A 70,456-nucleotide genomic window follows, 5' to 3' on the forward strand; every position below is an offset into this window, starting at 1 on the left:
AACCGTTTCCTCCTGCTGTCTTTTATAATAATCCAAATCTTTGACATTTCCATCATATCCAGGGCCGGATTTAGGTTTGATGAGGCCCTCAGCTCCTGAAGATAATGGGGCCCTTTCTATGTCCAGCTGTCCTTTGTCAACAACAAATGGCCACCATTTTTTGTGTTGAATATATGCTACATGGTAATTGATGGACCTAATAGGTATCTCAAGCCATTTGCACATCAGTCCATGCAGAATGTAGGCACCCTATATATAGAAAGGAGCAAACCAGTGATATTTTAGGGAGCAGGCTAGCAGGCGGGGCCCATGACTTACATCGCAGGAGCCTACACAACACAAAACACTGTTGCTGGATGTAGGTTTTATTTTATTTGTTTTTTATCTTATATTTTGGAAATGTACATCCAGGGTTTTTTTCTTTATTTTTTGGGGGGGCCCCAAGAGAGTGGGGCCCTAAGCTATAGCTTGTTTAGCTTATATGTGAATCCGGCACTGATTATAGCCAAAACTCAACATTAAACAACAAGTGTTATTCCAATCCTACTATAGTGGTACCTCAGGTTAAGAACTTAATTTGTTCTGGAGGTCTGTTCTTAACCTGAAACTGTTCTTAACCTGAAGCACCGCTTTAGCTAATGGGGCCTCCCGCTGCTGCCACGCCGCTGCTGCACAATTTCTGTTCTCATCCTGAAGCAAAGTTCTTAACCCGAGGTAATATTTCTGGGTTAGCGGAGTCTGTAACCTGAAGCATATGTAACCCGAGGTACCACTGTAATGATTTTAGCTGTTTACAATGGTTTTTAAAGGTTTTCTCCATTCCTTATTAAAGTTTTGGTCGTCCCGGTTTCTGATTCTTCCGGTCCTTTTTTGCCATTTTGGCATAATCCATCGATTTAATCTGCCATTCTTCTCTGGTAGGGACTTTGTCTTCTGTCCACCTCTGGGCCAGTCTAGTACAGATTCCTTAATGCTCCCCAGCCGGCAAGCTTCTCAGACTTTGGGATTCTTCCATGGCATAGCTTGCCTCCTGCCCTTTGCAAACATTCCTCACCCAACTTCTGCCTGGAGACACGATCCACACCTTTGAGTGCAAAGGCCACAGGCAGATGATGCAACTCAGCAGCCCAGCTTCACACACACACACACACACACACACACACACACACACACACCCCTGGCAGGCTCCAAGGTTCTGCAAACAATCTGAACCAGCAGAAAAAAGTTTCTTCTTCAGACCACCTTTTGTTTCCCTTCCTCACCTACGGACTAGCCATCTCCCTACCTGGGATCAAGGTACCTTGTATTTTAGTGTTTTGTTGGAAGCCGCCCAGAGTGGCTGGGGAAACCCAGCCAGGTGGGCGGGGTATAAATAATACATTATTATTATTATTACTATTATTATTATTATTATTCCAGGTGCCATTAGAAAGTAGCAGAGATAGCGCAGGATAGTGCGCACCCCGGAAATGATCTCTTTCAGCTTCTGCCTTCTGGAAGAAGGTACAGGGTTATAAAGACCAGGACCAGCCGCCTGAGAAACAGTTTCTATCCAAATGCGATTTTGGTTTTAAACGCAGTGTAAGGTAGTCTCTAGAGACAGGGGTGGCGCTGTGGGTTAAACCACAGAGCCTAGGACTTGCTGATCTGAAGGTCGGCAGTTTGAATCCCCGCGACGGGGTGAGCTCCCGTTGCTCGGTCCCTGCTCCTGCCAACCTAGCAGTTCGAAAGCACACCAGTGCAAGTAGATAAATAGGTACCACTCCAGCGGGAAGGTAAACGGCGTTTCCCTGCGCTGCTCTGGTTCGCCAGAAGCGGCTCAGTCCTGCTGGCCACATGACCCGGAAGCTGTACGCCGGCTCCCTCGGCCAGTAAAGCGAGATGAGCGCCACAACCCCAGAGTCAGCCAAGACTGGACCTAATGGTCAGGGGTCCCTTTACCTTTACCTTAAGGTAGTCTCTATGGGAATATATTGTATTTAATGATGGGGTACCAGAGTTTTTAGGGGGCTAACCAAGCTAGGATAGCAGGCTTGTTGGTTTCTGAATGTCTGATGCAGATTTTCAATTTCGTTGTTCTGTAGGGGACAATGACAATAAAGATTATCGTATCGTATTATCGTATCGATAGAACTTTGCCTCCTCCACAAATTCATCCAGTCCTCTTTTAAAGCCATCCAAACTGGTGGCCGTCGCTGCATCCTGTGGCAGTCAGTTCCGCAGTTCAACTGCGCGCCCAGAGCCAGATTTAGGTCTTATGAGCTACTGAAGGTAACGGGGCCCTTTCTATGTCCAGCTGTCCTTTGCCGACAACAAATGGTCGCTGTTTTTCCTGTTGAATATATGCCACGAGTTACATCGGAAGAGCTAAAAACAAAAATACCTTATTTTTTGCTCTATAAGACTCCCTTTTCCCCTCCTAAAAAGTAAGGGGAAATGTGTGTGCGTCTTATGGAGCGAATGCAGGCTGCGCAGCTATCCCAGAAGCCAGAACAGCAAGAGGGATTGCTGCTTTCGCTGTGTAGCGATCCCTCTTGCTGTTCTGGCTTCTGAGATTCAGAATATTTTTTTTCTTGCTTTCCTCCTCCAAAAACTAGGTGCGTCTTATGGTCTGGTGCGTCCTATAGAGCGAAAAATACGGTAACAGTGGACACTCGGGTTGCGAACGTGATCTGTGCGGGAGGCACGTTCGCAACTCGCAGCGTTCGCAACCCGTAGCGCCGCATCTGCGTATGTGTGGGTTGCGATTCGGTTTTTCTGCGCATGCGCAAGCGCCAAAACCCGGAAGTAACCTGTTCCGGTACTTCCGGGTTCGGCGTGGTACGCAACCCGAAAACACGCAACCTGAAGCGTCTGTAACCTGAGGTATGACTGTACAGGAAAGAGCTTCGGATGTCCTCCCGAGCGCAGTGGCGAGGCAGCGCTCTCCCGGTTGGATTTCGGCCTGTGGTTGTTGTTGTTGTTGTTCGAAAGCCTGGGCCGGGAAACCAGGGCAGCGCCTCCTGACTCTCAGGGAAGGTGACTCAGGTTACGTAGATGGAGAGGAGAAACGAAAGGTCACCGCTTCCTCGACTTGCCAGCGCTGTGCCGCCAGCCCTCTCACACACACACTGAACGCATACAAATCTATTTGTGCAATCCGAACACAGCTCCCTCCCACCTTGCGACGCCGTTCCTGGCAGGGGCCTGTGTGCGTCGTCGAGCGTTTACACAGAGGAAGAGATAAATATATCTGCAAGCCTTGCCTACGTCAAGAGTTTGCAGGGAGTGGAGGCTGCTTAGCTGACAGAAAGTGTCCTGGCGGGATCGCGGTCCAGGGATCGGTGGAAGGGATTTGAAGCCCCGATCCTGCGCCGCCGCAGCGGCACAGACCCTTCCTTTCAAAGGAGACGCGTCGTATTAGTGTCATTCATTAATGCATTTATATTCCAGCTTTTTCCGACCAATGAGGTGGCCGGCCTGGTTCTGATCTCGCTCTCTTCCCTCACCTAAATCTGTACAACAACCCTGTGACGGAGGTTAGGCCAGGAGAGGCAGCGACTGGCTCACCCAGCGAGCTTTGTGGCCAATGTTGGGGATTCGAACCCTGATCTCTCCTCGCTCCTAATGCAATGCTCTAACCACTAGTGGGTTAAACCACAGAGCCTAGGGCTTGCCGATCAAAAGGTCGGCGGTTCGAATCCCTGCGACGGGGTGAGCTCCCGTTGCTCGATCCCTGTTCCTGCCCACCTAGCAGTTCGAAAGCACAAAGTGCAAGTAGATAAATAGGTACCACTCCAGCGGGAAGGTAAACGGCGTTTCCGTGTGCTGCTCTGGTTCGCCAGAAGCGGCTTAGTCCTGCTGGCCACATGACCTGGAAGCTGTACGCCGGCTCCCTCGGCCAGTAAAGCGAGATGAGCGCCACAACCCCAGAGTCGGCCACGACTGGACCTAATGGTCAGGGGTCCCTTTACCCTTTGCCTTTAATGGTGATAAACCTCTCCCATCACTTGGGAAGACAGATGAACTAATACCAGTGTACTGGAAGAAGCAACGATTACCAGTGTCAAAGCGATGATTCTTCAACATCAACTTTGTTGTCCGGAGGCCTGATGATCGTCTTCCAAAGCAACTCCTCTGCTCCGAACTTAAAAATGGGAAGCGTAATGCTGGTGGTCAACAAAAGAGGTTTAAAGACCCTCTTGCGGCAAATCTTTAAAAATGTAGTATAAACACCGACAACTGGGAAACACTGGCCTGCGAGCGCTCCAGTTGGAGAGCAGCCTTGACCAAAGGTGTCTTCGGCTTTGAAGACACTCGAACTCAGGACGCAAGGGAGAAACTCGCTAAGAGGAAGGCACGCTTGGCAAACCCTCACCGGGATCAACTCCCACCCGGAAACCAATGTCCCCACTGTGGAAGGACGTGGGGATCCAGAATTGGCCTCCACAGTCACTTACGGACTCACGGTTAAAACCGTGTCTATGGAAGACAATCTTACTCGGCTAAAGAAGATTGCCAGAGAAGAAGAAGCATGCACAGAGTTTTTGCTCCCCGCCAAAGTCAACACATTTTTGTAGTTAAGAGGGCTCTGGGGCAGCTCTCCTGAGTCAGACCCCCCTCATTTTGCCCAGGTAAAGGTAAAGGGACCCCTGACCATTAGGTCCAGTCGTGGCCGACTCTGGGGTTGCGGCGTTCATCTCACTTTATTGGCCAAGGGATCCGGCATACAGCTTCCAGGTCATGTGGCCAGCAGGACTAAGCTGCTTCTGGCGAACCAGAGCAGCGCACGGAAACGCCGTTGACCTTCCCGCTGGAGCGGTACCTATTGATCTACTTGCACTTTGACGTGCTTTCGAACTGCTAGGTTGGCAGGAGCAGGGACCGAGCAACGGGAGCTCACCCCGTCATTGCGGGGATTCGAACCGCCGACCTTCTGATCGGCAAGTCCTAGGCTCTGTGGTTTAACCCACAGCGCCACCCGCGTCCAGGTATTTGTCTCAAATCAAGAGTATTTACTGGAGATGACCTTGAGGTCTAGCACCTTGACTACTATCTGCATGCCAAACAAATGCCCAGTGGCCAAGCCCCTACACCTCTGTAAGGATACAAGGTGACCTGAATCTCCCTCACCCTCCTTGCTACTATTTCCTCTTTCCCTGCCCGTATGTTTTCATTTCCCTGTCCTTGAGATTCAGTGACTCAGCCCGCAGAAAAAAAAAAACCAGCCCTGATTTGTCATTTTCTGTTTGGACTTTTTGATTCACCCAGAAACACGGTTGAGCTCTGAGGCATCGGCTGAGTGTTTCTGGGCGAGGGCTGCAAACAAACAAAGGAAATGTTTTTCGGCCGGGCAAACAAGGGGCGGGGGGGGGGGGGATTTGCCTGTTGGATTTCTGCCTGCCTGGCCACTATTGGTTTTTTAAAAATCCTTTTAAGGGCAGGCATCAATTCATGCCGGGACGCGGGTGGCGCTGTGGGTTAAACCACAGAGCCTAGGACTTGCCGATCAGAAGGTCGGCGGTTCGAATCCCTGCAACGACGGGGTGAGCTCCCGTTGCTCGGTCCCTGCTCCTGCCAACCTAGCAGTTCGAAAGCACATCAAAGTGCAAGTAGATCAATAGGTACCGCTCCGGCGGGAAGGTGAACGGCATTTCCGTGCGCTGCTCTGGTTTGCCAGAAGTGGCTTAGTCCTGCTGGCCACATGACCCGGAAGCTGTACGCCGGCTCCCTTGGCCAATAAAGCGAGATGAGCGTCACAACCCCAGAGTCAGTCACAACTGGACCTAATGGTCAGGGGTCCCTTTACCTTTACCTTTACCAATTCACACCAGGCATCTCAGCCTCGGACGACCAAGAAACCTCGCCCGTTTTCAGGAAAGCTCTGTTGTGCAGACAGCACTCTGGATATGCTCAGAGGACGCTTCCCAGCTTGGTCTCTGCTTACACCAGTTGTCGGCAAACTTTTTCAGCAGGGGGCCGGTCCACTGTCCCTCAGACCTTGTGGGGGGCCGGACTAGATTTTGAAAAAATAATAATGAACAAATTCCTATGCCCCACAAATAACCCAGAGATGCATTATAAATAAAAGGACACATTCTACTCATGTAAAAGCACACTGATTCCTGGACTGTCCGCAGGCCGGATTGAGAAGGCGACTGGGCCGGATCTGGCCCCCGGGCCTTAGTTTGCCTACCCATGGCTTACACTTACTAGATTTGCTTCCCTCCAGCATGCGCAACAGAGGTGAGCTCTTCCTAAAGAACAGCTAAGAATCCGGCCCTCATTGTTCTCAATTTTTCAAAGGAAGCTGCTTTCTGCGAAGGCAAACCACTAATCCATTATCTCAGTGTTAACTACACTAGGCCATTCTCCCTGCCCCGCCCTGATCTGGTGCCTTCTGCATGGAAAACTCCCTCTTTTTAAAAACAAAAAGACAAGGCTGCAGTCCTCATGTTGATTAACAAAGGGCTGGTTTAAAGAGAAACAGAATCCTAGAATTGTGAGTTGGAAGAGACCACGAGGGTCATGTAGTCCAACCCGCTGCAATGCAGGAATTTTCTTTTGTTCAACTCAGGACTCGAACCCACAACCTTGAGTCCCTTGCTCTGCCAGCCGAGCTACCCTGCAAAAGGGGTCTCGTACAAAGTCAGACCATAGATGTGTCTAGCTCGTGATGTCGACGCTGGTTGGGATTTCGCTGTCCTGATGCAGAAGATGAGCTATTGGAGGGGGAGGCGGACAGGGGAGAAATCTGAGTAATGGGTTGGTGACGACTGAGTCACAGCGGGGTCAGAGACCAGCTCAGCGCATGAGCAATCCCCTCAGCAGCCTGACCCACCCGCGTGGCTTATGCGGCGACCAAGACTGCTTTGGGACACCTGTCAGCTCGCAATCGGCACACATTTCTCGTGATGGGGAGCCACCACTAAAAAGGCCCCGGTGGTGACTCTCTGGGGCTGGTGGACCCCCACTAGGCAAGATTCACAAGAATGGAACGTCTAGTTGCCATTTTGGGGCTAAAACAGCTCTAAAGTCCTATTTGTCGAAGGATCGGCTGACTGTGATTGAATCTGCTGAGCTGGGTCAAGAGCTCTGAGAACTGAAAGAATAAAAGTCCCTTGATCCAGGGACAGACCACATATTTATTGACCTCTCTTTCTTAATGGTGACATGGCCCATTCATAACTTAAGAATATTCTTCACAACCCTGAGTAGGGCAGTGGGTTGGGGCAGTGGCGTAGCGTGGGGGGTGCCAGGGGGGCCGGCCGCACCGGGCGCAACATCTGGGGGGGCGCGCTCGCTGCCTCCGGAGTCGCCGAAGAGCCTCGGGCGCAGGCTGTAGCAGAGCCCCATGTCTCGTGGAACCGACGAGCTGTGCGCGCGCCCGGGCTGAAGGCGTCCGGCAGGCAGCGGCTCTCAGCCCCGCGCATCAGGGCCGCGGAGGACGTGCCAGGCAGCCCCTCCTCACAGCCCCGCCTCCGCTGCTGCTGCTGCAGCTGCTGGGCCATGTTGCATTTTCCTCGCCTCTCTGCCCCCCTCCTCCTCCGGGCAAGCGGCGTGGTTTGGGCGGCAGCGCCAGCAGCAACTCGACTCAGATCGGCAGGTTAGGGGTTGGGGGGGCGCAAATTACTTGCCTTGCCCCGGGTTAGGGGGCGCAAATTACTTGCCTTGCCCCGGGTGCTGACAACTCACGCTACGCCGCTGGGTTGGGGAAGCGAAGACAAGCAACGACAATTCGCAATAATGTCCTTTATTGCTTCTGCTCAGACTGCATAGAAGAAGCATTTTGGTTCCTGAAATTCGTTCCGACGGTGCAGATAAAATATAAGGGGTAGAATTCTACAGGGTGGGGTCTTAGCGTGTGAAAACGGTCCTGATCCAAGGATCCCCAGGCATGCACCTCCAGATGGCAGAAATCTCACACGCCATCCTGTCACCCGGGCATCTTCACCCGTTCGCAACTGGGCTGATATCTTGGCTTGGCAGATTTCAAAGGCTGGGTCCCTCTAAGTCTAGCATCCTGTCCTCACATCACCCAATAATGGTCCCTTGGTTCTCAAACACCTTGGTACTCAAACAACTTGGAACCCAAACACTGCAAACCCGGAAGTAAGTGTTCCGGTTTGTGAACTTTTTTCGGAAGCCGAACGTGCTCCGTTTTGAGTTTTACGCTTCCGATCTGAGTGTGACACTGAGGTCTGTCTGTTTTTGCTATTTATTTTGCGTTTTTGTTTTTGCAGCTCTTTTTTGTTTTGCTTTTGTGACTGTGTGGAACCCAGTTCAGCTACTGATTGATTGATTGATTGTGTGACTTGCAGTACATTGTTTCTTGCTTTCGTTTTATGGATCAATGGCCTCGTTAGATAGTAAGATTCATGTTCAACTGCTGTTTTAGGGGTTGTTTTTAAAAGTCTGGAACGGATTAATCCGTTTTGCATTACTTTCTATGGGAAAGCATGCCTTGGTTTTGGAACACCTTGGTTTTGGAACGCACTTCTTGAACAGATTAAGTTTGAGAACCCAGGTACCACTGTATTATTATTATTATGAGGTGGAATGGGGGACAGAGGAACTGCAATATCTGGGTTGGGTATGTTTAGCCTGGAGAAGAGACGATAGCATATCTGAAAGGCTGTTGTCACATGGGAGATGGAGCCAGACTATTTTTCTGCCGCTCCAGAGGGGAGGACCCAAACCGATGGATTCTGACAACAAATAAGATTCCCATAAGAGCCACTCAGCGGTGGAACAGACTCCCTTGAAAGGCGGAGAGCTCTCCTTCCTTGGGCAACAAAGCTTGTGTGGACAGAGAGGGATTCTTTAGCTCCAACTCCTGCATTGCACATAACTGCATTGCGTATAAGGGATGCGGGTGGTGCTGTGGGTTAAACCACAGAGCCTAGGACTTGCCGATCAGAAGGTCAGCGGTTCGAATCCCCGCGACGACGGGGTGAGCTACCGTTGCTCGGTCCCAGCTCCTGCCAACCTAGCAGTTCGATGGCACGTCAAAGTGCAAGTAGATAAATAGGTACCGCTCCGGCGGGAAGGTAAACGGCATTTCCGTGCACTGCTCTGGTTCGCCAGAAGCGGCTTAGTCCTGCTGGCCACATGACCCGGAAGCTGTACGCCGGCTCCCTCGGCCAGTAAAGCGAGATGAGCGCCGCAACCCCAGAGTTGGTCACGACTGGACCTAATGGTCAGGGGTCCCTTTACCTTTACCTTTTACCTGCATTGCACGGGGTTGGGCTGGATGACCTTTGGGGTTCCCTTGCAACTCGTAAGGTTGTCTGGTTTGGGGGCCTGTGGCAGGACGCCGAGTGGGAAGCATGGAGCGGCCGCCATGGGCAACTGGCCCAGAAAGAGAGAGGGAGGGAGAGATTGAGAGTGGCAGCCGAAGTCTGGCAAGCGGCCGTCTATGCTCAGCGTTGCGTCAGCGCCAGTGTGCAAATCCCTTTGCTGAGTCTGCAATGCTCTTTTCTCTCCCTCTCATTCTTTCCCTCCTCCCTCCCTCCCTCCTCCTCCTCCCTCTCCCAAGCCCCACCCAGCATAATGTGACTGTCAGCCCTTGGGTTCTGTGTGGGATAAAAACTTTTCGCGCACCTCCCGAACATTTCATTTAATTAAAAAAAAAAACCAACGCAAAACCGCAGCGCTGCTAGCTGGAAGGAACGAGAGCCTCGGCTGAGCACCACAGGCAAAGCGGACGACGCCTCTGGAGAAGGATTACATACATATTTTTCCTCCCTCTTTGTAGGGAAGGGGCAAGATTCACCTTGTGCTTTTTTTTCTTCCCCCTTGCCACATCCGCAAGAAAGGATCTTTTCTTCTCCCGAAGGGTTTCCCCGACACGTGAGGACCTGCCGACCCGTCTGGAGACAAAGGATACAATTTTCCGCTTTGGGGAGAAATTTCCTGAAAGGGTTTTTTATTTCGTTTTCGGGAGCGATTCGGCGGAGAAGGCGGCGTCTCCTGGCGGATTTTGGTGAGTCCCTTTATGGCCCGACGCGGTTTGGGTTCTCTTGTAAGGAGATCCTTTTCCCCACACCCCACACCCGGGCGGTGGGGCCCGTCCGTGCCTGGCTCTTGCTCCTCCGGGGTCGAATCCTGCGCCGCTTCGGCAGTTCTTTCCCCCACCCATTCCCACCCCCCATCTCGAAGGGAAATACGCTCAAAGGGGCTCCTCTCCAAACCGGCTAGACAAAAGAGTTCCCAGGGAAACGCCTGGCTTCGCTCAAGCCTCCTTCCCGTGGGTCACATTTCAGAAGATCCCTTTGACATTTTCCATGTCGTCGCTGGGGCTTCTGTGAGGAGAAGGGGGTAGAGGGGGTGGGGGCAGGCAGGCAGAAATCAAAACCAGTCTTTCCACCATGAAAAATCCGTCAAGCGTTTGAGTTTCAGTTGCTACTGCGGCTGTGCGTTTTTACGCACGCACTGGTCTAGCGAACAGACAGACTCACACGGGTCTATTGTACACGAACGCACGTCTGTTTCGTGCACACACGGGTCTATCTCTCTCTCTCTCACACACACACGTCTGCCTTACAAGCACACAGATAGAGCGTCAATTCACACATACACGTAACCCATGAGACTTGCTTCACTGAGTAAGCTTGCAAAGCGCGCGCCGTCGTGGAGCTTACTCCTGAGTAAGCGGGGAAAGCGCCTCAGATCGGGCCTCCTGAAGTCCCACGAACTAGCAGCCCAATGGATCTTTGAATTCTCTCTCTGCTCCCCCCTTTATAAAGAAATTTCACCGGGTTATCGGGAAGGCTCTCCGAAGGATACCCTGTCATTTTTTTTTGGAGAGGGGGCTCTTGCGGAGGGCGGGGGGGGGGGGAGGAGGAGACTCACACCATTCATCAAAAGCTCCTTTCTTTTACATCCGAGTCCACCCCACTCCTACCCGCCCTTGCAGTGTTAGAGAGAGCCAGAGAATAATCTTCTGTTCTTGCGGATAAGAGACTCAGCCAAATTCCGGGGTGGGGTGCGGGTGGCCCCCTCCGCCCAAACAAGATTAACACCCCCAATACACACCAATAGAATATATATGTGTGTGTGTGTGTGTTCAGCATCCATTTATCCTGTTTAAATGCAGACGCAGAGAGCACTGCGGTCATGAGACCAAAACCATTTGAGATTTTATTGGAGGGGGGGTCGCGAGAGAAATAATAATCGTCCTTGTCTGCTGGATCTGTCGGGGGTGCCGAAAAAGAGAGACTTGTTTGCTCTTTAGCTTTCCCAACACAGCCCAGCCTAAGCTCCATTCCTTGAGGGCTTAATTCACACACACACGGGTGTTTCTCAGGAAGCCGCAAAACTGCAAAATTATTTAAACAATTTTTGGGTTTGTGTGGGCGGGTGTTTTCTTCATTGTTTGAGGGGGGGGGTTGTTATAACACCGCCTCTCTCCGCTTGTCTTTCCGTGGACTTATCTGTCCCTCTGCGGAAATGGAAGGCAAATTTGTGCCTTAAATTTGTGGAAAGAAAACCACTTTTGGAGAGGAAAAAATTAGATTTGGAAACTCGAGTCCGTAATCTAACTGGCTTATTTTTCAAGACATTGCTCGATTCAGCTGTGGGGTTTGGGGGGGGCGGATTTTTGCTTTGCCAAAAACTGGGGAGGCGGAGGAGCCATAGAGAGGACCCACACCTTGAAATATATTCTGCCCACGTAGATATTCCTCTCCGTGCGTCTCCCACCCGCTCGCATTGTTAACGCTGCCCATTCATCTGGTCTCCCGTCCCCCCCGCCCTCTTCCTCTTCCCACCCCGTATTTCCATAACCCGATCAAAAGGGGGGGGGGTCTACTTTAGCCTCCAAGGACACAAGACCCCCCCCGCCGCCCTTATGCCTCGAAGGCGCCGCTTCCAGAAGGGGGTTCCTGGGCTCATATGTCACAGTGGGGAGGCTGGGAACCCGCAGAGACTGCGGCAGCACCTTAATTTCGGTTCTGGAAAGGGGCAGGGGCTCAGCCCCCACCTAGCTGACCTAAGCACCTTGCACTTTGAACCCCAGCCGCATGAGAACCACCATTGTTTGCTCCCTGGCCAAATGTAGTCTGTGTGTATTCAGAAGCCTGCAAGAAAACTAGCCGTGTGTTTGGATAGTAGTGGAGAATAGCCTTGGCCCTGTGTGTGTGTGTGTGTGTGTGTGTGTGGTTTTCCAGACTTTATTTCTTATTCATTGCACTTATATGGCACCTTTCTCGAGGTGACGCGGGCGGCGCTGTGGGTTAAACTACAGAGCCTAGGACTTGCCGATCAGAAGGTCGGCGGTTCGAAGCCCCGCAATGACGGGGTGAGCTCCCGTTGCTCGGTCCCTGCTCCTGCCAACCAAGCAGTTCGAAAGCACCTCAAAGCGCAAGTAGATAAATAGGTACCACTCCGGTGGGAAGGTAAACGGCGTTTCTGTGGGCTGCTCTGGTTCGCCAGAAGCGGCTTAGTCCTGCTGGCCACGACCCGGAAGATGTACGCCGGCTCCCTCGGCCAATAAAGCGAGATGAGCGCCGCAACCCCAGAGTCGGCCACAACTGGACTTAATGGTCAGGGGTCCCTTTACCTTCTTCTCAAGGTAGAGCACCTAGTTCTTCCCCTCCTCATTTAATCCCCAAAAACAACCCTGTGAGGTGGATCAGGCTGAGAGGCAGCGGCTGCCCCCACCCCAAAGCCCCTCATCTCCGTGGCTGAGCGAGGATTCGAACCCTGGCCTCTCCCAGCCTAACCACCGCACCGCAATGGCTCTCCGTTGTTCCAGGCAACCATTGCAATTGCCTCTTTTGCAAGCCTGTTGTGCCCATTTCACACACCTGTTCCACTGAGGCTCCGGGTTTCCTTTCCCTGCTGAAATAAGCCAGAGTACTCCCTTATCTAATAACCTCCGTGGGAGAAAGCGGAGAGGCTGGAGGCTGGGATCTCTTCGCTCTGAGGACTTCTGGAGGTGGGAAGTATCGCATAAATCTTTCCCTGCGCCTTTGGTTAAGAAAGGAGGCGAGTGGGCGAGCCAAGAATGTGTCATTCGGGCAATCGGGTTCGTTTTATTTTATTTCCCCCCCCCCGAAACGCCCAGCGCAGTTGGCAGAGGCTTTTGAGTACGGCACGGGGCACCCTCTTGCCTCGCCGCTTTTGGACCCGCACACACCTTGAGCGTCAGGGGGGGCAAAGCCGCGACGACGCTCTTGTGTTTCACGGAAGGTCGTTCGCGCTGCTGGCAAAGGTGGGGCTGGCATGGCCCTCTTTTGCCAGGCGTCGCAAGCTTCCGGGTGGCCGGGGACTCCTCGTCAGAGAAGGACGAAGAGCCCAGTGTGACCCAGAAGCTTGCTCTTAGGCCAAAGAGGTGCCAATCTTCCACGGAAGCTGAGTGTGGCACTCGCAGTCTGCTAGGACCTTAGGCTTACTGGGCCAAAGTTGGGGGCAAAGGGAGGGTCTCTAGAATGGCTTGCGGGTATTCCTCACCCGGCAGCCTCCTGTTCCTGCGAGGTAGGACCGTGCGTAAAAAAGCACTCTCTTGTGGGGAGAGGGGTGGCATTTCCCGGCTCCTGTGTTTTCCGCTTAACTCTTTCCACGCCTTCCAGCGGTGGCAGTGTACATCCCATAATTCTCCTGCTTCCCTTTATTTTGCCGAAAAAGAATCTCTCTCTCTCTCTCTCTCAGGCCTGCTTTGCAGATCTGCACGCCACATTTAAAGCACATTCGGTGCCCATTTAAAGCACCCGCCACACAAAGAATCGTGGGAACTGTAGTTCCAGGGCGCTGGGGATTGAGGCTCGGTGGCGGAGCAAACTACAGTTTCCAGAATTCTTTGGTGGGGGGGTCAGGTGCTTAAAATGCACAGGGCAAGGGCCTTTGTTTTGGAATCTATCTGCAATGCTTTTCCTCAGCAGCAAACTGCACTCAACACACGCCCCTTTTCCTTTTGCGCGGCTGAGCCCGCTTTGGACTGAAGAGAGCAGAGTCCCTGTGACATACCGTATTTTTTGCTCTATAAGACGCACCAGACCACAAGACGCACCTAGTTTTTGGAGGAGGAAAACAAGAAAAAAAATATTCTGAATCCCAGAAGCCAGAGCAGCAAGAGGGATCGCTGCGCAGCGAAAGCAGCAACGCCTCTTGCTGTTCTGGCTTCTGTTGATAGCTGCACAGCCTGCATTCGCTCCATAAGACTCACACACATTTCCCCTTACTTTTTAGGAGGGAAAAAGTGAGTCTTATAGAGCAAAAAATACAGTATTCAGGTGTAGATTTATTTGGGTAGGTGAGCATCTCTTGCTCCCAAACCCCTTGCAAGCCTCTTCCTGAAAGGGCACTTGCTATGTGTTAAACCCCAATACGCAGAGTTAAATGTAAAGGGACCCCTGACCATTAGGTCCAGTCGTGGCCGACTCTGGGGTTGCAGCGCTCATCTCGCTTTATTGGCCGAGGGAGCCAGTGTACAGCTTCCGGGTCATGTGGCCAGCATGACTAAGCCGCTTCTGGCGAACCAGAGCAGCGCACGGAAACGCCGTTCACCTTCCCGCTGGAGTGGTATCTATTTATCTACTTGCACTTTGACGTGCTTTCGAACTGCTAGGTTGGCAGGAGCAGGGACCGAGCAACAGGAGCTCACCCCGTTGCGGGGATTCGAACTGCTGACCTTCTGATCGGCAAGTCCTATAGACTCTGTGGTTTAAACAGAGTTAGGTTTAAGCAGAATTAGGCCCATTGAAATTAAAGGACTTAAACCAACCATGCCCTTCACTTTAAACCCGCAAGTAGGAATTAGATATATGACTTGGGTATTTTGGATCTTTAAAAAATCTACCTCCTTCTGAAAAGCAGGTCAATAACAGGGAGGAACATTCTTTTTTTAAAAAAATCTGCATCAAAGATGTACCGTTTTGCTTACGAAACTCCCTTAAACTGACATACAGCCCCCCCCTTAAAAAAAAATCTGGGATCGCCCAAGGCGGTTCACCACCACAGAGGGGATTTTAGCCCTTTGACCTGGCCACCCCTCGTGACTCCCCACCCCCAAATATGCCTTAACACCCCCCCCAAATGCACCTATTGTTCCTGGGGCTTTAAATTTTCCCCTTTCCCCACCAGGGGGTGCCCTTGTTTTGCTGGCTCAATCCAGAGCCGCTCTAGATCAGGTCCCCGTTCCCTTTTGGCTGACAATAAGACAACAGAGCCGAATAAGGTCCTTGCCCGAAGAAGCACGTTCAGGACCCAAAGGGGCTTTGCTCAGCACGGACAGGATCGGGCCACCCTTCAGCAGTTTCCCAGAAAAAAAGGAGGAGGAGGAGGCGTTGGGAATAAAAACCCCAAGATCTCGCCATCACTGTGCGTCACGACCTCAAAGGACCCCAGATTTTAAACCTGTGGGTGTCAGATTATAGATGACACGGCTTCGTAGGGGTTCCTCGTCATCTTGCTGCTTGCGTTATCCTCTCCCACCAAAACCCACCGTTCCCAGAGAATAATATTCCCCCTGCTGGTAAAATTGTTCCGCTTGTCTCTAGATCACTCCAACTCAGATTTCTTAAGAAGTGTGCATGCGCACGAAAGCTCACGCCAATAACAAACTTAGTTGGTTTCTAAGGTGCTACCTTAGACGCGGGTGGCGCTGTGGGTTAAACCACAGAGCCTAGGACTTGCCAATCAGAAGGTCGGCGGTTCGATTCCCCGCGATGATGGGGTGAGCTCCTGTTGCTCAGTCCCTGCTCCTGCCCACCTAGCAGTTCGAAAGCACACCAGTGCAAGTAGATAAATCGGTACCGCTCCAGCGGGAAAGTAAACGGCGTTTCCGTGCGCTGCTCTGGTTCGCCAGAAGCGGCTTAGTCCTGCTGGCCACATGACCCGGAAGCTGTACGCCGGCTCCCTTGGCCAGTAAAGTGAGATGAGCGCCGCAACCCCAGAGTTGGCCACGACTGGACCTAATGGTCAGGGAGGTCCCTTTACCTTTACCTTTAAGGTGCTACTGGAAGGAATTTTTGTTCTGTTTTGTTTCAGTTTTCTTACGCTATCCTGGGTGTCTGCAGAGCTGGAGGGGGGGCTGCCGTTTTATCTAAGACCCCCGGGGCCCATCTGCACTCTGCGTTTAAAGTGGTTATTGCAGTGGTTTAAACAGTCCCCACAAATACCCTATTTTTTGCTCTATAAGATGCACCAGACCACAAGACGCACCTAGTTTTTGGAGGAGGAAAACAAGAAAAAAAATTTGTCTGAATCTCAGAAGCCAGAACAGCAAGAGGGATCGCTGCGCAGCGAAAGCAGCGAACCCTCTTGCTGTTCTGGCTTCAGGGATAGCTGTGCAGCCTGCATTCGCTCCATAAGACGCACACACATTTCCCCTTACTTTTTAGGAGGGAAAAAGTGAGTCTTATAGAGCAAATAATTATGGGAGCTGTAGTTTGCTTAAGGCAGGCTTCCTCAACCTCAGCCCTCCAGATGTTTTTGGCCTACAACTCCCATGATCCCTAGCTAGCAGGACCAGTGGTCAGGGATGATGGGAATTGTAGTCTCAAAACATCTGGAGGGCCGAGGTTGAGGATGCCTGGCTTAGGGTGCTAGAGAGTTTGGAGACACACATACACACACACAATTCCCCTCCCAATTCCCACAGTGGTTTAACGACCAGCTCCTTTTCCCTGGGAATTCTGGGAATCGTAGCTCTGGGAGGGAGAATACGCCCCTCCCCCAAAAAACCCAACAACCTATCAGTGCCCTTAACAAACTGCATCTCCCAAAATTCTTGACTATTTAAAGTGGTATCGTATGGTGTAAATACAGCCATGGTCCCCTCCTGCAAAGGATTCTGGGAAGTGTAGTTTGTTAAGGATGCTGGGAGCTTTTGGGAGACGCCCCTGTTCCCTTCCAGAGCTGCCGTTCTCAGTGTTGATTGACAGTTCATCCCGTTTCCCAGGGAATTCTGGGAACCGTGACACTCTGAGAGGACCAGAGGGTCTCCTAAGGCAGTGGTTCTCAACCTGTGGGTCCCCAGATGTTGTTGGACTACAACTCCCATCATCCCTGAGCTCTGGCCTTGCTAGCTAGGGGTGATGGGAGTTGTAGTCCAACAATATCTGGGGACCCACGGGTTGAGAAAGGCTGGCTTAAGTTCAGCTTACACCACGCTTCCTCAACCAGACGTTTTGGCCTCCAACTCCCATGATCCCTTGCTAGCAGGACCAGTGGACAGGGATGATGGGAATTGTAGTCTCAAAACATCTGGAGGGCCGAGGTTGAGGAAGCCTGGCTTATGCAGACTCTATGGAAGAGCTTCCCCTCTATCCTCTTAGCTCAGTGGTTCCCCAGATGTTGTTGGACTACAACTCCCATCATCCCTGAGCTCTGGCCTTGCTAGCTAGCTAGGGGTGATGGGAGTTGTGGTTCAACAACATCTGGGGACCCACAGGTTGAGAAAGGCTGTCCTAAGGGCTGTGAGCAGCCCTAGCAAACTACATTACCCAGGATTCTCTGGGAGAAGCCCTGTTTAAAGTGGTAGGACGCTGCTTTTCTGTACTTAGTCCCATTCTCTGCCTTTGTCCTCCAATCCAAGGCCCTTTCTCTTGCAACTCTTCGAAATCCCTTTCAGCAAATTCTGCCTCTCTTCAGCCAGGGCTCTTAGACCCTTAATCCAGGAAGCTGTGAAGAAAATGTCCTTGCACCACAGAAAAGCCACATTACTTTCCCAGAGATGGGCTGGAGCTGGAATTTTATCCAAACCCACTAGAAAAAACCTGGAGAGCTTTTGCCCATCATTGTAGACAAACCTCAAATGGATGGGCCAGTGGTCTGACACAGTAAAAGGCAGTTCCCTATGTCCCCATCAGCCCCAGACAGTGTTAGAAACTCAGATATAAACAGTAAACTTGCCGATCAGAAGGTCGGCGGTTCGAATCCCCGGGACAGGGTGAGCTCCCGTTGCTCGGTCCCTGCTCCTGCCCACCTAGCAGCTCGAAAGCACCTCAAAGTGCAAGTAGATAAATAGGTACTACTCCAGTGGGAAGGTAAACGGCGTTTCCGTGCGCTGCTGTGGTTCGCCAGAAGCGGTTTAGTCATGCTGGCCACATGACCTGGAAGCTGTACGCTGGCTCCCTCGGCCAGTAAAGCGAGATGAGCGCCGCAACCCCAGAGTCGGCCATGACTGGACCTAATGGTCAGGGGTCACAATGGACTGTCAAGGCGCCATTCCACCCCCATGGACATTATTATTATTATTATTATTATTATTATTATTATTATTATTCATTTAATGTATATTTCAAGGGGGGGTGCCTCAAAGTCATTTAGAGCACATGAAAATATCAAAACAATCCAGAATACAACAGATTCAAGGAAAATATTTCAGATCCTTCTCTAAGGGACATTTTTGCTTTCCCCCTATTTATTTACCTACATAATTTATAGAGCTGCCCCATAGCAGATGTGCTCTAGGAAGCTGGTGGGGTGTAGTAGTGGTTAGAGCAGGGGCCAGCAAACTTTTTAAGCAGGGGGCCGGTCCACTGTCCCTCAGACCTTGTGGGGGGCCGGACTATATTTTGGAAAAAGAAAAAGAAAACAACGAATTCCTATGCCCCACAAATAACCCAGAGGTGCATTTTAAATAAGAGGACACATTCTACTGATGAAAAAACATGCTGATTCCTGGACCGTCCGCAGGCCGGATTGAGAATGCGATGGGGCCGGATCCGACCCCCAGGACTTAGTTTGCGTATTCATGGGTTAGAGTGTCAGACTAGTACCTGGGAGATCAGAGTTCGAATCCCTACTCTGCTAGTAAGCTCACTGGGTGAACTTAGAGTCAGTTGCGACCTCTTAGGCATTTCTAACGCTGTGTCACTGTAAGCAATATTGAGCTAGAATCGATGGACCTGTGGTCTAATTTGGTATAAGGTCCCTGTGCCCCTATTTGCGAAGGGTCATAGAAGAATTGATGCTTTTGAATTCCTGTGCTGGAGGAGACTCTTGAGAGTCCAATGGACTGCAAGAAGATCAAACCTCTCCATTCTTAAGGAAATCAGCCCTGAGTGCTCACTGGAAGGACAGATCCTGAAGCTGAGGCTCCAAGACTTTGGCCACCTCATGAGAAGAGAAGACTCCCTGGAAAAGACCCTGATGCTGGGAAAGATGGAGGGCACAAGGAGAAGGGGATGACGGAGGACAAGATGGTGGGACGGTGTTTTCGAAGCTACCAGCATGAGTTTGACCAAACTGCGAGAGGCAGTGGAAGACAGGAGGGCCTGGCGTGCTCTGGTCCAGGGGGTCACGAAGAGGCAGACACGACTAAACAACAACAACAAAAAGAGTTTTGATTTACTTAAAGCACCTCTTTCTGCCCCTGAACAGGAAGGATAAGACAAGGAAGTACTGTATTTTTTGCTCTATAAAACTCACTTTTTCCCTCCTAAAAAGTAAGGGGAAATGTGTGTGCGTCTTATGGAGCGAATGCAGGCTGCACAGCTATCCCAGAAGCCAGAACAGCAAGAGGGATTGCTGCTTTCACTGCGCAGCGATCCCTCTTGCTGTTCTGGCTTCTGAGATTCAGAATATTTTTTTTCTTGTTTTCTTCCTCCAAAAACTAGGTGCGTCTTGTGGTCCGGTGTGTCTTATAGAGCGAAAAATACAGTATTTCTTGATGCAGAGCAGCCTGGTTTGGCCAAGGAGAGGTGCAAGCTTGCGGGTATTAACAGAGCGCTGGCGATGAAGAGCCCTGTGAAACCGCCAAGCTTGCCTGTTCTCTACACCAATTAGTCCCAGCAAAGGAACCCCCGTGTTGATCTCCTTTGGGGATCTCAGCTCAGCAACCACACAGCTACTAGATCGATTTGATGGCTTTATCAACACACTGGTGATAAGGTAAAGTTAAAGGGACCCCTAACCATTAGGTCCAGTCGTGGCCGACTCTGGGGTTGCGGCGCTCATCTCGCTTTACTGGCTGAGGGAGCCGGCGTCCAGCTTCCGGGTCATGTGGCCAGCAGGACTAAGCCGCTTCTGGCGAACCAGAGCAGCGCACGGAAACACCGTTTACCTTCCCGCCGAAGTGGTACCTATTTATCTACTTGCACTTTGACGTGCTTTTAAACTGCTAGGTGGGCAGGAGCAGGGACCAAGCAACAGGAGCTCACCCCATCATTGCGGGGATTCGAACCGCCGACCTTCTGATCGGCAAGCCCTAGGCTTTGTGGTTTAACCCACAGCGCCACCCGCATCCCATGATATAGCTCTACTTTAAAAAAATGGTTCTGGGACCCTACAGCTCTGTGGGGCACAGATGTATTTATTTCTGATTAATTCTGCAAAAGCAGGGAGGACCGCAGTACAGGGCTGTTGTAATATTTTGTTGCAGGGGAATATTTTGGGATTACGTAATAACGAGTAGAGATTGGGTTTGTCTGGATACAACCAGGAAGCCGGTTTTCCCCTTCTGGACTTCTGTGTATTTGCACAAGAGGTTTAGCAGAACAAACTCTGCGCATGCTCAGAGGCACTATCAATCAGCGAATACTCATTCAGAACAGGTCTTAGGGGCAAGACCTTGATCGGGGAGTTTAGGGTGGGTGGGTCAGTGAGCAAGGGAATATTCTGCAAGGCTCTATCAGTCTGGATAGACAGAAATGGGAAGACATGAAGAGGGGAGTCAGTTTTGAGTTTTTCTCGCCAGGTGTCTCCTGAAAAAAAAAACCTAATTATAAATACCCCTTGCTCAAATGTGGAAGGCATGTGAAGAATTTCAAGTTACCCTGTGAAAACTCAAACTTTCTCCTCCCCCAAATGAATGGGACAGGGAAAGCATTCCCCAATAATAATAATAATAAGCACTTTAAAACAACTCTCATAATTTAAATTATCACCGTCTTCATAAATCAAGACAATAAATGATGCCTGTTTACAAGAAACAAATAAAGGAGAATTATATTTCCAGTTTTTGAGTTTCCAAGTACCTAGTCCCTGCTGGGTTTATTTCTGTGAAGGTGCTGGCAAGCCACTCTCATTCAGTTGAAACCACACCCTGACCAGCTGACCAGTTCAGTTGGGGCCATTCTGTAGTGACCATGCCTATAGGATTAACTTTCTAGTATTTTGCTTTGATACATCCCTGCGGAGTGAGTCCTATTTTATGTTGCGAACTGCCCTGAGATTTACAGATGTCGGGTGGTATATAATAATAATAATAATAATAATAACGTACAGTGGTACCTCGGGTTAAATACTTAATTAGGTCCGGAGGTCCGTTCTTAACCTGAAACTGTTCTTAACCTGAAGCACCACTTTAGCTAATGGGGCCTCCTGCTGCCGCCGGAGCACGATTTCTGTTCTCATCCTGAAGCAAAGTTCTTAACCAGAGGTACTATTTCTGGGTTAGCGGAGTCTGTAACCTGAAGCGTATGTAACCCGAGGTACCACTGTACTTGGTTCATAATTTTCAGTGATTTGAGTTTGTGCTTTTTGATACAGATACCGTTTTGTCTTTCACCTCTTTGTGGAGCTCTTGGTCCAATTAAAGGTAAAGGTATCTCCAGCACTCCCAGGTGCCCCCTTGCCTCTTAGGTAAAGGGACCCCTGACCACTAGGTCCAGTCGTGACCGACTCTGGGGTTGCGGCGCTCATCTCGCTTTATTGGCCGAGGGAGCCGGCGTACAGCTTCCGGGTCATGTGGCCAGCAGGACTAAGCCGCTTCTGGCGAACCAGAGCAGTGCACGGAAACACCGTTTCCCTTCCCGCCGGAGCGGTACCTATTTATCTACTTGCACTTCGTGCTTTCGAACTGATAGGTGGGCAGGAGCAGGGACCGAGCAACGGGAGCTCACCCCATCATTGCGGGGATTTGAACCGCCGACCTTCTGATCGGCAAGCCCTGGGCTCTGTGGTTTAACCCACAGCGCCACCCGCGTCCCAATTTGGTCCAATTAGCGATGTACAAACAGTATTGTTAATAACAGTAACAAACAAACAAACTGATAATAACATAGTAATATGTATTGGACTGGTCGTACGCAAGAAAAGCTATCCTAAACCTTTAAAAACTTGATACAATATTGCTATTGTAAATTGTATGTTATTATCATGACTTATTGTTATTATTAATTTATCATCATCACTTATTACATTTATATACCACTCTGCCTTTGATGCTCTTTGTGCGTCTCAGGGCTCCACACCTTCCCTTTAAAAAAAAGAAAAACCCACTATTTTTCTTTTTTTTAAAAAAACATTAATTAGGACAAAAAAGACCAACCCTCCAGTCTCCTTGCAATTAACATTCTCCCCATTTGGGCTTCTATATAATCTATCTATTCATAAGGGATTTGATTTCGATTGTATCTTACCAGCCCAGTGGTTTTTCCTACTTTCTTCAGTTTAAGCTTGATTTTTGCTATAAAAAGCCGGACACGACTAAACGACTAAACAACAACAACATAATCTATCTATAAATCCATATATATGTGTATATATATATATAGAGGGAGAGAGAGAGAGAGAGAAATATTTATATATACATATATATCTAAATACATATATATTTATGTATGTGTATATATCTATATATATATTTATGTATGTAAATATATTTCTATTTTTATATCTATATCTATCTATCTATATATATAAATACACACACACACACAGTACAATCGATCTCACACACGTCTCATTCTTTAATACTGTAACGTTCTTTGTTGTAGGAAGAATATATTATGAATGGCCCTTTAAAAAAAAAAAAGACCGGGGCGGGGGAGGAAATACGGGGGCCGGCTCTTACCCCTCCCCCTCCAAAAAAAAAAAAGGGCGTGTGGGCGGAGAAGGGGGGGTAAAAAAAACTCCATCTTGGCCCCTCCCCCTATGGCTCGATGGCGCTGGTCTGCGCGGAGCATCCGGTCTCCCTTTCCACGTGGGGGGAGAGCCGGCCGCCGGCCGCCATTGGCCCGCCGCGGTGGCGTCTGGGCGTTCGGAGGGCTGGGATTGGCTGGGGGGGAGAGAGCAGGAGAAAAGAATGAATGGGGAGGGGAGAGAGGCTCCGCCCCCGTTTGGAACGTTGATACATTATAACTTTCGCTCGGCGCCGCCGCCCCGCCCCCCTCCCTTCCTCTCTTTCTCATTCTGGCTCTTCCCTCTTTCATCTCCTCCTCCTTTCTTCTGCGCTGGTTAGTTTCACGCCAGACCTCGGGAGCAGCAGCAGCAGCCCTGGCGGCGGCGGCGGCGGCGGCGGCGCCGGCTGCTTCGCTGCTCCGTCTGTGTGGCCGCGGGTTCGAGCCTCAGGTGGGGAGGAAATAATTTAAATATATATATATTTTTAAAAAACCTTTTAAACTATATTTCAACCAGGAGACAGGTTTGGGGGGTTTTTTTTGTGTGCGTGTGTTTTACAAAGTCGCCTTCCCATTGTCTTTTAAGTGGGAGGGGGGAGGGGAGAATTGAGCGTGAGTTTGGGGGGAGGAGGACAAAGGACGTCGGCTCCCTACGCGATCTTTGCACGCGAGCGGCGGCGGGGGGGGGGAGAGAGAGAGAAAGAGAAAGAGAGGAGGACGTCTGGAAAGCTCGCACTCGGATTGACTCCGGCGTCGTGTGGACGCTCGAAGCGGAGTCGCTCCGGTTTCTCGCGGGAAGCGCTCCTTTTGTCTGATCCGTGTCTCCTTGTCTCCCCCCCCCCCCCAAAAAAAACCTCTAGGTAATCGAATGGACCACCAACCCACCCCCAGGAGTTGCAGCCGGGGGCCTCCAGCCTGCGACGCGGTTCAGAGCGAGCCGTCCATGAATGTGCTCGTTCACACGACCACCGGGGCCCGGTATGAGCTGTCTGTGCCCGTGGAAGAGACGGTGGAAGGTCTGAAGCGGCGGTTGTCCCAGAGGCTGAAGGTCCCGCGAGAGAGGCTGGCGCTGTTGCACAAAGAAAGGTAAATTACACGTGTACGCGCGTGTGTGTGTGTGTGTGTGTGTGTGTGTTATATTGCTAATTCCCCCCTTCCTTTTCCTTTCTTCCTCCCCACCCCATCCCGAATACCCGTGTAGAGGAGTTAGGCTTAAATCCGGAGCAAGAAGTTCGGGTTGCAGCCTGCGAAGTTTTACTCGGGAGTAGACCCGCTGACCTTAAGGCAGCATCTCCGTGTCAGTGGGTGGTTGTGAACTCTTGCTCGGGAGGAGACCCGTGGGAAAGGGATGTGCCCGAGTTCGCTGCGTTCGGTGGAAAGTGTAGGAGCTCTACACGGGAGTAGACCTATTGGAAGGAATGGGCTTGAGGAAGCTGCGCGCCCTTTTAATTGCACAGCTCCGGCGGAGAGCTTGGGCTCCAGCGCCTCGCTTTTCGACCTGCATCCCGGAGCCCGAGACGTTGTTATACTCGGGAGTAGGCTTCCGCAGCTGAATCCAGGAGGGCTTAATCCTGGGGCAACCAGGGCCTGGTGGGATCTTGGCGGCGCGGTGTGTGTGTGTGTGTGAGAGAGAGAGAGAGAGAGGGGGGGGGGTTTGGGGCGGGGGAATGGTCTACTCGGGAGTAAGCTCAGCCGTGCAACTTTTTCAGAAGGGCAGGAAAGTGTAGCGGATCGCGCTCAGAGTAGACCCGTTGAAATGAGTGGAAGTGAGTTGCAGACTTGGGTCCGTTCCTTGCAATGGCTGGATTTCGACCGAGGAGGGGCCAAAATAAAAAATAAAAATCATTTCTGCTTGCTTTTGTGGGGTGGGTGTGTTTGCACCCGTGTTCACACGTATGACACACTCGTGACCCTCCCCCCTTTTTATATATCCCTGCTATAAACCTGTCTTTTGATACGTGCTGGTGCATATTTGCCAAAAATCGCCTAAAATGCATATATATTGTCATTTGCGTCGGGTTCCTTTGATGGCACCAGACTAGGATGTGTAAAAGGGGTGTGTTTATAAAAGAGATGCCTTCAGCCTAGATTTGGTGTGTCCCCAAAATACTTATTGTCCCCAAATAGCCCCCATTTCCATTTCTCCCACTGTTTATGAACGGGGAGGGTGGGGTCTAGAAAAACCACACTCTGAAATTACCCACTTACAATTTGAGATATTTGGTGAGAATATTTATGTGGGTCCTTGCATGGGGTGGCTGGTGTTTTTTTCCGGGGGGGGCATATTTTTCATACCTATTCCCCCCCCAAGGAAAAAAAATCTCCTGGCCTCTTTTTGGGGGGTTCCCACAAAAGGGTTTGTCTGGGGTATAGCTGGAAATTCTCAATGTGGCCCCCAAATCTACCTGCCCCCCCCCCCCAATCCTGGCCTGGCCTTCTCCCTCCTGTCCTTTGTTCGGAAGTTTGATTCTTGCAATTGCAGGACGCGCGCCCCCCCCCCCAAGCATACTCCATCTCTGTGCAAACCGTACCTGCTTAAAAATAAATAAATCAATATTTGAGCATCCCTACGTTGCAGGGAATCTGAAACATTGTATTCTCATTTTATTATTTTGTAATTATGCAGAGGATTTGTGGAAGTCTAATTGCAACAGTAGCTTATAAGGGCCAGGCTGGGGGGGGCGTCCCTCCTCCTCCTCCTCCTCTCTCTCCCTTTGTTTAACAAAATCTCAGCTTTGTTAGGGTAGAGAGAGACAGATCAGTTCCTAAGATGCAAGGAAGCAGTTGCCTTTATGTGAGGAGCCCTTGAGGGGGAAGGAAATCTCCCCCCCCCCATTTGTCTATCTTCCCTCCCACCCCCTGTCTGATCTGCTTTTTATTTTATTTTTTAATGCATAAATAAAAAAAAAAAGCATTTTTATGGTCTCCCTTCTTCGCACAACTAGGTAAAAACGGGGGACAGTTCAGACTTAAAAATCAGGGAACAGTAATGTCATTTTATTCTATATTTTCCCCTTTAGGTACTGGGCCTTGCAATATAATATGGGGGGGAGCCCCTCTTTTTACAACCATAAATTTATCGCTTGCTGTCTCTCCCCTTAGAAAAATATGGCTATTTCTCTCTTCAGATACAATGGGGGTTTTTTTTTGCAATGAATGAATGGATAAAATAATCTACCCAGATCTGTCGCTGAAATTGTCTGGCAGAGTGGGTATGTGCAAAGAGATAGTTGCTTGACGGATGACTGCGGAATACCAGCTGCCCTGTGTCTGGGGGGGGGGGCGGAGAGAGACTGATTTATTATATTGTGTTTACATAAAAGGAGCGGAAAGGGGGAGAAGCTGAAGGAAGACACTCCCCATTCCCCAAAAAAGAGAAATACTGGAAAGATGAATAATCAGAGGTTCTGTGTTCTGAAAGCAATTTAATTACCATTTGTATTTTTTTAAAAAAAGTAACAATGCTTTATCCCTCCTCCCTCCCTCCGTTTCTCTCCCCCCTGCTCACCCCCCAAAAATATCCTTTTAGTCGACTTAATTCGGGCAAACTTCAAGATCTGGGTGTTGGAGACGGGAGCAAGTTGACTCTGGTGCCAACAGTGGAAACTGGCTTAATGGTAAATAAATTTCATTTCTTATCTCCCTAAGCCTCAGGAGGAGCCCAAGATGTGGCGCCCACCGGGTGCTTTGAACTATAACTCCCATCCGCTGCAACTGGGTGTGTGTGAATGGCCAATGATTATGGGAGTTGTAGTCAGAAGGCATTGAGTATGGCGATGGATGCCTTAGTCATCCTCTAAGGCAGGCAAACTTGGCCCTCCAGATGTTTTGGGACTACAATTCCCATCGTCCCTGACCACTGCTCCTGTGAGCTAGGGATGATGGGAGTTGTAGTCCCAAAACATCTGGAGGGCCGAGTTTGCCTATGCCTGCTCTAAGGAACAACAGCTAAAAGAATCCCTGGCAGACGGCTACCCAAACTCTGCAGAAACTAGTAAAATTCTGCATGCTTTTTAGGTCTGGCCCTGCACACCTCTGCCATGCGGCCCCCGGAAGATTGGCCCTGGGCCTATTGGTCCCCCGGCTAGGAAAAGGTTCCCTAACCTTTAATTTAATTTTTGGAGCCCCTCTGCAAGCTAACAGGTCACTCAAAGGCAGCCGGGGGGGGTGAGGAGATAAGTTAGCCTCCCCTTGGGCTCTTTCCCTTCCTGCTTGCCTAGAGGCGATTCGGAATGCTCTGTAGGTGACTAATAATAATAATAATATAATAATTTATTATTTATAACCCCGCCCATCTGGCTGGGCTTCCCCAGCCACTCTGGGCGGCTTCCCAAAGAAAAATTTAAAATACTGTAATACATCAAACATTAAAAGCTTCCCTAAACAGGGCCGCCTTCAGATGTCTTCTAAAAGTCTGGTAGTTGTTGTTCTCTTTGACATCTGGTGGGAGGGCGTTCCACAGGGCGGGCGCCACCACCGAGAAGGCCCTCTGCCTGGTCCCCTGTAACTTGGCTTCTCGCAGGGAGGGAACTGCCAGAAGGCCCTCGGCGCTGGACCTCAGTGTCCGGGCAGAACGTTGGGGGTGGAGACGCTCCTTCAGATATCCTGGACTAGGCAAAGTGTCGATTTTTGGAAAAAGAGATTTATCTTATTTTCCTTGTTTCTCCCCCAAAAAACCCACCTTCTACAGTCGCAAGCATCCAGACCGGAGCAGTCCGTAATGCAAGCGTTGGAAAGTTTAACAGAAACTCAGGTAAGGACATTTTCGGCTCGGGACGTGTGTGTGTGTGTGTGTGTGTGTGTGAAAATTTCTCCCAAAATCTTATTTTGTTCCATTGCCTGAAATTGCCCTGCGAGGACTACAGGGCTTGGTCAGTGGCACGCTGCCTCAGCCCTGGTGACCTCCAGATCTTTTCCTAAAGAATTTGACCCTCCCTGTGTATTTAAAAGAAGGATTTCAAAAGAAAAACGAGCTCCGCTTCTGCCTTTGGGTAAAACTTCCTTCTTTCCTTTCGGATCACTTCCCTGATCACCGCCGTATTGACTTGGGAACTTTAGTGCGGTTAATTTTGTACCTCGATTGTACATCTTTTCTTTTCCCCAATCATCTGTGGTCCAGGATATCTTTGGCCCCGTGTGTATTTTATTTTATTTATACATTCAACGTATCTTTAATACATCTTTAATTGTCGCCATTTATCTTACTTCCCTCCCCTCCGTGAGGGTCTTAATTTATTCCTTGTTAAATTGCATCTCCTTAATGACCTTTAATGTACATATTTTATGTACGCTGTGCTATTTTTACCTGTTAGCCGGCTTTGGTCGGGGAGGGCGGGATAAAAATAAAAAAATATTATTATTAAAGCACTATTTCGACTAAAGCAGTCGCTTCCCCATAAAATCCTGGGAGTTATAGTTTCAGGGTGCTGAGAGAGCGCTGCAATTCCCAAGATGGTTAAACAGCCCATTCCTCTTTGTAGGGGAACTCTGGGAATTGCAGTTTTCTGGTGGGAACAGGACGCTGCCTACTGACTCTCAGCACCCTGAAACTACGTTTCCCAGGATTCTTGGTGCACCGTGACTGCTTTAAATGTGGAGCGATGGGACTTGAGAAGGGGGAGTGTCTGCTTTGTATGATCTCATTTTTTGCGAGGCTTAAAGGCCATAGAGTTGAAGGAGGAAGTAGGAAAGAGTGCCGCTCTTTCCCACTTCCTCTTTCATCTCTATGGGCTTTTCGAGGCTCTGGATGAATTGCACCAAATCTGAATTTTCGTTTTATTTTCGCCTGCTCTGGTGGAGGGAGGGCAGAAGGGGCTAGAGGGAGGTGTTGCCGTGGGGCTTGCTCTAAAAATGCAGATGCGTCTGTGGGGGCCTGATAAGTTGGCAACCGCTGCCTTTAGAGAGAACCTAGAAGCCTAGCCTTTTGATGGATTTAACTGAATCCTGTAAGGGAAACTTGTGACTATTAAAGGTGTGGATTTGTCTCCCACATCACGATGGGCTTTCAAAGCTGGGGGGTTCAGGACCCTTGGAAAGCCAGGGTTGTTGTCAATAATAATAATAATAATAATAATAATAATAATAATAATATTTGAGGAGACTTCAAGGAAGGCTGCTTAACACTGATTTGGCTTGGTAATCCTTCAAAGCTAGAAGAAAAAGGCAGCGGGATGAGGGTCTCTCAGCTATAGGTCTACTCTGAGTAGGGCTAACATTGCACATGGCTCATGGCAGTCTAAATTACATAAATGAGTCCTGATCTGTTGGTCTTCCGGGGCGAATGAATCTAAAATGCTCTCAAAAGAAAATTGTGGTGGCTGGCCAGGAATTGGGCCAAGGGGGTGGGTGGGAAACATCTCCCCTTTATTGCCCCCCCCCTTGCAAGCAAAGAAGTTCCCTTCATCTGCCAGCTGCCACTGTTTAATATCTCTGGCTTTGTCCTTCGCCATTAGTCTGCTAGCCACAGAAATGAACGAACAGAACCGGCCGCAATTTAAAACACATCACAAAAGGAAAAAGCATTGGGGAGGGAAGAGGAAACCAAGCGGGCACCGATTCTTAAAATGGTTGTGGTCCCGTTGAACTTAATGAACAAGGTGAACTGGGGGGGGGGTGTCCATTAATTCCGGGGGTGGGGGCAGCCTACCCTGAATCCAACATAGCTGAATGAAAACCGATTGTCTTTATAATCCTCGTGTGATCAAAACGAGCGTTTTGATAATGTGATTTAAAATCAAGGTGTGAGCCCCTTTCCAGTCGTCCTGTCCCCCCCGCAGCCCCAATAAGTAAAAAGAAGCATTCTCACAATAGCAAAGCGGATGCCTGTCATTTAATTCCAATAGACCCACAACTTGTAGTAATCACCCAGTTTGGGGTGGTTTTTGTTGTTGTTTGCGATTATTCCCCAACACCAGATTAACCAGAGCATTATATCACTCTTAAGGCACCTCGAATTTACTATGTGGTGCCCAGGGTTTAAAAAAACTAAAGGTAAAGGGACCCCTGACCATTAGGTCCAGTCGTGGCTGACTCTGGGGTTGTGGCGCTCATTTCGCTTTACTGGCCGAGGGAGCCGGCATACAGCTTCCGGACTAAGCCTCTTCTGGCGAACCAGAGCAGCGCATGGAAACGCCGTTTACCTTCCCGCCGGAGCAGTACCTATTTATCTACTTGCACTGGCGTGCTTTCAAACTGCTAGGTGGGCAGGAGCAGGGACCGAGCAACGGGAGCTCACCCCGTCATGGGGATTCGAACCGCCAACCTTCTGATCAGCAAGTCCTAGGCTCTGTGGTTTAACCCACAGCGCCACCTGCGTCCCTTAAAAAAACTAGGCCCACGTTTATTTTTTTAAAAAAATGAATGTATACTAGGGCAATGTTGTGGGGCGGCCACTTAATTATTATTATTATTTTGTCTCCTGCCCAAGCGCAGATAGGCTTTTGGCTGGCGGGGGGGGGGAGAGATTTGGGGTGCAGAGTAGCAGCAAGGGGGGGTTGAAAGAGTCCAATTTCTCCTTCCTCTCCCCCCCTCCACCCCACAGCCTGATCATTATATGGAGAAGAGAGGGGCGGGGAATTTTGATTTATTTGAGGCGCTCTTTCTCTCTCTCAGCCCTCGTGAGAGTAGGAGCCTCGGGAAGAGGCAAGGGTGGAATTTGAGGGGGGGTTGGCCTATTGATGGCAAGGGGGGGGTTCACACCAGGAATGCAAGCATTTTTTTGTGGAGGGGAGCTGAGCCGAGTGGCAGCCGGCCATCTGTTTCTGGTGGGGCTGGCTTTGATTATTCTGGCTGCTGTGAAACCCACATTCCTTCCTCTTTGTGGAGACTTTTCTCTTGGTAGCAAAAAAATGTATTGGGGGGGTTTGGGGGGGAAGAAGCGTGCAAAATCTGGTTGCGGGAGGGTGGCCGGGTTTAAAGACTTGCCCTTGGCTTCCTCTGAAGTTTTGATGCTAGCCTGGCATTTATTTCGAAGTTCTTCTCCATTGAAGTGAATGGGTCTTAGTTGTGTCACGATGGCTGTACTGAATCAGGCCCAGTGGGTTTGGCGCAGAATCCTGGCCAGCCACATGCTTTCCCTTTAATTTCGAGCCTGCGCTACTTGCAATCTTGTATGCATTTAGTGCACGTTATTTATTTTTATTTTATTTGTATGCTGGGTCTGACTGGGTTTGCCCAGCTACTCTGGGCGGCTCCCAACAGAATATTAAAAACACGACAAAACGTTAAAAACTGCCTTAAACTGCCTTCAGATGTCTCCTAAAAGTCAGATAGTGGTTTATTTCCTTGGCATCTGACAGGAGGGCGTTCCACAGGGCGGGTGCCACCACCGAGAAGGCCCTGTGTCTGGTTCCCTGTAACCTCGCTTCTCGCAGGGAGGGAACCGTCCTAAGGTCCCAGGCTGGGTGTCAGCATTAAAGCACAACTTTTTAAAACAACTTTGCGACCGTGAAAATTACCATTTCGTGCATCTCTCTTCGTAAATATTCATTCTCTGTTTAGTAAATCAATATTACTCATCGCCATCTTCGTATTGTGAAATGTTGCGTTGTTTTTAATGTTGTGAACCGCTCGTGAGATCTATGGGGCCGTAAAGAAATTTAATAAGTAATAAAGCTCCCTAGAATCTGTCACATGTCCCCTGTATATGTGCATGTATATACCGTATTTTCCGGCATATAAGACGACTGGGCGTATAAGACGACCCCCCAACTTTCCCAGTTAAAATAAAGTTTGGGATATACTCGCCATATAAGACTACCCCTCTTCCAACGCACACCAAATAAAATTTTAAAAAAACCAGTCTCCAGTCCAGCTCAGAAATCCGCTCCACTTCCCAGTGGCCGGGGGCTTCTGGGGCCAATTTTCAAGCGTATTTCTAGAGAGCTTGGGGTCCTCTGATTTAATGTGCGGTCGTTTTATCCTTTGGTGGGGAGTTGCTGCCGGAGCTGCTGCTGCTGTAGCCGGCGTATAAGACGACCCCCGACTTTTGAGAAGATTTTCCTGGGTTAAAATGTAGTCTTGTACGCCAGAAAATACAGTATATCTAAATATCTCTATTTATATAGCAAGCTCTGCGCCTGAAGGCTTGCAGTCTTTATGAATATTATTTAAAAACAAACACACACACACGAGAGGAAAGAGAGTTGGGGAGGGAAGAGGAAACCAAGCAAGCTCAAGGCACCAAACTGCTTCTGTGTTCTTCCTAGGACAGGGAAATGGCGGGGGGGGTGAACCTCTCCTCTCCCCCACTCCCCCTAGCAAACCTCTTCTTTGCCTAGATTTTCCACAGAAGGGAACGCCCAGTTACTGTCCGGGTATTTACTTGGGGTGGGGAACAGAGAGACAAAACCAGGAAGCCCCCCCTCTCATTCATCCTGCGACTGTTCTGCTCGCCTCAAACGGCTGCCCGTCTTCTTTCTGCTAAGAGCAGAAAAATCTGCTTCCTCGAATGTTTGGGGTGGGTCTTACGAAAGATCTGACGCCCTTTCCTGAGATCTGGGTGCAGGGCGGGGGGCTGAAATCTCTCGCTTCCGTTCGTTGAGAGACGGGGGTGTGTGTTTTATTTAATTACTGTTGCTGCGTTCTCCAAAGCAGCGCTCCCCCACAACAAACCTGCGAGGTAGATTAGGCTGGAGGGGGTGCAATTGCGGGGGGTGGGGTTTCAACCCCTGTCTCCCACGGGTTCCCCGCCCTCGATGAATCGCCTGCGAGGTCGGCCGGGCCGAGATAGCCAACGCCTGCCCTGAGGTCACCCGTTCAGCTCCATGGCCAAGTGGGGATCATAGCTGTCAAGCGTCCCTTATTTGGCGGGACAGTCCCTTATCCCAGCGCCATGTCCCGCTGCTGTCCCTTATTGATGATGTCCCTTAAATAAGCTACTGAAGGTAATGGGGCCCTTTCTATGTCCAGCTGTCCTTTGTCAACAACAAATTGTTGCTGTTTTTTTGTGTTGAATATATGCTATATGGTAATTAATGGACCTAATAGGTATTTAAAGCCATTCGCATGCAACAAAATATGTATTTTATCAAAGTAATTGTTGATCCCTTATTTTGGCTGCTGATCCCTTCTTTTCGAGGCTGCTGGTCCCTTATTTTCAAACCTGTAAGTTGACAGCTATGGTCGGGATTCGAACCCAGAACCTAGTAGTAGTAGTAGTATTACCCTGCTGAGAATCTCCTCTTTTACAAGCCTGTGTGGGTTTGCTCGGCCGAAATCATAACCTCTGTGGTGTAGAGCCAGTGTGGTGTAGTGGTTAAGAGCGGTAGTCTCATAATCTGGGGAACCGGGTTCGCGTCTCCGCTCCTCCACATGCAGCTGCTGGGTGACCTTGGGCCAGTCACGCTTCTCTGAAGTCTCTCAGCCCCACTCACCTCACAGAGTGTTTGTTGTGGGGGAGGAAGGGAAAGGAGAATGTTAGCCGCTTTGAGACTCCTGAAGGGGAGTGAAAGGCGGGATATCAAATCCAAACTCTTCTTCTTCTTCTTCCTCTCTTGGGTTGTGTTTTGGTTTTCGGGATGGGCACCGTTTTTGGCGATGTTGTTGGACTACAACTCCCATCATCCCTGAGATCTGGCCTTGCTAGCTAGCTAGGGGCGATGGGAGTTGTAGTTCAACAACACACAGGTTGAGAAAGGCTGGTTTGGACTGAGTAACGCTGTGCTAAATTTCCTGTTCCTCCCTGACGTTGAGTGTTGCTGTTTTTTGTGTGTGTTTATTTGCTTTGCAAAGGGTGGGGTGGTCCAGGAAGTCTGTGGGGCGCCCCTCCAGTGATGCGTGCCACCCTCCTCTCAGGGAGGGCGCCAACCGCCCGCCCGCCCCACCCTCGGAGCGTGGCCGTGGTGCCACCCTCCCAGAGCGGCGGGGAAGCGGGCAAGGCGAGGGTTACCTCGGGCCAAGTTTTCTGAACACGTCGTCAGAGAAAGGAAGAATTCGGTGTACTCTGAGTCATCTCTGGTTTCTGGGAACTGGGGCTCAGCTCTTGAGCTGGATTCAGAGGCAATCAATTTATATTTCTTCCTTCAGAAGGCTTTCTGAATCCTAGCAGGAAAATAATATTTTTTCCCCCCTTTTCAGATGGTTGGCACAGAAGTACGTCTCTATCTCTTTCTTTCTTTCTTTCTTTCTTTCTTTCTTTCTTTCTTTCTCTCTCTCCCGCCCTCAGCCCAAACCCATTGCCATCTCTCTAGAGAACATGGAGTTGGGTTTCTGTGTGTGTGTATCTTTTTCCCACCCACCCAGTTCCCTCCCAGAAGACTGTGCGATTGTGAAACTTGCATCCTCCGGCGAAGATAACCCTCTGAGGTTGTGTCGCAATCACTGTGACTGCAGGTTGTTGTTTTTTTAAAGTTCCCAGCCCCCCTCCTAGCTTGTGGAAAGGCTTATCGGCGGCCTTGACGCGTTTGTCGAGGGCGGCAAGTTCCCTGAGCATGTGCAGAGTGCATTCCCCACCCACCCAGGGCGGGTGTGCAGTTGTGCAACTTCATCCTCCAGAGCAGGTAACAGGTTTTGAGTTTTGATTTCCCCCTCTGCTGTGTTTTGCAGAAAGGTTTGTCTCTGCTTCCAGGGCAGCAGGGTTTCTGAGCTTGCGCAGAGTTTCTTCCCCCCCCCCCTTTGCCTCTGTCGTGAGCCTTTGGAGTGGGCGTTTTGCATGAGATGTGTACGTGTATTTCACGTTACAAGCTGACAAGTTAAGAGACATTTTGACCAGAGTGTGGGCTCAGCCTAGCCGCAGCCGAGTGGTAAATCAGGTGTTTTGCACGTAGAAAGTCCCAGATTCCGATTCCCAGTATCCTACAGGTAGACAAAAATGAGCCAGGTAACAAAACAGCTTCCTGTCTTCCTGGCTCTAAACCAGGAAGTGGCAACAATTCCTTAGAGCGCACGCAGAGTGCCTGGCAACCAGAACCAGACCTATAGAGCTAAGGGATTTAGGGAACTGTATATCCACACTGGAAGGTGCGACCTCAAGCCGTCTTCCTTCCCATTTGTAAAAAAAAGTGGCACCTCTATGAGCCCGCTAACTTTCCTCTTCCCTCCCCAGCGCTCTTTCCTTGCGTGGTACGTATTTTAACGTATTCGTTCGTAGAATTGTAAAGTGCGAAGCATACTGCTAGGTTCCTCTGGTCCAACCCTTTGCAATGCCTCAGACCTGGGTATGCTTCCCCCCCCTTAAAATGCCCCCCCCCAAATTACCTGCATTAGCGCTTTCTCTCTTTTAAACCAGGCCCAGTGAGGTATAAAGTTGGCATGTGAATTGGCCAACCTGGTGTCGTCCTGGGACTCCCAGTTCCCACCCGCCCCCTGCCCCCGGGCCGGGAACTGTAGCGCGAAGCGCCTGGCGGGCGGTGTTGGGCGGGTGTCCTCATCCGTGGTTCCTTTGACCCGTTGTCTCTGATTCCAGGCTGGCAGATCTACGCAGGATCTGGCCCTTTCCTCTGCCTATTTGTGTGTTTCTGTGCCTGCGTGCAGATAATTGGGCCCCTTCCTCCTTTCTCTGTTTCTTTCGTTCTCTCTCTCTTTCCAAAGAAGCGAGCGCCAGGGGAAGATTTTATTTTTAGTCCTGCCAGGCTCCTGTGGCACGGAGGTGGCTGGTACTCAAGGCAGCCTCCGGTTAATGACAGCGAAGGGCGCTCCATCTTCAGCCTGGCCTCTGACGTCAGAGGAAACGCGAGGAGGAGGGCAGAGCGAGAGACGGGCTCTCTTCTGTGGCAGGGGCAGAGTGCCTTAATGGTTGGAGCGCCAAACGGAAAACAGATGGCAGCTTTAAACAAAAAACTGAGGAGGGGGCGTTGAGCCTTAAGGGGGCTCTGAGCTCTGAGTCACGGGTGGGTTTAGTTTTCTCCCAGCTGGAGAGCCCTCCGTTCTTATTTCAAAGAGCTGTGGAACTGGAAGGGGGAACCCCAAAGGCCATCAAGCCCAACCCCTTGCAAGGCAGAAATTTTTTGTTTGTTTGTTTTTTGGCATCAAATGCATGTAGATTCTAAGCTATTTCCCCCCGTACTGGTGCACAATCCCGAATTAATTGGTGTTTGCTTGGCTCATTCCTCCCTGTGCTATACCCTCAGTCGCAGAGTCTGTGAAATGGGTTTGCGATATCCTCTGAGGCTGCAGTGACATAATGTGCGGTCGTTATTTCATTTGTTCTCCTACGGCTTCATGTTGTTGAAATGCTTTCTGGTCAAATTTATGGCCCTTGCGATTTGCGGGGGGGGGGGGGGTGTTGCTTTTGTATTTTTCAACGGCTGGCTTTTGGGGGGGGGCCACAAAATAGGTCTCTGCATTTCTTGACCTCCCACCTTCCCCTGGTGCCTAGTTTCTATAATAAACAGATAATCTGTTTACCTGGGGGGTGGGGTGGGAGGCAGAATAAACCCCCTCCACAAAATTTATCCCCCTTTTTGCCAGGGGGACAGTGTACTTGAAATCCCAGCAGAGGGGCTGCTCACGAATTTACAGCGGTGAGGGGGGCAGAGAAAATTTATCCTTGCAGAAAAGGCTCCCCCAGACCTTTTCTGCTTATGGAAATTGCCATCTGGGCTGGCGTGAGGCTTTTGAGAACAAAGGAGCTCACTCCATTCATCTGGTGGAGCGATATTAATTTTTTTTTGGGGGGGGGGGAGCCTTAAAAAGCATTTTTTTTTCCTGATGGGAAGATTCTCTTCCAGCTGCGTGCGACAGACGCCCCCGCCCCTCCGCTGTTTAATCAAAATCAATAATAAATATTGCTTGCTGCCTATTGCGCGGTGATGGGTGGTTGTTTTTTTATAACCTGGCGGGTGTCCAGCGGTCTTTTGTGCCGCCGGTGGGGGTGGTTGCTGCAGGGAGAGAGACACAGACCGGGAGTCGTGACTTGCGGCCGGCGGATTGGGGGGGTGCGAGGGTGCCTTTGACGGCAGAGGATCCTCTGCGGCTGGGCTGGTTTTGGAATTTCGTGACTGGCACAGGCCGGGGGGGGGGGAGGAATGCCAGACGCCTGGAGATTTGGAGAATGTGGCTTCTCCCCTCTCTGCCCCCCCCCACAGCTCCCCAGACTTGGGGGGGAGCAAAGGCCAAATTTCTAGTCCTGTAGATCTGCCCTGGGTCACCTCAAGCCCTTGTCGGAGGGCACGAGGTTGTCATAGATCAGGGGTCAGCAAACATTTTCAGCAGGGGGCCGGTCCACTGTCCCTCAGGCCTTGTGGGGGGCCGGACTATATTTTGCAAAAAAAAATAATGAACGGATTTCTATGCCCCACAAATAACCCAGAGATGCATTTTAAATAAAAGGACACATTCTACTCGTGTAAAAACACGCTGATTCCCGGACCGTCTGCGGGCTGGATTGAGAAGGCAATTGGGCCGGATCCGGCCCCCGGGCCTTAGTTTGCCTACCCATGTCATAGAGGCAAGCATTTGTTCTGGCCCTGATGGAAGAGACCTTCACACTTGCAGATAGACTACCCTTTTGCATGGCTGTTCCATATACTAGTTCCAAATAATTCGGTTGGAGGGGGGGTTGCTTGTGAGTCGCCTCCCCCTCCCTTGCTTTATTCTTGCTGCAACCCTGGACTGGTATGTTTGAGAGGCTCTGAGCTTCATGGCTGTGGGGTGGGGTCTGAGTTCGAAATCTCCCTTCCAGAGGCACCATGGGGGTCATCTGGTCCAACTCCCCTGCAATGCAGGAGACAGAGCCCCCCCCCCCCCAAAAAGATACCTGGGTTTCAGTGCAAGCAGTATTTCCGCATACCCTTCTTGTGGCAGTGAGTTCCGTAGGGTAATTACCAGAACAGGCGTGTTTTGCCCTCTTCTGTTTTGCCCCACATCCCTGGTAGCAATGTGGCGCATTGCGGCGACCAGGAAACCCAGTCTCTGCCCTCGAGGCGCTTACAGTCTTGGGTTCCGGCTGCGAATGAAGGCAGGAAGAGTGACGGAGGACTTACGTCTGCAATCTTCGCTTCCCTGGGGATAAGAATGCTTACTCTAGCTCGCGGGGCTGCACTCTGCACATGCTCAGGAACCCCTTGACATCACCATTCCTGGGTATTTCAGCCACTTCCACCCCAGTGTTGGCGAAGAGAGTAGAGAAACAGTTACCAGGTCTGAATATGCATGGTTTGTTAAATCAATGTATATTTTTTTAACAAACTGGCAGTTTTTTTGCTTGATGCTTTCGAAATGTGTTTTGTTTACGGCGCTGTTCCTGCAGAAGAAAGCAGCGTTGAGGTCCGTCCCACTTCTTCCGTGTTTAGATGCCTTCTAACCTTTCGAAAATAATAATAATTTGCGTGCTAGAGGCGGTTTCAGGTCTGCTTCCTGCAGGTAGCAGCCCTCTAAACCTCACTCTGCTCAACTTCCCGGCTGTCCGAAACTCAACTTCGCTGCTTTGCGCCCACTGCCTGCATCCGGCCCCCTTCAGTTCCCACGAGTTTCTCAGAAACTTCGAAGCCGGGGGGGGGGGTGTTGTCTTCCGTTTCTTCTGTGTGTGTAGATGGGGCACGCACAGTTGTGGGGAGGTCTAGGGTGTCTAGAGGATCCCAGCAGGTGCTGGGGGGGGGGTTGGAGTCGATCAGGGTCACGGATGACGCAAAGAGCATTTTTTGGGTGCGCTTAGATTTTTATTATGGGACGCGTGTGGCGCTGTGGGTTAAACCACAGAGCCTAGGGCTTGCCGATCAGAAGGTCGGTGGTTCGAATCCCCGCGACGGGGTGAGCTCTCGTTGCTCGGTCCCTGCTCCTTCCAACCTAGCAGTTCGAAAGCACGGCAAAGTGCAAGTAGATAAATAGGTACTGCTCCGGCGGGAAGGTAAACGGCATTTCCGTGCGCTGCTCTGGTTCGCCAGAAGCGGCTTAGTCCTGCTGGCCACATGACCCAGAAGCTGTACGCCGGCTCCCTCGGCCAGTAAAACGAGATGAGCGCCGCAACCCCAGAGTCGGCCACGACTGGACCTAATGGTCAGGGGTCCCTTTACCCTTACCTAGATTTTTATTACTTTTCTCTCTCCCTTTTGCTGACATTTCTGCAGCAGCAAGAAAGGAGAATTCCTCTCCTTCTGTGTGCATTGCAAAAATTTTCGGAAGCGTCGGTTGAACAACTCCTAGGCAGCAAGAAAAACAGAAGGGAAACTCTGTTCCTAAAACCTCCACTGCCTTTGCAGGAGGAATAAACTCCACAAATCTCTAAGGCAGGAGTCAGCAAACTTTTTTCCAAATCAAATATCCTTTATTTGGCATAGCAAAGCACACATTATCAAACAGACACAGCAAACTTTTTCAGCAGGGGGCCGGTCCACTGTCCCTCAGACCTTGTGGGGGGCCGGACTATATTTTGAAGGGTGGGGGAATGAACAAATTCCTATGCCCCACAAATAACCCAGAGATGCATTTTAAATAAAAGCACACATTCTGCTCATGTAAAAACACCAGGCAGGCCTCACAAATAACCCAGACATGCATTTTAAATAAAAGCACACATTCTACTCGTGTAAAAACACGCTGATTCCCGGACTGTCCGCGGGCCGGATTGAGAAGGCGATTGGGCCGGATCCGGCCCCTGGGCCTTAGTTTGCCTACCCATGCCCTAAGGCATTTTTGGAAAGGGACGCTGCGGCTCATCTAGCCCAACCCACCTGCAACGCGAGAACCTTTTGCCCCACGTTGGACTCGAACCCAGAACTCTGGAATTAGAAGCGTCTCGTGGTTTTAAAAACCCACCCACTTCGCGGCTGCTTTGCAGACCCTTATCTCAGTGGCAGCATGGAAGGGAGGAAAAACCAGATTATTATTCAGTTTGCTTCTCATACCCTTTACCTTCTTAAATTGGCGAGGACGAAATGTCTAGTTATGCTCTTTTAAAAGACTCCTCCCTAGACCAGCGAACCCCACCTGCTTAAGCAAATATTTACTGCTGTCTCCCCACACCCTCCCCTCCCGGGGACCAGGGCTTGTTCTGGGACTTCCCCACCCAAATCCCGGCAGATTGCACAGGTGTGTCGGGTATTATGGTCTGCCCACGGTGGTGATTGACTGCGGTGAGGTGGAAAATGGGCAGTGGGGGCCTGTGTTTTGAGAAACCCGGCCCTCCAATCTGCTGGCTTTCTCCACCACCCCAATGGAGCGTCAGCCCCCAGCAGGCAGAAATCTGTCAGGTGCAGCTCCTCCCAAACTCGGAATGACCGGCGGCAGAGCTGCACCTGTTGAACAGGCTGCCTGCCACGGGACCCAGTCTTTGAACTGTGAGTGGTGGGGTTTCGGCGTGAGGACTGTGCTCTCATCCTCCGCTGGAAACCTGGGCCAAGGGGAAACTGTTCCTAGGTTGCTGTTTTTGTAAGGACTGGAGGAGGCAAAATAATAATAATAATAATAATAATAATAATAATAATAATAATATATTTTTAAAAATTAGTTGTATCCCGCCCCCCCCCGACCGAGGCCAGGCTCAGAACAGCTAACATCATAAAAACAACACAATACGCATAAAAACAGACCCCGTATTTTTTATTATAATTACCGTATTTTTTGCTCCATAAGACTCACCCTTTCCCTCCTAAAAAGTAAGGGGAAATGTGTGTGCGTCTTATGGAGCGAATGCAGGCTGCACAGCTATCCCAGAAGCCAGAACAGCAAGAGGGATTGCTGCTTTCGCTGCGCAGCGATCCCTCTTGCTGTTCTGGCGTCTGAGATTAAGGATATTTTTTTTCTTGTTTTCCTCCTCCAAAAACTAGGTGCGTCTTGTGGTCTGGGGCGTCTTATAGAGCAAAAAATACGGTAGTTAAAAAGTAAGACTGTAGCTGTGAGCTGCCTCTGAAACCAGGCTTTTCCAGGTAGCTGCTCACCTATGGCGAGTCGGGCTGTGTCTCCAGGCGACTATGCAGAAGTTTTTTTAAAAATTCTCTCCTGTTCCTCGTTTGGAGAATTCGGAGTATGCGGGGAGAGAGAGCAGGGAACCAGCAAAAACAGACTCTGAATCCTGAACCCGTTTCCGTTTTGAGGTTTGCAGCCCTGAGGTCTAGCAACTTGATTTTCATTCGCTCCCCAAGTAAATTTGTTATCGGACGCTGCTCTGGGACTGAATGTGAGGAGCGTATCGAAATCCATTAATCCACTACATATGTTTGGAAGCCGGGTTGCTTTTTGTCTGTTCGCTACGGATCTGGGCACTTTTTGAGATATCGTAGATGTGAGTTTTCACAACTGCTCAAGGAGTTTTGTCCATTTGCATGCAGCTGGGGACCATTTCGACTCAAGAAAGCGGGACGAACCTTTAGAAACGGCTCGATTTTGACCCCACAATCTCAAAAGGGGCTGGTTTTGACCACTGATTCCAAAACTGCATGGAATCTGACGACTTGATATCAAAACAGCACTGATTTTAACCTTGTGGCTTCCAAACTGTGGTTATTTTGGCCACTTGGCCCTATAACTGTGCCAATTTTGACCCCTTGATGTCAGGGTGGATTTGAGTTAAATCTAATCGATTTAAATCAGGATTTAAATCCCTAGTCAGTAAGACTTGATTCTAATCACTAGTCAGTAGGACAATTTAAATCTCTTTTTTAACACAAAGACTCATTCTTGCTGGCAAAATCTTAATTTTTACAACCAGATGAAGGTTTCATTTTTGGAATAAAAAAATTTCAGAGTAGTTTTTACAGTTACATCAAAAATGACTGATTTGGTTATACTATTAGAAATACATAGGTTATTATGAAATTATTGTGCAGTTTAATAAGTTAACTGTTTGTATTTGGACAGCTTTTCTGCTGTACTTTATAGGAAGGAGAAAAATAATCATTTCCTTAATAACAATTGAAACAATTTATTTAACCAAAGCGGTAACATTATAGCTATGTATCCATGTTTGTTAAGTGATGTGGTTAAATGGGTTTAAAAAGCAACAAGAAGCAAACTTGGACTGAGTTTTAGCACACATGAAAAAGTTAAAACGTTTCCTGATGTCGAAACAAAATTAAAAAATTCCTTCCTGTAGCACCTTAAGAGAGCAACTACCGTATTTTTCGCTCTATAGGACGCACTTTTTCCCCTCCAAAAATGAAGGGGAAATGTGTGTGCGTCCTATGGAGCGAATGCAGGCTTTCCCGGGCTTTTTGCAGCTCCGCGCCACCCTCCCGATCCCGGCGCGAAGCTGCGCGGGGCTCCGGAGGGTGGCGCGGAGCTGCCTGCGCCCCAGGGCTTCCTGCAGCTCCGCGCCACCCTCCCGACCCCCGCGCGAAGCTGCGCGGGGCTCCAGAGGGTAGCGCGGAGCTGCCTGAGCTCCAGGGCTTTTTGCAGCTCCGCGCCATCCTCCAGACGCCCGCGCGAAGCTGCGCGGGGCTCCGGAGGGTGGCGCGGAGCTGCCTGCGCCCCAGGGCTTTTTGCAGCTCCGCGCCACCCTCCCGATCCCGGCGAGAAGCTGCGCGGGGCTCCGGAGGGTGGCGCGGAGCTGCCTGCGCCCCAGGGCTTCCTGCAGCTCCGCGCCACCCTCCAGACCCCCGCGCGAAGTCGCGCGGGGCTCCGGAGGGTGGCGCAGAGCTGCCTGCGCCCCAGGGCTTTTTGCAGCTCCGCGCCACCCTCCCGACGCCCGCGCGAAGCTGCGCGGGGCTCCAGAGGGTAGCGCGGAGCTGCCTGAGCTCCAGGGCTTTTTGCAGCTCCGCGCCACCCTCCCGATCCTGGCGTGAAGCCGCGCGGGGCTCGGGAGGGTGGCGCGGAGCTGCCTGCATTCCGAAGCCTGGTGCGCACTGAAGAGCGCGTCCGGGCTTCGCGCACCTCTCCACAAGCCTGGGGAGACCGGCTCGGTTCCCTAGGCTTGCGGATAGCAGGCTGTTCTGGGGGCTGGGGTCGGGGGAAGCTCGGGCTTCCCCCGCGCCTGCCCCGTGCCTGGGGAGGGAATTTTTTTTCTTTATTCCCCCCCCCAAAAAATAGGTACCTTGAACGCACCTTGTTTTAGAGGGAGAGAACAAGAAAAAAAATTTTTTCCCTGTTCTCCCCCTCCTATGATCCGGTGCGTCCTATGGTCCGGTGCGTCCAATGGTGCGAAAAATACGGTAAGTTTGTTACTGGTATGAGCTTTCATGTGCATGTACACTTCTTCAGATACAATGAAACAGAAGTCACCAGTCTGAAGTTTGAAGAATTATGCATGCACACGAAAACTCATACCAATAACAAAACTTAGTTGCTCTCCAAGGTGCTACAGGAAGGAATTTTTTAATTTTGTTTCAAATATGGCAAACCGACGCGGCTATCTACCTGTAACATTTCCTGATGAATAGCCTTTGGAGTATAACGTAACTTAAACAGAAAACTATCTTTAGAAGAAGAAAAAAAATCCCCCAAAAGCATTTTATTTTAGAAATCTGACTGAAATAAAAAAAAAATCTGATTTAAATTTTAAAAATCCTATTTCTTTTGAGTTTTACCCACCCTGCTTGTATGGAGGTGGTTGGAGGATAGATGCGGCTAACAGATTGAGGTTGAATCCTGACAAGACAGAAGTACTGTTTTGGGGGGACAGGGGGCGGGCGGGTGTGGAGGACTCCCTGGTCCTGAATGGGGTAACTGTGCCCCTGAAGGACCAGGTGCGCAGCCTGGGAGTCATTCTGGACTCACAGCTGTTCATGGAGGCGCAGGTTAATTCTTTGTCCAGGGCAGCTCCACCTGGTACGCAGGATGAGACCCTCCCTGCCTGCAAACTGCCTCGCCCGAGTGGTGCATGCTCTGGTTATCTCCCGCTTGGACTACTGCCATGCGCTCTATGTGGGGCTGCCTTTGAAGGTGACCCGGAAACTACAACTAATCCAGAATGCGGCAGCTAGACTGGTGACTGGGAGCGGCCGCCAAGACCACATAACACCAGTCCTGAAAGACCTACATTGGCTCCCAGTAGTTTCCGAGCACAATTCAAAGTGTTGGTGCTGACCTTTAAAGCCCTAAATGTCCCAGTATCCCTGAAGGAGCATCTCCACCCCCATCGTTCTGCCCGGACACTGAGGTCCAGCTCCGAGGGCCTTCTGGCGGTTCCCTCCCTGCGAGAAGCAAAGCTACAGGGAACCAGGGAGAGGGCCTTCTCGGTGGTGGTGCCCTCCCTGTGGAACGCCCTCATGTCAGATGTCAAAGAGAAAAAGAACTACCAAACTTTTAGAAGACATCTGAAGGCAGCCCTGTTTAGGGAAGCTTTTAACGTTTAATAGGTTATTGTATTTTGTATTACATTGGTACCTCGGGTTAAGTACTTAATTCGTTCCAGAGGTCCGTTCTTAACCTGAAACTGTTCTTAACGTGAAGCACCACTTTAGCTAATGGGGCCTCCTGCTGCTGCCGCACCACCGGAGCACGATTTCTGTTTTCATCCTGAAGCAAAGTTCTTAACCTGAAGCACTATTTCTGGGTTAGCGGAGTCTGTAACCTGAAGCATATGTAACCCGAGGTACCACTGTACCAAACTTTTAGAAGACACCTGAAGGCAGCCCTGTTTAGGGAAGCTTTTCATGTTTAATAGGTTATTGTATTTTAGTGTTTTGTTGGAAGCCGCCCAGAGTGGCTGGGGAAACCCAGCCAGATGGGCAGGGTATAAATAATAAATTCTTATTCTTATTCTTATTCCTTTTCAACGAAGTGCTTGTGGGTTTTTTCCTCCCCTTTCTGCGAATTCCGAGATGTGAAAATGAATCTGGTTTGTTTTGATTTTGATACCTGCCTCCTTTCCGCCTCCGCCTCTCACTTCCTCCTCTTCTTCCCTCCCCAGGTAAACGACTTCCTGTCTGGAAGATCCCCTCTCACCTTGGCCCTCCGCGTCGGGGACCATATGATGTTCGTTCAGCTGCAACTGGCGGCCCAGCAGAACAGCGGACAGCTTCAGCACCGCCACCTCATCGCCAGCCGCGGCGAACCCCCGGCCACTGCGCCCCCAGCCGGTCCCGACTGCCCCGCTCTCCACGGGGGCGGCCACGCCCCCCACTTCGCCCGGGTCCCCACCCCGCCCGCTTGCCAGGAAAGCCCCACCTCCCCGCCGCAGGCCCCGCCCACGTACTGTAGCTCCGCCCACCCGACGCCCGTCACCGCCGGCATGTTCCGCTCGCACGGGGCCCAGGCGAGCAGCGGCGCGGGGAGCGCCTCATCGTGTTCGGAGGTGAGTCGTCGTCTCGTCCGCGCCTAGTCCAAGCCAGCAGGAGACTCGAACCCAGAACCTGAGCATCGTGTCTGAGCTATTGCAATGGGGGATTGTTTTGGGGAAATAAGGTTCTCACGGTCAGGGCCCTGATGGGGTCTTATCATCCATCGCCACAGGAAGAAACACCGTATTTTTCGCCCTATAAGATGCACCAGACCGCAAGACGCACCTAGTTTTTGGAGGAGGAAAGCAAGAAAAAAAATATTCTGAATCCCAGAAGCCAGAACAGCAAGGGGGATCGCTGCGCAATGAAAGCAGCAATCCCTCTTGCTGTTCTGGCTTCTGGGATAGCTGCACAGCCTGCATTCGCTCCATAAGACGCACACACATTTCCCCTTACTTTTTAGGAGGGGAAAAAGTGAGTCTTATAGAGCAAAAAATACGGTAGATAGGGAGCTCCTTTATACAGACCACTAGTCCTTCTGCTTCTGTATGGTCTACACTGATTCGCAGCGACTCTCCAGGGATGTTCTTGGCCCTATCTGCAGAGGAGTAAACATTGGGAGGGGGCCTTCTATATGTAGGGCAGGTGTCCGGCCACCGAGCTGTGGCCCGTCACCATTTAGGGCCAGAAATCTGCCGCACGCCAAGTCAGAGCGTTGGTCCATCTCATTCAATAATGTCTGCACGGACTAGCAGCAGCTATAATAAATAATACAGTGGTGCCTCGCAAGACGAAATTAATCCGTTCCGCAAGTCTCTTCGTCTTGCGGTTTTTTCGTCTTGCGAAGCACAGCTATTAGCGCCTTAGCGGCTATTAGCGGCTTAGCGGCTATTAACGGCTTAGTGGCTTCAAGAAAAAGGAAACAAACTTGCAAGAACTCGCAAGACATTTCGTCTTGCGAAGCAAGCCCATAGGGAAATTCGTCTTGCGGAACGACTCAAAAAACGGAAAACTCTTTCGTCTTGCGAGGCACCACTGTAATAATAAATTTTATTTATATCCCACCCTCCCCAGCCGAAGCCGGGCTCAGGGCGGCTAACAACAATAAAACAGTACAACAGTACAACACAACACTCTAAAATCATTCCTTATAAAATTAATTCAAATTAAACCACTGGCAACCATTGGGCCAGAGCTCCGCGAAGAGGGAGGGAATCAGGTTGTGCCCTGGCCAAAGGCCTGGTGGAACAGCTCTGTCTTGCAGGCCCTGTGGAAAGATGTCAAGTCCCGCAGGGCCCTAGTCTCTTGTGACAGAGTGTTCCACCAGATCGGAGCCATGGCCGAAAAAGCCCTGGCTCTAGTTGAGGCCAGCCTAACTTCTCTATGGCCTGGGACCTTCAAGATGTTTTTATTTGAAGACCGTAAGTTTCTCTGTGGGGCATACCAGGAGAGGCGGTCCCGTAGGTACGAGGGTCCTAGGACGTATAGGGCTTTAAAGGTTAAAACCAGCACCTTAAACCTGATCCTGTACTCCACCGGGAGCCAGTGCAGCTGGTATAGTACCGGACGAATGTGATCTCGCAGCGAAGACCCCATAAGGAGTCTCGCCGCGGCATTCTGCACCCGCTGGAGTTTCTGGGTCAGTCTCAAGGGCAGCCCCACGTAGAGCGAGTTACAATAATCCAGTCTGGAGGTGACCGTCGCGTGGATCACAGTGGCTAGGTCAGGGCGAGAGAGATAAGGAGCCAACTGCTTAGCTTGGCGGAGATGGAAAAATGCCGCCATCGGGGGGGGGGGGGTTAGATCAAAGGCAGTTCCCAGATGTCCCTGGAGATTGAACTTTCATTCAGAGCAAATACTCTCCCATTTGAACCCACAGCTTCTCTTGCCCTGGCACCAGAAAACCACAATTTTGGCCTTAATTCAAATTAGACTTTCGGGGGGGGGGTAAGAAAAAGCCTTTTCTGAATATGGTTTGAGGCAGGAATTCGCATCTCTATTCAGGAGGTTTCTAAGCAGAAGTTGGGCGGACATCCGTCAGGAATTCGTTGCCTGTGATTCTGGGGTTGGACTAGATGACCGCGGGGTGTCCTTTCTGATTCTTCGCACAGACTTCAGTTTTTCCCCCTGCCCTCCTTTCACAGGTCGATTGCGCCACGCGGAGCAAACCTTCACCCAGCGCCAGCCCCGTTCAGCCTTCCCGACCCCGCAAACCCGGCGCTGTGATCGAAAGCTTCGTGAACCACGCTCCGGGTGTTTTTTCGGGGACGTTTTCTGGTAAGTCTTCGTTGACCCTTAACTTCTCTTCCTCCGACCCCTCCGCCTTTCGTGGGAACAAAATACGGCTTCGTGTTGCGGTGTGTGTGCAAGCTTCAGGAACATCACAGGGCGCTTTTGCTGGCTGAAGAAGAGCCCTGTGGAGCCCTGAAGCTGGCGCAGGTCCATGTGCCATTTTTACAATCGAAAATGGACCCGAACGAACTGTGGGAGCCAACTGATGGGTTTCTGTACAAAGCAGATCTGAATCTGATCTGTGCTGGTTTTTGATAAGAGAAAACCAAGTGAATTTGCAGCTCAACATTTCTAAAAAATTGTATCTGTTTGCCTGGAGCCTTCAATATACACCTTTAGGCACCAGACAAAAATGTTCCCTTTTAACCAGGCCTTTGGTTAATCTGAATTACATCCTATGCCCTTCCAAAATGTGGTTTTTTTCCAGTGGGGGTGGGGGCTATTGGGTGGTTGTTTTTATTCTTATTAGTTATTTTATGGTTTTATATCTTGAATTTATTAACTGCCCTGAGATCCCTGGGTATAGGGCGGTATATAAATTCAAATTATTATTATTATTATTATTATTATTATTATTTATTTATTTATTATTAAATGGGCTTGTTGGTTGCGGTTTGGGAAATCTGTGACACTCCAGCCCCTTCAAAGTATGTTGCAGGACTCTGATAATATCCACTAGTGGTTAGGGATAAATTGGGGTTCTATTCTAGACTTATTCAACTTTTGGTCCCTCAAATGTTGTTGGCTAAATCTCTCACCATGCCTAACCACTGCTTGGGGGTCATGGGGTTTGTAGTTTGGAGAGCCAGGGTTGGAATACTCTCTTGTCGTCCGGCAACATTGAAGAGGGGGTTTTTAATCAGAGGTTGGGACGGCCACCTGCCAGGAAGTACCTATTTTTCGCTCTATAAGACGCACCAGACCACAAGACGCAGCTAGTTTTTGGAGGAGGAAAACAAGAAAAAAAATATTCTGAATCTCAGAAGCCAGAACAGCAAGAGGGATCGCTGCAGAGCGAAAGCAGCAACCCCGCTTGCTGTTCTGGCTTCTGGGATAGCTGCGCAGCCTGCATTCGCTCCATAAGACGCATACACATTTCCCCTTACTTTTTAGGAGGGAAAAAGTGAGTCTTATAGAGCAAAAAATACGGTATTTCGCTGTGATCCCCAATTTTCAGGGGGTTGGACTGGATTCTGTTGATTCGAAGAGGTACCCCAGCCAAGCTGCTTTTAAAAAAAGCAAAAAACCAAAGAGAACACTGGAGAGTTTCCTCCCTGGCCCAGATTATTGCCACTTCCTCTTCTCATGTGGACTAGAAACCTGCCCTTCAAAAGCTTTAACATTCACCCTAAGCAAGCGTGGGAAAGGGAAGTTAACAAGACTCTTTTCTGACAGTCTCCCTCTGCAGGTGGCGGCCTCTCCTTCTTCCTTAGAGGCTTTTTGGGAAGTTGAGATCCCTGCGTTGCCGGGGTTGGACTGGATGACCTTTGGGGTGTCCCTGCCCACTCTATAATTCCAAATTTTCCCTCCGCACCCGACCACAAACACAAATTCTGGGGGAGAGGGAGGAAAAACCAGCCAAGCAACTTCATGTGTTTAGATTGTGAATCGATAACCTTGAGGGCTAGCGACTTGACTTTGCTTCTCTCTCGCAGGCACTTTGCACCCGAATTGCCAGGACAGCAGCGGGCGCCCCCGGCGGGACATCGGCACCATCTTGCAGATCCTCAACGACCTGTTGAGCGCCACGCGGCACTACCAGGGCATGCCCCAGTCCCTGACGCAGCTGCGGTGCCAGACTCAGTGCTCGCTTTCCTCGACTTCTTCGTCGCCGTCGCCGCCCCAATCCCCGGATCTCGCCAGCAACACTACCTCAGAGAAAATCGCAGCAGCTGCTAGCCAGTCCTTACACTTGGGCGCCCCCTGTGCCAGCCAAGTGGCAGCGTCTAAGCCTTCCGGTGAGTCCTGCCTCTGAAAAAGAGTCCAGAATGTGGCTTGGGTCATGAGGTCTAGTAACTTGCTTTGCTGTTGGTCTGTAAGGAAGCTGCCGCTTTCTGCATGCAGAGGGCCCGAGTTCGAAAGCCGGCCTCTCTGGGTAGTAGGGCTCTGTCTGAAACCCCTGCCGGCCAGCACTGTGCTAAATCAAGCGATGCACAGAATAAGCCCAAGTCCCAAATTTGGAACAGTGAGGGCTAGCATCTTGACTTTTGTGGCTTTTGTGACTTTTGCGTTGTACGTGGATATATTTAGGCAGTGCCATAGCCCCAAGGAGCTTTCCTCGCACAAGGTCCCGGGTTCAGTTCTCCCCTGGAGCGCTGCTGCCGATCAGTGCAGGTGGTATTGAATTAGATGGGCGCGATATCGGGCGCGTTCCTTTTTGCTCCTTTTCCCCATTCCTCCCTTCTTAAAAGGGGACGCAGGTGGCGCTGTGGGTTAAACCACAGAGCCTAGGGCTTGCCAATCAGAAGGTCGGTGGTTCGAATCCCCGTGACGGGGTGAGCTCACGTTGCTCGGTCCCTGCTCCTGCCAACCTAGCAGTTCGAAAGCACATCAGCACAAGTAGATAAATAGGTACTGCTCTGGTGGGAAGATAAATGGCGTTTCCGTGCGCTGCTCTGGTTCGCCAGAAGCGGCTTAGTCCTGCTGGCCACATGACCCGGAAGCTGTATGCCGGCTCCCTCGGCCAATAAAGCGAGATGAGCGCTGCAACCCCAGAGTCGTCCGCAACTGGACCTAATGGTCAGGGGTCCCTTTACCTTTTCCCCTTCTTAAAATAGGGAGATGCCGCCTTGTAGGACCTCTTAACGTCTGTGTGCAAATGGGGCGCAGCAAAAGGAAAGGACTTGATATTTTATTTTATTTTCTCTCCCCCACTTCCCCCCCCCCCAAGTGATAAGTTATCCGTGCTGAGCACGGTGGGGTGTTTTGTGTTACATGCAGAAACTCTCCCTGCAGAGTAAGTCTGGATGTCGGGGGGGGGGAGAGAGAGCGAGGAAGAGAAAGATGTACTCTTGATTTTCTGTTTGGCTTGGATATTCTCGGTCAGGGTGACCCTGTTTGTTACCAAGGATGAACCGAACCGCTTCTGTCTGGATGCTAATAGATGATATCAATCCCTTCTGCAAACCCTTCCAGTTTTAGCCTCTTCCGTTCAGTTTTCGTGGGTGCAGTTTGCATACTCTCTTGCCTAAAATCCCCCCCAAAACGGCTTTTTCTCCTGCATGCTTTTAATGGGCCACTTTGCATCCACAACCCGTTCTTCGCAGTTCGGATCGGCTAAATTGGGGGGTTCCCTTCCCTCTGCCAAAAGCGAGAATCTCCATTTGCGCTTCTGTTCAGTTATGTGTCCTCTTTACTCCCAAGGTCTCTGCCCCCAGGCGCTTACAGATTAAAGCAGATTTAAACCACTCCAGAGGTTTTGAGAAGCACCCCCCCTTGCCCCCTTCCTCCGTTCGCTGATGGGAGCTGTAGTTCGAAGCGTTCAGAGGGCGCCGGGCTGTGGAATTCTGGGGGAAAGTACGTGAATGACTTTTGAGCAATCCTATCCTACTTATCTAACGCGGGTGGCGCTGTGGGTTAAACCACAGAGCCTAGGACTTGCTGGTCAGAAGGTTGGCGGTTCAAATCCCCGCGACGGGGTGAGCTCCCATTGCTCGGTCCCTGCTCCTGCCAACCTAGCAATTCGAAAGCACGTCAAGTGCAAGTAGATAAATAGGTACCGTTCCGGCGGGAAGGTAAACGGCATTTCCGTGCGCTGTTCTGGTTTGCCAGAAGCGGCTTAGTCCTGCTGGCCACATGACCCAGAAGCTGTACGCCGGTTCCCTCGGCCAATAAAGCGAGATGAGCGCCGCAACCCCAGAGTCAGTCACGACTGGACCTAATGGTCAGGGGGTCCTTTTTCTCCTACTTATCTAAGTCCCATTGGATTGAATGAGTTATTTTGCAGCCGAGAAACACATAGGGAATGCCCTGTGAGCTCATAGTTTCATTAGGGGGAATCGTAGGATTGTAGAGTTGGAAAGGGACCCCCAGAGTCATCTAGTCCAACCCCCTGAAATGCGGGAACCTGTCTTGCCCGACGTGGCTTTCAAAACCACGACCCTGAGGTTAAAAATCCCATGCCATCCAAAACCCAATTTAAGGATTAAACTTGACCAAATGTTGCACGAGGACCCCGTAGAACAGGCACCCCCAAACTCGCCCCTCCAGATGTTTTGGGACTACAACACCCATCATCCATGGCTAACAGGTCATGGATGATGGGAATTGTAGTCCCAAAACATCTGGAGATGCGAGTTTGGGGGTGCCGGCAGTAGAAGAACATCTGGATTTGTTCTCCAGAGGTGCTGGGACCCCAGCACAATAGTGGCGTTTACACGGTCCTTCCTCGCCACTCATTCCATCCCACACAACAACTGTGCAAGGAAGATTAGGCCGAGAGGCAGTGCAACCAGCACCAGTCCTGTGAGCTTCATGGGCAAATAGGGCGCGATTCGAACCCCAGTCTCTGCCAGGTTCTAGTCCGACATTTTAGCCGCTGGACGACCGTTACCGCGAGGAACTATGGAACTCCCTGCTGCAGGAGAGCTGTTGAAATTGACATCCTACTCCTTCCGGTGGGTCTACTCTTGAGTAAAACCCACTTGGCCCACCCTCCTTTTGTGTGCTGTCGATTCTATCCTCGGTTGGTAGAGCAGGGCTGCGAGTTCGAATTCCGCCTTGGGCGAACGTTTCCCGCATCGCAAGGGGGTTGGGCTGGATGACCTTCAGGGTTCCCACGGACATTGGCACCTTTCCTCTTATCCGCGTTGTTTTGCAAGCCCCGTGGGGCCGAGTTAGTAGATTAACGAAGTGGGGGGGCGGGCGATAGCTCCCTCTATCTTTTTTCTTTCTCTCTCTTCCTGCTTTCACGCCTCTTCCTCTCTGCACCCCCGTAGGCTGTGTGTGGCAAAGGCCCCCGTCCCAAAAATAGCAAGGCGAGCTGGCGGGGGCGCAGCAGAAAAACCGACACGGTTCCTGCTTTCCTTTCTCCTCCTCGGCGGCCCGCTCCCCCCCTCCTCGCCGCCACCGTCTCTCTGAGGCTCCTCTCTCGCGTCTTCTGCGGGAAAGAGGTTGACAGTTCCCTGTCTGGCAGCCAAGTTCTGGCAAGGCGGCGTTCCAGGCTGGGAGGACACGGGTGGCTCTGCCTCATCCACCCCCCCCCCCAAAAAATCTGGCCATAACCTTCGAATTCCCTTCCCTGCTCCTCCTGCCTCTCTCTGTGTCTCCACCAAATTTGGGTTATTTAAACAAAAAACAACAACTATTGGGTTTGCGATTTTCCTTGCTGCGAGAATTGCGGGTGGGAGACGAGTGTGGGGTTTTTTCCTCCTCTCTCTCTCACCTGCCCTGCTCCCCTCCTGGACTTTTGGACCAGGCCGTGCTGGATTTGAACCCGCTTCCACTTGGGTTGATCTTCACCCAGCCAGGCTACAGGAACGAAAGGGAACGCAGATAAGCCTCGGCCGTAAGCGGTAGCTGCGAGGCTGTTCTTGCTGCCCTCAAGTCCTTAGTCCTCATTGAGGCCAGAGATGGCTCCAGGTTTAGAGACTCTGTACGAAAACACAAATTTGATGGGACCTGGAAACACCTCGCAAGAATCACTTTTCCCCTAGGGGACCTCGGACAGCCACCCCACACCCTCCAGAAACCTTCAACTCCCCTCCTCCTCTTCCTTCCCCTCCTCGCACGCTGCCCTATATCCGTCGCAGAGTGGGCGCCCCCCCAATCTGCACCCCCTGCAAAAAGACTGGCACCTTGCGACGTGTCTGTAGTTTTTTACGCTTGTGCATGAATCGTGAGTTCTGTGCATCTTTCGGATTCCACCTTCCGAACCTCTTCCTTGCTTGCTGGCTGGCCCCGCTCCACTGCCTATCTCCAGAGTAATTTTCTCGTCCTCTCCCCCAATCCAGCCACTTTCCTTTCTGTTTCTTTGGGAGGGGAGTTGGGTGGAAACTGGGTTTTTTTTGGGGGGTGGCGTGGCTGTCAGAACGTACCGAACTGTGTCAAGCGTGGCTTTGCACCCAATTTCTGTGCGCGCACCTGCGGGTTGGCGGTTGTGTTCGTCAAGAGGGCGAGGGAGGGAGCAAGCCCCCCCTCCGTTTCCTAGATTCTTTTTTATTTTTTCCTCCTCGCTGCTTGAAAACAGGTCACCTTCCTTTCTTGCCCCTGTTTCTGAACCATAAAAGGTTTTGACGGCTGGTGTGTTGTTAGCCTTGGTGGGGCTGCATTGTGGGGGGCAGCCGCCAGTTGCCGACCAAAAACACGGAAGGAAGTGGGGCGACAAAAGAGCAGCCGTGCAGTTTTTTTGGGGGGGGGGACGTCCCATTTAAATGGGAAACCCTAGCTAGTTTGCAGATGGTTTTTGTCCCAGAGAGATCACCCTGATGAAAGCATTTTTGCATGTTCTCTAGTAAGATAAAGGTAAAGGTACCCCTGACCGTTAGGTCCAGTCGTGGCCAACTCTGGGGTTGTGGCGCTCATCTTGCTTTACTGGCCGAGGGAGCCGGCGTACAGCTTCCGGGTCATGTGGCCAGCAGGACTAAGCCGCTTCTGGCGAACCAGAGCAGGACACGGAAACGCCATTTACCCTTCCCACCAGAGCGGTACCTATTTATCTACTTGCACTTTGACGTGCTTTCGAACTGCTAGGTTGGCAGGAGCAGGGACCGAGCAACGGGAGCTCACCCCGTTGTTACGGGGATTCAAACCGCCGACCTTCTGATCGTCAAGTCCTAGGCTCTGTGGTTTAACCCACAGCGCCACCCGCGTCCCTTGTTCTCTAGTAGGACCGTAGAATTGTAGACTTGCAATGGGACCCCCAGAGTAATCTAGTCTAACCCTCTGGAATGCAGGAATCTCTCCCAACGTGGGGCTCAAACTCCCACAGTCCTGAGATTTAAGTCTCATGCTCTACCTACTGAGCCATGGGTAGGCAAACTAAGGCCCGGGGGCCGGATGCGGCCCAATCGCCTTCTAAATCCTGCCCGTGGACAGTCCAGAATTCAGCGTGTTTTTAGATGAGTAGAATTTATTTCAAATGCATCTCTGGGTTATTTGTGGGGCCTGCCTGGTGTTTTTACATGAGTAGAATGTGTGCTTTTATTTCAAATGCATCTCTGGGTTATTTGTGGGGCATAGGAATTCATTCTTTTTCCCCCCTAAATATATTCTGGCCCCCCACAAGATCTGAGGGACAGTGGACCGGCCCCCTGCTGAAAAAGTTTGCTGACGCCTGGACTGAGCTATCTCAGTTTCAGTTTTTGTGTTTGCTTTTTATTTTTATTTTGCTTGCACCTCATTAGAAATCGGAGGTTTTAGAAGCGAAGTTCAATGGCTTATCTGTCAAGGGTTCTTAAGCTGCGATTCCTGTGGGTTGGATCTCTGGTTTGCTTTGGTTTTGCCAGAAAGTGCATGGGGGAAAACAGTGCCTCTGTCCATGGGCACTGGGCTCACCAACCAACCCACCTCAAAAACAGGGCAGCTTTATCAGGAGTGAGGGGGCGTGGCCTGATTGTGGTAGGCGTGGCCTAGGGAAACTCCCAGGGGCCAGGTGGAGAGATCTGGAGGGCCGCATGCAGAGAGCCAGTGGTTAAGAGTGTCAGGCCTGTTAGCAGACCCGGGTTCGAATTCCCACTCTGCCATTAAGCTCCATTAAGCTCATCGCCTCTCAGCCTAGCCCACCTCTGCCGTCGAAGGATCTCAAACTGGAGTACGTGGTTCTCTTCCCCCCCCCCCATACGGCCAATTCATCTTCGCAACAACCCTTTGAGGTAGACCAAGAGATGACTGGTCCAAGATCCCCCAGCCAGCTTCTTGGCCAAGTGTGAATTTGAACTCTGCTCCTGCCAGGTTGATAGGCAGCCGATTAAAAATGACAAATAGTGATCGTCCCTTGATTTAATTTGAATAGCGATTGTCCCTTGGTTTAATTCTAATTTAAAAAAACAAAAATTGCAGGGAGAGTCAAGGCCGACTTGAAACCCCGTGGATTGTTGAATGTTGTTGTTGTTGTTTTTTAGTCGTGTCCACCTCTTTGTGACCCCCTGGACCAGAGGCACTCCTGTCTTCCCCTGCCTCCCGCAGTTTGGTCAAACTCATGTTCATAGCTTCTAGAACACTGTCCCACCATCTCGTCCTCCGTCGTCCCCTTCTCCTTGCGCCCTCCATCTTTCCCAGCATCAGGGTCTTTTCCAGGGAGTCTTCTCTTCTCCTGAGGTGGCCAAAGTCTTGGAGCCTCAGCTTCAGGATCTGTCCTTCCAGTGAGCACTCAGGGCTGATTTCCTTCCGAATGGAGAGGTTTGATCTTCTTGCAGTCCATGGGACTCTCAAGTGTCTCCTCCAGGGATTGTTGAATAGACCTCCCCAATTATGAAACTCTTTTGCTGGGGGGGGCGGGCATGTCTTGCCATCCTCATCCTGCCCACAGAGTCAGTCTCTCTCCCTCTCTCTCATCCGGAGGCGTTAGTGCAGTCGTGGTCTCCTCGGATGAATTCCTCTAGAATAAATACCGCCCCCAGATTATGTCCTGCCTGTCACCAGCGCGGCGCATAACTTCCGCCTCCTGCTTCCCTTTCACTCTCATTAGTGCGCATCGCTCAATCTTTTCTTCTCCTTTGGTCTCTTCCCCCACGTAATTTGACGCGGGGGGAAACTGAGGCACAGGGTGGAATCGGTGGCTCGGCTATCCATCGGCTTTTGCCTTCCTGGTTCCGCAAGGGGGAGGGTGCTTTGATTCCTTTAAAGGGGGGGAACAGAGAGAGAATGAGAATGTCGGACCCTCCTGGCAAAGTCGTTCGTGGGCGGTGGGTGGGATTCGAATCCTGGACTCTCCCAGCTCCTAATCTGGGACTCTTAGCTCCCTTGAGTGGGGTGGATAGCTCAGCGGGTTTGAGCGTGTGCTGAAAACAACAAGGTTCAATATGCGCTAAATATTCCTGCATTGCAGGGGGTTGGAATAATAATAATAATAATAATAATAATAATAATAATAAATGACTCTCAGGGCTCCTCTACAGTGCTTTTTTTCTTTTAAAAAATGCATTCTCTCATTTCGACTCAAGAAAATCACCATTTTGCAGAAAATGAATACAGTAAATGGACAAAACTACGAAAGATCCACAAAACATTTTGGGGTATTCGTACCCCTGTGTGTGTGTGTCCCCCAGAAAAAAAATCACTGCCCCCCTTGCAAGGTAGGACCTGAGGATTTAAAAAGGCTGCAGACAGCCGGGGGGGGGGGCGACCATTTGCACGCACGCACAAAAAAGAAAACCCTTGCGTTCTTCAGAGGAAAAGTGAGATATAAATGTATATAATGTTTTCGCAAGGCTCCCTTTTTCGTTTCTCTCCCCCCCCCAACCTCGCGGTTTTCTGGCGCCTCCATCTCTCCCCCCCCCCCGGCTCTTGCAAAAAAAAAAACCCGCTCAATTGTTCTCCCGCCCACGGGCTGCTATAGCAAAGCCGCGGAAAGGGGGGGTTAGATAGAGAAAAGGGCCGCCTGTTGACGGCAGAGAGTGGGAGGCACGAAGTCAGAGGTGACTTCTTGTTCTCTCCTCCGAGACGGGAAGTGTTCGAAACCGTCCGGTGGGGGGGGGGGGAGAGGCAAGAGAGCTAGAATGAGAAGAAAGAGAGAGAATATATATATATATATATATTTTAAAAGAAGAAGTGTGCAAGAGAGCCATTGTTTTTTTGATACTCCTTGGGCATCCTGTCTCTGTTGCCATGGAGACGAGGTCCTGGTTCTCCATAGATGCTTCCCCCGTGCTGAGGTTATGGAAAGTCCTCCATTTCGAGGCTGGCGCGCCTGCGTTTCTGCTCTCCCCACATGCACACACCACCCCCTAGGGCATTGGGGTGTTGAATGCCCTTGTTTTATTTTTATTTCCTCCAATCTTGGTGGAAAAGGAGTGGGGTTCTTGACGGAGCTGCCAGGCAAGCCATTTTGCTTTATTTATTAAATTTGTAGGCTCCCCTCCCATCAAAGCATCCCGGGGCAGTGTGCAGTATAAAATACACAATAATAATAATAGGTCAAGGTAAAGGGACCCCTGACCATTAGGTCCAGTCGTGGCTGACTCTGGGGTTGCGGCACTCATCTCGCTTTATGGGCCGAGGGAGCCAGCGTACAGCTTCCGGGTCATGTGGCCAGCAGGACTAAGCCGCTTCTGGCGAACCAGAGCAGCGCACGGAAATGCCATTTACCTTCCAGAGCGGTACCTATTTATCTACTTGCACTGGTGTGCTTTCGAACTGCTAGGTTGGCAGGAGCAGGGACCGAGCAACGAGAGCTCACCCCGTTGTGGGGATTCGAACCGCCGACCTTCTGGTCGGCAAGTCCTAGGCTCTGTGGTTTAATCCACAGCACCACCCGCATCCATAATAATAATAATAATAATAATAATAATAATAATAATTTATTTATGCCCCGCCCATCTGGCTGAGTTTCCCCAGCCACTCTGGGTGGCTTCCAGTTGAGTGTTAAAAACAGTACAGCATTAAATATTAAAAATTTCCTAAACAGGGCTGCCTTCAGATGTCTTCTAAAAGTCAGATAGTTGTTTATTTCCTTGACATCTGATGGGAGCGTGTTCCACAGGGCGGGCGCCACCACCGAGAAGGCCCTCTGCCTGGTTCCCTGTAGCTTCACTTCTCGCAGGGAGGGAACCACCAGAAGGCCCTCTGTGCTGGACCTCAGTGTCCGGGTAGAACGATGGGGGTGGAGACGCTCCTTCAGATATACTGGACCTCAGGCTGTTTAGGGCTTTCAAGGTCAGCACCATCACTTTGAATTGTGCTCGGAAACCTCCTGGGAGCCAATGCAGATCTCTCAGAACCGGTGTTATGTGGTCTCAGCGGCCGCTCCCAGTCCCCAGTCTAGCTGCCGCATTCTGGATTAGTTGCAGTTTCCGGGTCACCTTCAAAGGTAGCCCCACATAGAGCGCATGGCAGTAGTCCAAGCGGGAGATAACCAGAGCATGCACCACTCTGGCGAGACAGTCTGTGGGCAGGGATGGTCTCATCCTGCGTACCAGGTGGAGCTGCCCAGTACACAGAATTGACCTACACCTCCATGGACAGCTGTGAGTCCAAAATGACTCCCAGGCTGCACACCTGGTCCTTCGGGGGCACAGCCGCCCCATTCAGGACCCTGTCCCCCAAAAAACAGTGCTTCTATCTCTGGGGTCTCCTGATCACTGAGACCAGCAGGATTCTGGGACCGCAGATAAAGGAAGCTGGTAGACTGGGAAATAGCATGGTCGGGTTTTTTGCATGGATTTCTCCAAATTCCCACCATTTTCCGACGCCTCGTTTAACGTCTCTGTGTTTTTTCCTTCGCAGGCGACCGGTTGCGGCAGACGGAGAACCGCGCCACGCGCTGCAAAGTGGAACGCCTGCAGCTTCTGATGCAGCAGAAGCGGTTGCGCCGGAAAGCTCGCCGCGACGCCCGAGCCCCTTACCATTGGCTCCCCAACCGCAAGTCCAGCCGCACGAACAGCAACAGTAGCATGTCTAGCGAAGGGAGTCTTGACCTAGACTTCGAAGACTCTGTGTGGAAACCGGAAGTCAAAGCGGACATGAAATCCGAATTTGTTGTAGCATAAAAGGAAAAAACAAAAAACCAAGACCGCAGGGAGGGGAGGACGAAGAGACCGAAGTTTTTTGGGGGGGGTGGGAGGGGGCGTCGAACGGGAAGCCGGGGGTGGGGAGAAAGACCATTTAGTAATAATTAATAATACGTTTTTGGGTCCGTGCGAGCAAAGTCCTTGGGTGCTTTGATCCTTTTAGAAAACAAGATACACACACACGAAAAACAACAACACTTATTGGATCATGGCGGACGGACCAGCCCTACGGAAATCTCCTTCGGCAGATTGGAACAGTATTTTCTATTCTTTTCGAAACTCTTGTTTTTTCGTTTTGAGAACTGAAGCGGCTTGGGATGGAGCAAGAAAAAGACTTTGCTTCCCAGGAACTGGACTTGAAAGGAACTTTTTTATTTTTTAAAAATTCGGTTTTCTCTCTCTCTCTCTCTCTCTCTCTCGGGTGTGTATGTGTGAGTCCCCCCCCCCCCCCCCCCGTTTTCATTTCGCGGTTCTTATTTTTTAAAAAAGGATGAGGGTCCTTCGAACAGCTAGCTGCCTTAGACCGACGAGTGGAAGGGAAGACTGACCCCGGCCAGGGAGGAGGAAAAAAGAAAAAAACAGTGAAGGGAGCTGGACTTTGAGATGTGCGGAGAGCAGGAGGACTTTACAAACCTCTTGGTTTTCCTGGTTTCGTTAATTTCGGGGAAAGATGGGGGGGGCGAACCCTTGTTTTTGGGTGTGTGGTGAATGCTGCTCGCTTGCCTATGAAATTGGTTGTACCTCCCAAAAAGTTGGAGACTGTTTCGTTCCTTAAAAAACAAATACTGAAATCTTCCCTTTTTTTTATTTTAAAGTTTATCTCTCTTCTGAATGGATTGGGTGGTTTCTGTGTTAACGGAAAGAGCTGTGCATTTGTCCGGAGGAGAGGAGGGGAGGGCCCAGATTCTGGAATTTTTTTGGGGGGGTGGGGGTTGGTTATGATTATTTTTTTAAGAGGATGTGTGCATGTACGTGTGTCTCTCTCTCGTCTCTCTTCCTCTCCCCCTGTCCCACATCCTTAAATAATATAGCATTTCGGACCCCCCCTCCCCAGTCCTGTCAAATCAAAGCGCTTGTCCCTCCCCCTTTTCCCCCCCAACCATCCAGTCTGCATTTCCAGGAACCTTCCATGCACTTTAGAGGTGTGAATTGTGAAGTGGTAGAAGCCTGGGGTATTTTTTTAAAAACACACGATCAGGGCAGGGAGAACACCCTTCTTGCCTCATCCTGGCTTCCTTTTCCTCTCTTGAGAGTTTCCTGTTTTGTATTTTTTTGCATTTCTTTGCTGCATTTTTTTTTTTAATTGCGTGCATTAAAAATTAGAGGCCACCGGGCGTTTTCTCTCCCTCCCTTTATCGATGGAAGATAAGTGTGATTTTTTGCAAGGCGAGAGATCTGCCCGGGACCAACCCTCTGAAGGGGGGGGGAGTCAGAGGAACCTCAGAACCGTTGCTCAGTGTCGTCCAAAGCCCGCTCCTCACCAGTTTACACTCAAAACACTCCGCCACCATCCTCTATAGCTCCTCCTCCTGGTACAGTCATCTCCCGTGACTCCATCGCTCTGGGCTGCTGACCCACTTCCTTCGCCATTTGAGGATGTCCCCGGGATATTAGCTTGGCAGAACCCAGAACAATGATCCGGAATAACCCCCGGAACAATAATCCGGAATATCCGCTTTCCACCACGCGGCGGAAGCGCCCCCTCCCTCCGCAGATAGAACTGCAATTCCGCACGCGTCCGAGCGGGAATCGAAAACGTAACCTCCCCGTTGTAGAGACCAATATTATTATTATTTTTTCAGGATCTCCTCCCCCAAATCAGATTCTTCTCTCTGTGTGTGTGTTTGTGCGTGCGTGCGTGTGCGCTTTTGGAAATAAAGATTTAGTGACATGAAATAGTATCTAGTGATGCTTATTTAGATACTTGGGGTTTTTTTTAAAGAAAAAGAAAAATATTATTTATAGACTTAACAATGATCTGAGCCAGTAATTTTTTCATAGGCTGTAGTGTGTGTGTTTTTGGTGCCCCCCCCTCATTTTTTTTGTGCAAATCTAGCAACCACAGTGTTTTGTGTATGTGTGTGTGTGAGAGAGAGAGAGTGTCAGCAATAGAAGCTTAACATAAATTGGGGTGGAGGATGAGCATACACTTAGGATAACTTCGGATTTAGGCCTTAAAAGTTTCCAGCAATGTGGATGTAAAATAAAGGCTTGCATCTGCAAACCCTGATCTGTGTTTTGCCCCATACGTCTGAGTACGGCCCATTGCAATTCACGGAAACGGCTGCTCCAATAATTTCAGGGGGTCTGTAGACTTTGCAGGGGTTTTACAGAACGGGACATCCGAACCAGTTGAAAGCTGGTCGCGCCTTGCAAAGTTTTCTGGGGAATTTTGTACTGAAGGGGAATAGCTGGGAGATGATTTTTTTACCTTCTTGCAAAGGGTTGGACTCTGATAACAATGGGGCAGTTACGGACAGACCATTGGAGATCCCCCCTTTTATTTCACCTTTCTTTTCTAAGTGTGTATGTCTCTGTGTGTCCGACGAAACCATTCCCACGTCCTTGAATCGAGACCTGTGTATGTGTGTGTTCACACAGTTACGTTAGGAGACACTTGGAGGTTTTTACCGAAGCAGCCGAATTAGGTTTTAATCCAGGGACATTCCAACACTACCTTGCTGCCCCAATGTACATTATAATAATAATAATGACCGGGGGTGGGGGGGAATAAAAACAGACTGAACTTTAGAAGCAAGTGCCTCATTCTGGAATTGTTTGCACATAAGTTTGGCCATTTTGGGTTTTTCTTTGCCTTACGCCGAATCCGCGATGTTCCAGTCAAGCCATCAAATTGGCACCCTGTTTAAAAAGGTGTCGTCTTAGCCCTTACCACTGCGGGGGGGGGGATCGTAGATTTGGAAAGGTACCCTAAAGGTTATTTCACCCAACCCCCCTGCAATGCAAGAATATACGGCTGTCCCATGCGGGGATTCAAACCTGCAACCTAGCTAGCTGGTGCGGGTGGCGCTGTGGTCTAAACCACTGAGCCTCTTGGGCTTGCTGATCAGAAGGTCGGCGGTTCTTAATCCCCGCTCCCGTTGTTCTGTCCCGGCTCCTGCCAACCTAGCAGTTCAAAAGCACACCGGCGCAAGTAGATAAATAGGTACCACTTTGGAAGGAAGGTAAATGGCGTTTCCGTGTTCTCTGGTTTTCGTCACGGTGTCCCATTGCGCCAGAAGTGGTTTAGTCCCGCTAGCCACATGACCCAGAAAGCCGTCTTTGAACAAACGCCGGCTCCCTTGGCCTGAAAGCGAGATGAGCGCCGCAACCCCATAGTCGCCTTTGACTGGACTTAACCGTCTAGGGGACCTTTACCTAACCAGCTGAGCTATATGCATGCTGCGATGTGGGCAAGGATGTTTCTGGCCCCAGAGAACTTACTGAATTTCCTTTCTGTGTTGGTTGCCGGTGCGTTAAATTCGTACGTTTTTAATTTTCCCAGCCTCTGAAACCGAACCCCGAAATGCTGATAAGCTGGGATTTTTTGCACTGGTTCGAACCGTGAGCTGTTAGATGCCAACACACTCTGGGGAGAAAGAAACCCCAGACTATTTGTACGGCTGTGACCTCTGTCGATGGGCCTTCTCTCCAAAAAGATCTGCACGGGTCATTTTTCAGTCTAGCATCCCTTAAAAAGGGAGAACTGTATATCTTCCCCTCTGCCCGCAAATGAAAGAAATCCAAAAACTGCTTCCTCCAGATATTTTTTCCCAGCCAGCCTAAGCTGATCCTAAAGAGTTAGCCCCAAAATACCTCTGCAAAAGGCAATTTTGGCAACGCAACTTGAGTTCATCGCCTTCCCCTTGACCCTGCCCAAATCATTTGTAGCTAGCTAGGGATACTCCCCCCCCCCAAAAAAATTACAACTTTCACGTCTCTAAAAAGGTGCACAGCCGCCCCCGAACCCACCGCCATAACCCTCTAGCCTTTCCGCGCACCATCCGGGTGGTAGAGCTCCCATTGGCTGGAGGGAAAGGAAGCTGCTCCCCCTCTGGCGAAATAGTGTCGTTACACTTCCTGTTTCCTTCCCCTAGATGTGAAGTTCCTTTCGTATGTGACGCTGTAGCGGGTTTTTAATTTTTTTTTAAAGAAAGAAAATGTGTTGTTTTTTTTAATTATATATTTAAATGTTACTACTTTTTTGTATGGTGTGTGAATGTAATCTTATCGATTTTCCCCCCCCCCCACCGTCATTTCCCCACCCCCTCTCCCTTGCGTGTTTCTGTTTTTTGGTTCAGGATTTTTTAAAAATAAAATAAAAAATAAAGTCTATATAATAAAACAACGAAATAAGAGCCAAAAGCATTACAACATAACTCTCTTCTGTGTGGTTGAGTGTGTGTGTGTGGGTGTGTGTGTTGGAAGAATGTGGGGGGGGGAATACGTAGACCTGTTTTATCACCTCATTTAAGTTACCTGTATTAAAAAAAAAAGAAACTTTAAAAAATAATAAACACAAAATAAAGATTGCTTGAGCCACACTTTTTAGCCTAAATCACCTTATTTCATGTTTAAAACGAGATGCAAGTTTGGGGGCTGGGAGACAACAAGCCAAATTCACCCGAGATTTGGGGAGGATTGCAAAATTCGCAATTTTTTGCATCTGTCTTGAGCGCTTAAGGATGCGATCTTATATACATGTAACTGGAGTTAACCCCCTTTGACCTCACTGAGGCTGTGTACATATTAGCGGCTTAAAATGCAAGGAAGTCATTCCCCACACACCCCCCACCGCGCCGCAAGTTGAATTTTCATATTTTATAGGTGACAGGGGTGGTTTGGGGGTGTCGTCACCCCACCTGAGCATTACCTGTTTGGTTTCCCTGTGCTAGCAAATCCTCTGAACGCCAATTCACCGAAACGGTCAACTGAGCATGTGCAAGAACTATCCTGGGTGTACACACCTCAGCTCAACTGGAGGACGTTTTCAAATGGTTCTGCACCTCTGGCATCAATCCTATGTAGATCTATTTGACAGCTGAAGTCCCTGGGGCAGACCGCTGAGTAGATATAATAATTGTTATTTATTTTTGTTTCATTTGTATGCTGACCTCCATCTTGCAAAAATCCAGGAGTTTCGCAACATAACAGTACCAAAGCCACAAAATGCATTGCAAAAATAACAGCAAACCAATAATCGGCCATCCCCTCTGACAACACATTAAAGAGGAATATTTTTGCCTGGTGCCTAAAGGTGTATAATGAAGGTGCCAGGTGATTCTCCCTGGGGAGAGGATTTCACAGACGGGGAGCCACTGCAGAAAAGGCCCCGCTCTTGTGTTGCCACCCTCCAGCCCTTTTTGTGGAGGAGGCACATAAAGAAGGGCCTTTGGATGATTTATAGGTTGGTTTATACGGAGAGCCTTCTGGCGGTTCCCTCCCTGCGAGAAGTGAGGTTACAGGGAACCAGGCAGAGGGCCTTCTCGGTGGTGGTGCCCTCCCATCAGATGTCAACTATCTGACTTTTAGAAGACATCTGAAGGCAGCCCTATTCAGGGAAGTTTTTAATGTTTGCTGTTTTGTCGTGTTTTCAATATTCTGTTGAGAGCCACCCAGAGTGGCTGGGGAAACCCAGCCAGATGGGTGGGATATCAAAAATAAATACTACTACTACTTTGGCAATCTCTCGCAGCCGAGTAAGATTGTCTTCCATGAACACGGTTTTAACAATGAGTCCGTAAGTGACTGAGGAGGCCAATTCTGGACCCACACGTACTTCCACAGTGGGGACATTGGTTTCCAGGCGGGAGTTGATCCCGGTGAGGGTTTGCCAAGCGTGCCTTCCTCTTAGCACGTTTCTCCCTTGCGTCCTGAGTTCAAGTGTCTTCAAAGCCCACAACACCTTTGGTCAAAGCTGTTCTCCAACTTGAGAACTCGCAGGCAACTGTTTCCCAGTTGTCGGTGTTTATATTACATAAGATTTGCCTTGAGAGAGTCTTTGAACCTCTTTTGTTGACCACCAGCATTACGCTTTCCGTTTTCAAGTTCGGAATAGAGGAGTTGCTTTGGAAGACGATAATCGGGCATCCGCACAACATGGCCAGTCCAACGAAGCTGATGTTGAAGAATCATTGCTTAAACACTGGTGATCTTTGCTTATTACTGTATTATAAACCGTCTTGCCCCTATAAGCAACCTGGCTTCCAAATTCTGACCCAGCTGGAGTTTCCGAACGATCTTCTGAGGCAGCCCTGTGAATAACAGGTTGCAGCAATCTAACCTGGCTTTTTGGGGGGCCTCTGGACCAGCCGAAAATGTGAAACCTGCCAACTTTGCTGTTTCTCATGGGGCCCAAATGACTGTTTTCTTGAGATGTGTGGGCAAAGCCAAACTCTTGCATTTCCAGTAAGGCGAAGGAGAACGTGAGCTGGAGGAGTTGCACACATTTCTCTGCCGTTTGGGGTTTTGCAACCCGTGCCTTAACGCTTCTGGTCGATGAACACGTCAAACAGGAGCTGGGGAACGTTGGGGGTTCTCCCAACCTCATCAGCACCCGGCCAGGTTGTAGAGTTGCAAGGGAACTTAAGGGTCCTCTAGCCCAACCCTGAATCTTTTGCACAACTTGGGTTTCGAACCCACAACCCTGAGATTAACGGTCTTATGCTCAACCAACTGAGCTGTTTCAGGAACACATGAAGCTGTCTTATTGTGAGTGTGGGTGGCACTGTGGTCTAAACCACTGAGCCTCTTGGGCTTGCCGATCGGAAGATTGGCGGTTCGAATCCCTGCAACAGGGTGAGCTCCCGTTGCTCTGTCCCAGCTCCTGCCAACCTAGCAGTTCAAAAACACACCAGCGCAAGTAGATAAATAGGTACCACTGCAGCGGGAAGGTAAACGGCATTTCCATTTGCTCTCGTTTCCATCACAGTGTCCCATTGCGCCACAAGTGGTTTAGTCCTGCTGGCCACTTGACCTGGAAAGCTGTCTCTGGACAAACGCCAGCTCCCTCGTCCTGAAAGTGAGATGAGCGCTGCAACCCCATAGTCGCCTTTGACTGGACTTAACCGTCCAGGGGTCCTTTAAAGGTAAAGGTAAAGGGACCCCTGACCATTAGGTCCAGTCGTGGCCGACTCTGGGGTTGTGGCGCTCATCTCGCTTTACTGGCCAAGGGAGCCGGCGTACAGCTTCCGGGTCATGTGGCCAGCAGGACTGAGCCGCTTCTGTCGAACCAGAGCAGCGCACGGAAACGCTGTTTACCTTCCCGCTGGAGCGGTACCTATTTATCTACTTGCACTTTGACATGCTTTCGAACTGCTAGGCTGATAGGAGCTGGGACCGAGCAACGTGAGCTCACCCCGTCGCGGGGATTCGAATCGCCGACCCTCTGATCGGCAAGTCCTACGTAGCTCACCAGTGTCTACGCTGACCATGCAGAAATCTTAAGGGTCTGGTGCACCAGACAGAGGTCTAAATTAACAGGCACCCTGGCAGCTGTTGCCTTGCCGGTGGGTTTTTCTGTTTGCCTGCTGAAAGAAAACAGGATGCAAAATGGGCCTTCAGCCGAGCTGAGACGGACGTCGGCAAGAGACGCCTCGGAGCCTCAGCCACTGAAAGGTGCGGCGTCGAGTGCGAAAACCACACAGAGCCCCTCGCACCCAAAGAAGGGAAATCCTGGCCCCTTGTTTCTCAGAAGCCAGGGCTGTGGCACCCACGCAGCCATGCCGCGGCAACAGCCTGTTTGCTCAGGGCCTCTGGTTACGAGGAAGCGCATTTTTCATGTCTGCCCACCTCGTCCCTTCCTCTTCCCCCTTTCCCGGCACGGGATATCCTCTCTGAGGCTTCGTGGCCTCGGCGTTCCTCCCAGACCTGCGGTTGAGGTGAGGGAGAGTCTGCACCCTGTACATTCTCAGGAGCACCCTTGTCCTTAAGCACCAAGGCTTTGTGGTTCCATGTTGGTTGGAGGATGGATGGCGGCTAATGGATTGAGGTTGAATCCTGACAAGACAGAAGTACTGTTCTTGGGGGACAGGGGGCGGGCGAGTGTGGAGGACTCCCTGGTCCTGAATGGGGTAACCGTGTCCCCGAAGGACCAGGTGCGCAGCCTGGGAGTAATTTTGGACTCACAGCTGTCCATGGAGGTGCAGGTTAATTCTTTGTCCAGGGCAGCTCCATCTGGTACGCAGGATGAGACCCTCCCTGCCCGCAGACTGTCTGGCCAGAGTGGTGCATGCTCTGGTTATCTCTTGCTTGGACTACTGCCATGCGCTCTCTGTGGGGCTACCTTTGAAGGTGACCCGGAAACTGCAACTAACTGCGGCAGCTAGACTGGTGACTGGGACCGGCTGCCGAGACCACATAACACCGGTCCTGAATGACCTACATTGGCTCCCAGTATGTTTCCGAGCACAATTCAAAGTGTCGGTGCTGACCTTGAAAGCCCTAAACGACCTCAGCCCAGGAAACCTGAAGGAGTGTCTCCACCCCGGACACCGGGGTCCAGCTCCGAGGGCCTTCTGGCGTTTCCCTCACTGAGAGAAGCAAAGCTACAGGGAACCAGGCAGAGGGCCTTCTCAGTGGTGGCGCCCGCCCTGTGGAACGCCCTCCCACCAGATGTCAAAGAGAAAAATAACTACCAGACTTTTAGAAGACATCTGAAGGCAGCCCTGTTTAGGGAAGCTTTTAATGTTTAATAGGTTATTGTATTTTAGTGTTTTGTTGGAAGCCGCCCAGAGTGGCTGGGGGGACCCAGCCATATGGGTGGGGTATAAATAATAAATTATTGTTGTTATTATTATTATTAAGGAATATCTAGCTAAATATTATAATATAAGTGGAAATACTTGCAAGTATTAAATTGGTTTAGGATTAAAGTATGTTGAATTGTATAATACTATGGGTTGAGGTTATGATGAAAAGAAAGGAAGTTAGTAATTTGGAATAGTTAATTATATTAGGAAGCGAATATTGGAAAATTGCTAAAATGAGATTTAATGAAAATCAGTTAGGAAGGATTCGAGGAAGTCACTTAATAATGGAAAATAATTTGGATTTCGATTGGAAGAAATTTCATATGTTTGTTTTTCTTTCTATATGTTTTGTTTTTTGTGTTGTATTTGTTATAAACTTGGGAAATTAATTTTAAAAAATTATAAATGTATGTGGCAGCAAATCCCCCACAATGCCCCTAAGTGCCTCATTGGGGCATGATGGGAAATCAAAATGGCCGAGCCAGAGCAGGTTTCCAGTTAACCCTGTCAGAGCCAGAGAGCAGCTGGCTGCTCAGGGGTGAGACGAGAGCGAGCAAAGCGACCTAACCTGTTTCCTTTTCACCTGACTGCCAGGTGACCTTTTGGTGCTTGGTTTGACTCACACCTTTCTTGCAGGGAGGAAGCTGAAAGCAATAATTCTCCCCAGCCGTCCCTGGCCAGTGTTTCCTTGAGAGCCTGAAAAATTCACACCCAAAAATTCTTCCATGCCTGTCGGATCATGGGGGGTAAAGGCATGTGCTTGGAAAATACCATATTTTTTGCTCTATAAGACTCACTTTTCCCCTCCTAAAAAGTAAGGGGAAATGTGTGTGCGTCTTATGGAGCGAATGCAGGCTGCGCAGCTGTCCCAGAAGCCAGAACAGCAAGAGGGATTGCTGCTTTCGCTGCGCAGCGATCCCTCTTGCTGTTCTGGCTTCTGAGATTCAGAATATTTTTTTTCTTGTTTTCCTCCTCCAAAAACTAGGTGCGTCTTGTGGTCTGGTGCGTCTTATAGAGCGAAAAATGCGGTATTTTCCCTGATTTACAGAAGCCGTCCCAGTTTCTGATTCAATTCCACAATGTCCCATTTTTCCTTAGGACATCCCTGTTTTCTCTGGAGAGTATGGATTTATCCGACCCCCCGAGACGTCTGAAGGCAACCCTCTATAAGGAAGGGTCTTTAAAAAAAATGTTTTATTGTGTTTTTATATATGTTGGAAGCTGCCCAGAGTAGCTGGAGCAAGCCAGTCAGATGGGTAGGGTAAAGGTAAAGGGACCCCTGACCATTAGGTCCAGTCGTGGCCGACTCTGGGGTTGCGCGCTCATCTCACTCTATAGGCCAAGGGAGCCGGCGTTTGTCCACAGACAGCTTCCGGGTCATGTGGCCAGCAGGACTAAGCCGCTTCTGGCGAACCAGAGCAGCGCACGGAAACGCCGTTTACCTTCCCGCCGGAGTGGTACCTATTTATCTACTTGCACTTTGACGTGCTTTTGAACTGCTAGGTTGGCAGGAGCAGGGACCGAGCAACAGGAGCTCACCCCGTCGCAGGGATTCGAACTGCTGACCTTCTGATCGGCAAGTCCTAGGCTCTGTGGTTTAACCCACAGCGCCACCCGTGTCCCCTGATGGGTAGGGTATAAATAGTAAAATGATCACTATGGAATGGGACATTTCTATTTTTATCAGATAAATGTTGGAGGGTACAGGCCGCTAGACCTCATGGAGGCAGTAATCTGCTGAAAGCAACATCCTGGCTGACTTTCTTTCACCTGGAGACTGAGAGGAGATCGGATAGAAATGCCCCTCTTTTCATCTGAAGGCTGTTGGCATTTTATGCTGCCAAGGCAATTGGGACTGCAAGGGAAGCCCCACAGAGAGCGCATTGCAGCAATCCAGCCTTGGAAGAAAGGCATGAACTCCTTTGGCCAGTTTGGTTTGGGTGCCTTCGGCTGGCTGCGACGGAACGTCCACCAACATCCTAACTGGCGCAGGCGAGTGAAGGAAGAAAGCCGCGAGAGAAGAGGGAGGTTGTTTGTGGCCGAATGGAAAAAAGCAGAAGTAGAATTCACGGGGGCGAATGTTACGGCAGGAAGTGGAGCTTGCAGGCCTTTCAAGACGAGAGAGAGCGGTTGCGATCTGGGGGCAGGCGAAAACTTAACACAGGGGCCCGAAGCCCGAAAGGGCTGTGGGTGATTTCTTGCTTTCTTCTTTGGCAATCCCACGTAGCTGAGTAAGATTGTCTTCCATGAACACGGTCTTAACAGTGAGTCCGTAAGTGACTGTGGAGGCCGATTCTGGATCCACACGTCCTTCCACAGTGGGGACAGAGGTTTCCAGGCAGGAGTTGATCACGGTGAGGGTTTGCCAAGCGTTCCTTCCTCTTAGCACGTTTCTCCCTTGCGTCCTGAGTTCAAGTGTCTTCAAAGCCCAAGACACCTTTGGTAAAGGCTGTTCTCCAACTGGAGCGCTGGCAGGCCAGTGTTTCCCAGTTGTCGGTGTTTATACTACATTTCTTTAGATTTGCCTTGAGAGAGACTTTGAACCTCTTTTCTTGACCACCAGCATTACGCTTCCCATTTGTAAGTTGGGAATAGAGTAGTTGCTTTGGAAGACGATCATCAGGCATCCGCACAACATGACCCGTCCAACGAAGTTGATGTTGAGGAATCATCGCTTCGACACTGGTGATCTTTGCTTCTTCCAGTACAGTGGTACCTCAGGTTAAGTATTTAATTTGTTCCAGAGGTGTGTACTTAACCTGAAAATGTTCTTAACCTGAAGCACCACTTTAGCTAATGAGGCCTCCCACTGCCGCCGCACCGCTGGAGCACAATTTCTGTTCTCATCCTGAAGCAAAGTTCTTAACCTGAAGCACTATTTCTGGGTTAGCGGAGTCTGTAATCTGAAGCATATGTAACCTGAAGCGCATGTAACCCGAGGTACCACT

The 70,456-nt window shown here is 50.3% G+C and overlaps 1 protein-coding gene across 2 annotated transcripts; it reads left to right on the top strand.

Moving 5' to 3' along the window:
* The first annotated feature begins 9,538 nt into the window (after positions 1–9,538).
* MIDN (midnolin) lies at positions 9,539–58,809 on the top strand. 2 transcript variants are annotated; one of them, XM_080989021.1, is made up of 8 exons: positions 9,539–9,964; positions 23,630–23,855; positions 26,299–26,386; positions 27,460–27,522; positions 44,491–44,874; positions 46,945–47,077; positions 48,748–49,050; positions 58,475–58,809. In XM_080989021.1, the coding sequence occupies exons 2-8, from the start codon at positions 23,638–23,640 to the stop codon at positions 58,735–58,737; spliced, it is 1,452 nt and encodes a 483-aa protein (XP_080845147.1). In that variant the 5' UTR covers positions 9,539–9,964; positions 23,630–23,637; the 3' UTR covers positions 58,738–58,809. The 2 variants fall into 2 exon arrangements, with proteins under 2 accessions (XP_080845147.1, XP_080845148.1); XM_080989022.1 differs by lacking the exon at positions 9,539–9,964 and adding an exon at positions 23,069–23,220.
* The last annotated feature ends 11,647 nt before the right edge of the window (positions 58,810–70,456 follow it).

Source organism: Podarcis pityusensis, assembly GCF_964106645.2.
Source record: "Podarcis pityusensis genome assembly, chromosome: 18".
Taxonomy (NCBI): domain Eukaryota; kingdom Metazoa; phylum Chordata; class Lepidosauria; order Squamata; family Lacertidae; genus Podarcis; species Podarcis pityusensis.

Bases quoted from the DNA above. Each gene is read 5' to 3' on its own strand.
- MIDN (XM_080989021.1), top strand. From the start codon at position 23,638: ATGGACCACCAACCCACCCCCAGGAGTTGCAGCCGGGGGCCTCCAGCC. The intron at 27,523-44,490 runs GTAAGGACATTT...TTCCCTCCCCAG, and splicing joins AAAGTTTAACAGAAACTCAG to GTAAACGACTTCCTGTCTGG. The intron at 44,875-46,944 runs GTGAGTCGTCGT...CTCCTTTCACAG, and splicing joins GCGCCTCATCGTGTTCGGAG to GTCGATTGCGCCACGCGGAG.